Here is a 72,089-nt window from a genome sequence, read left to right on the forward strand (position 1 = left end):
ACCTCTAGTCTTAGGTACTTGAGAGACTAAGGTAGGAGGATCTCTTGAACCCAGGAATTAGAGGCCAGCAAGACCCCATCTCAGAAAAACTAAATCAAAGGAAACAAACAAACAAGCAATGACCCCCCACCCCCCAGAGTAAAACCCAAACCAGATTTTGTGCTTACCAAATAGCTACTATGTGCAAGCAGTGTGCTATGTTCTATGGAGAAAGCTAAGATGATTAAGGGCCTATTTGTGCAGTCAGGAAGCCTGCTGCCTGATCAAGTGGATGGAGAGGCATATGAGATGGGAACTCGGAGTGCCCCATGATGGTGGTGCTCCATGCTCCATGTCCACTGAAGAGGAAGCAATGTGTTTTGATGGAAGATGTGCCATTTGAGGTAGACCCTGGAATTTTGGGCTGTTGGAAAGTGGGGAAAGTATCATAAGCCTCAGAAATGATGATTGAACTGGTATAATCAGGGAAGGCAGCTAATGTCTGTGAGACTGGAGGGGTAAGGATAGATTTCAGAGGATCCTAAGTACCATTTTGGGTGCCTTAGATTCAATTTGGAAAGCACTAGGGAGTCAGCAGAGGTTTTAGAACAGAAAGTAACAGGATCAAATGTGTTTCGTGAAGACAAATGTGGCAGCTCTGTGGATTTGATTAGTGCTGCAGTAAAGAAGACAATTGGAGCCATAGAACTGGGAAGGAGAAGAAAAGTTGGAGAGAGAGATATGGAGCATCCAGTACTCATTGAGCACTTAGATGCTGACAGTAAGGGACAGATGTGTGCCTAACGTTTATGACCAGATTTCTAGCCCATTTGAGTCTTGGTTTCCTTACCTGAGCTATTGACTATACAGAGACAAAACTAATAGAAACAGTTTCCAAGAAATGATAAGCATGTAACATTTGCATGCACACAAACCCCATACTTCTTTGATTGTGTGGTGCTATTAGTCATAGGCACTCCATTGATTTTACAACATTTTGAAAGATAGAAATGCTGCTTTATTAAACACATAGAGCAGTGCCCCATATCCACAGTTTCCACCATTTCAACTGCCCATGGTTGACTGTGGTCTGGAAAAATATTAAATAAAACTTTCTAGAAATAGTTCATGAGTTGTAAATAAGTTTTATTGCAGCACATTGCTATAACTGCCATTTTATTTTTTGTTACTGTTAATCTCCTTTTGCACGCCCAGTTTTTAAATTTAACTGGAACATAGGTATACATGCATAGGGGAAAAAGATGGGCAACTTGGATTGTATCCTCCACAATTAAGGTGGGGGGACTATTAGAAGTGCAAAAAAATATGTATCTTAAAATTAAGGAAATATGGCAATGACTTTGCAATTCTTGATAGTTAACTGACTTCTAGTTTATTGCAGAATCAAGTACAGCAAGTATATACTTTCTAATATGCAAGTTCAATTCTTCTTTTTGCTTATTAATTTACTGTGAGACCTTGGACAAGTCACTTCACCTCTAGTGAAATCAAAGGTCCTGAAGTGCACTGAAAGAAAGTACTGTGGGAAGCCCTTGACATTATTATACTCCTTTAAGTCTTTCACTTGTTAACATATACTGTCAATTAAATTACTCTAAAAGACCCAACCATTATTCATATTTGAAGTTTGTAAAGAAGATTAAAGAACAATTTCTTGACCTCTTTTGAGTCTTTTGAGTCATTAGTGTTTTTAGGGAATGGAGCCCAAAATCACATCTTTTAAAACAAGCTCCAGTTGATTCTGATGCATAACCAGTGTTGATCCTCTCTGGTGCCTTCTCCGGGACACTATGGGATCTGGATAGCGACCCTGGGGCTCATGGTCTTTTGTCTTCTTCAAGCAGTTCGAATTTTCTGCTGGGGAAGCAGGGGATTCTTTTCTCTACCTATCTCTACAGTCCATCTTCTTCTCAAACTCCATCATCTTTGCAACGGTTTCTTTTTTTTAATGGAATTGACTCATTTGAATTCTTTGAGTGTTTTTTGCTCCCTGAACCCCCAGCATTGGCAAATTGTCAGTTCTTCATCATTTGCTTTGCTACAAGTTTAATAAAATAAGAAAAAAAGGAACAGGCACAACTTAGCCATAATTCAAAATTTTCCCAATGAACTATAGCATGCTCCTGAATTCTTAAGAACATAAAAAATGTAATTATCTAGGGGATAAACAGTGTCTTTTTTTTCAGATAGGAAGTAATGGACTTGGGTCTTTCTGGATTTAATGTTGACATAGGATAGGAATGCTAATCACTGAAGCTCCAGTACAAATAAAAAAAATTAAAACCTTCTTTCCTATAAAATATTGTATTGTAAATTTCACATGGGAAAGGCAATTTGAACTTCCATACTCTTTCTAGAAGTTTATACTGTTTTCTAAACTCTTATACTATTTACTTAACTGGTTTCTCCCCAAATACAGACATTTTAAATGCCTTTGGCCCCCAAGGCTCCCAGGCCTATAAAAAAATAATCATTCCCCTCAGGACCTCAAACCCACTACTGGAAATCTTATCATCCATTTAGCCCCATGCATATTAAAATTTAGCAATTAATTATCTCTAGTTCTAACCCAGTAAGCCTGTAAAATTAACATCTGGGATTCAGTTAATTTTTTTTGCGGACTTTCTAATTTAAGGCTTGGGACATAGTGGATCTCCCTACAAGATATATTTAATGAAGATTATTTCCTGTATTTAGATCAACTTCTTTTTTAAACTCAGGGTACATTTTGTGCAATATTTTCATTACACTTTCTCTACATTTTTCCTACAGGAAAGATCGTTAGCAGTAAATAACTGTAAAAAGAAAAAGTAAATTTAATTGAATTCTTTTTTTTTAATTCCTGAACATTGTTAGCATATCAAAATTACTCACATCAGGGCTGGACGTTGTGGTGCATGCCTGTAATCCCAGCCGCTGGGGATGCTGAGACAGGAGGATCATGAGTTCAGAGTCAGCCTCAGCAGCAGCAAGGTGCTAAGCAACTCGGCGAGACCCTGCCTCTAAATAAAATACAAAAAATAGGACAGGGGATGTGGCTTAGTGGTCAAGTGCCCCTGAGTTCAATCCCTGGTACAAAAAACAAACAAACAAACAAAAAACCTCAAATATATCAGGAAAAGCTTTCTAGATGAGTTAACAGTCCCTTGTACATCCTCTCATTTTCAGTGATCTGTCATTTCTTCTTGGCTAATCTGCTCTACCTGTTTGTCTGAAATTTGAAATTGTTTTAAGATGGCTTCATTGGACCATTAAAGCATAGGCAAATGAAGTAAATGGACACCAGGAAAAGCAGATTCTTGGGTTTTAATTTGTAATAAGTTATAACAAACGAAAGAACTTTTCCTAGAGCTGTTGGTGATGGGCACTGAAGAGTGGATTGTGTTCCTGCTAAGGAAACAGTATCTCTAGAAGGTGGACAATAAAAGGAGCCACACAATTGGTAAAGAAACAAGAGAGGAGAGGCTCTATGGTTTTTATTGAAGGCTGGGGCTTCCTTCTAAATGCAGCCGCCTACTATGGGGGACATAAGGTGGGGATTTAGGCTTTTTTGTTCTCTGAGAAGTCTTTTGGGCTTTTAATTACAAGATAATGTTCATGTCTTTTGGTTCCTATTTCTACTTTTCTTACATTGCAACCTTTATACCAATATGTGGCTCTTTTTGCAAAAGCTGTCTAATGTCAGGACTTTATCTTTGTGTCTAAGGCTTCTTTTTCTTATCATGATATGGGGTCCATGACAAGTGTTAACAGGTTTAGTATATCTAAAAAGTGTTTATGATATCATTTATTTTTTTAAATTATAGTTCTGACTTATTTTTTTAAAATTTGGAAACTGCAGAAAAATTTAAAAAATCAACATTAATTCTGTATTACTCAGATAAAACCATAATTAACATTTTATTCAATTTGCTGCCAGTGATTTTTTTCTATTCATATCTAAATGCAAATATACATGCATTTGTGGGTCTTTTGTATATTCACAAAGTTTACATATCCATACATGTATATTTGCACATTTTATGTTCTGCTTATTTGCTCTGAACCCAGGGGTGTTTTACCACTGGGCTACATCCAGAGCCCTTTTCCCTTTCTGTTTTTTTAATTTTATTTATTTTGGTACGGGTGATTGAACCCAGGGGTGCTTACCCACTGAGCAACAACACCAGCCCTTTTGGTATTTTATTTACAGACGGGGTCTTGCCAGTTGCTTAAGGCCTCACTAAGTTGTTAAGGCTGGCTTTGAACTTGCAATTTTCCTACCTCATCGTCTGGAGCCACTGGGATTACAGGTTAGTGCCACTTCACCAGGCTTGTTTTCTGTTTTTGTTTTTTGTTTGTTTGTTTGTTTGTTTGTTTTTGATACAGAATCTTGTCAATTTGCTGAGGCTGGCCTTAAACTTGCAATCCTTCTGCCTCAGCCTCCCATGTTGCTGGGATTACTGGTGTACACAAGAGTGCCTGGATTTTTTTCACATTATTCAATACTAAATCCTGATTTCTTAATTTCTTTCAAATATTAGCACCTTCTGCATCAGAATTTGTCCTGTCCTTTAATATAGCTTTGTTGTTGGTGTACATAAAACTGGTGAATATTTCACAACTAGTCTTTTTCTGGGCTTCTGATAATTACATTGGCATAAATTTCTAGAAGGCTGAGAATAGCTATTTGAATACATATGCTGACTTGCATTTAGTTGGGGTGTGTATGTGAGCATTTTTCCGTATAACCTCTGCACATTTTTATTGAATTTTCTCCTATTTTTAATAAAAATGCCCTATTATTGTTTAAAGTTATAGTTAATTGAATGTAGTAAAGTTGAATATTTTCCATATTGTACTTACTCATCCATATTTCCTTTTTATGGACTATTCATGGTTTATTTCTAGTTTTCTAATGAATTTGCATCTTATTGATTTGTAATAACTCCTTATCTAAAGATGTTAGCTTTTAGACTATAAAACATTTTTCAAGTAGGTTTTCCCCATATTTCTTCTTCATTTTATTGATCATGGTTTTGGGGAACTGAATGTTTTAATTTTCCCTAGTGATATGTATAATTATTTTTCCTCGGTCATTTTGTTTTAAACATATAATCCCATCCAGATAGATTTTCTTTTCTTGATAAAATGGCTCAATTTTCATTGTCTGCCCATGTTTCTCTTAACAAATGCATAATTCATTTTAATATTTGATGGGAAGAAGAAATGTAGATAATTTTCCCTAAATAATCAATGTTTTCATTATTTGTTGTGTTGTTCTTCCTTTGTTTGCAAGATTTGATCTGCCAACCTCTGTCAGATGGTGATTTTTATAAACAAATACTCCTCAACTTACGATGAGGTTGCATCTTCCTTATAAACCTATCGGAAGTTGAAAATATTTTAAGCGGAAGGTTCATTGAGTGCTCCTATCCTGCTGATCACCCATGCTTAGCAACAAAGTGCCTTGTAGAGTATGGGCTGCTTCCCCTCCTGATGGTGGCTGATGAAGAGCTGTGGCTTATTGCCCCTGCCCAGCAACACAAGAGATCACACCACTTATCACTAGTCCAGAAAAAGAAACAAGTTCAAAATTCAAAGTATGCTTTCCTCTGAAAGCATATTGCTAACACTCCATTGTAAAGCGGAACCCTGTGAGGATCTCTTGCTAGCCTTTCTCTTCTGGCCTTCAACCTGGGATATCTTTGGGTTACTTTGCTTCCAAATGCTGCAGTCTCCATTCATCTTTTATTTCTAAAAAAGTTTTTACTTTTAAGTAAGTTTAGCCACGATGGCAAGGTTTAGTTTGTTCTCATTTAATTTAGGGGCAACATAAATGTGTGTGCGTGTTGATTCAGTTGCCTGTCTACAGGAAACAGTGGAAAGTTGTCAAACTCAGGGAAGAGAATGAAACAATTACAAACATGGTGCTGTGACTTCTTGGTGTCCAGATATGTTTTATAGGATGATCTTTTAAGTTAGAGATTTTAAGATTTTGGTCTCAGCCCTGCCCCGACCTAGCTGTGTAACTTTCACCTGTGTGTGTGTGTGTGTGTGTGTGTGTTTGCTTGTAGTGCTAGGGATCCCACCCAGGACCTCATGCATAGTAGGCAAGTGCTTTGCCACTGGGCTACATCTCCCCAACTCTGTTAGCATTTTAAAAATAGGGAGATTCACAGTGCTTGCCTTGTATGATTATGAAGATTAAATAAGTAATTTACATAAAATGCTGTGCTTAGCTCTTATACTGAATTTTTTCTTTTATAATTGTGGCAAAATATATATGATATAAAGTTAACTGTCTACCATTTTTAAGTATGCAGTTGTATAACGCTGAATAGGTTCAAATTGTTGGATAGCCACACTGCATAATTATTGCCATCTTCCAAAAGTGAAATTCTGTACCCATGAAATGAGAGCTACCCAATGACACACTTTTCCTCAGCTCTGGGTAACAACAATCTATTTTCTATGAATTTGACAACTCCAGGTTGTCCAAATGAGTGAAATCATATAATATTTATCTCTTTGTTACTGGCTTATTTCATTTAGTAAAATATATTCAGGTTTCATGTGGTAATACAAGAAAGAATTTCTTTCCTATATAAGATGGAATAATGGTCCATTCCTTGTATATACTGTTTCTATTCCTCCATAGATGACCACTTGGGCTGCATCTACCTTTGACCTGTTGTGAACAATGGTGCTATAAATGTGTATAGAAATATTTTTTTGAGGAATTGATTTCCCTACTTTTGGGTATATATCCAGAATTGGTGACTATGTGGTAATTCTATTTTTAATTATTTGAGAGAGACCACAATATGTTTTCCATTGTGGCTCTTTTAGCATTTTCTTAATCCTTATGTGCTATCAGAGCTCGTTAGGCCCAAGGAATCTGATTCACAAATGTCTAATAGTAGGGCACATTGAGTGGAACATTGTCTTCAAATACTGAATCCCAAAGACTGTGCCACTTTATGAATTAGTGGTATAGGGCCCTGCACACACATATTGAACTGCTCTTCCTTTGCATCCTGTTTTAACTGAACTGCTAAACTGGATAACTGGGAAAGGCATAGGATTCTGACCATGTTACAATGGTAATGTTTACGTAGCATGTGGAGAATTGCCTACTCACTTATGCATTCAAAAATTTATGAATTTCTGAGCATGTAGCTCACGCTGTTCTGAATATCAAGGATATAGATGGGAAAAACAACTTATATCCTGGCTGGGGAAAGGAGATAATACACAGACAAAAAAATGGGACGATAATTTCAGAGTGTGCTAAGTGCCATGAAGACTTAGCAAGAGGATGTGAGATGTAGGAAGTTAGACTGCTTAAGATCAAGCGGTCAGGAAAGGCCTTTTTGATAAAATATGTAAAGAAAAACCCAACAGGAGACACTGTGCTTGACTTTCTACTGATGTTCCATGTAAGCCAATCAGCACCGAGCATTCCCTGGTCACTAGGATAGGGCTATAAGTAGGGAAATGGCTTCAATGTCCCAATAAAATGAAAGGAAGGCCTTCTATAGGATAGTCAAGGAAGGGTTTTCTCTTTTCTTAGCTCTTGGATTGTATGAAAGGCCCGGGCAGCCTTGTTGGCTACTGGCTTCCCTCATGCTCCAATGGAGGGCCTCACTCCATGAGGCTTATATTGTTGTATACTCTCCATGAGTTTATTCAGCTTTCATTCTTTTCCCATTCAAGTGAGAGTTATGAGGAAACTAAAGGCAACATTGCACAACATTTTTAGCCACTTTCCTGGTGCACAAAGTTTTCTCCAATTAGATGTGTTCGAGTGATGATGTTCAGAAGTGGAAAGGGAGGTGGAGACTTTTTAGACCTCTTTTGACATTCTTTTTTTTTTATTTTATTGGTTATTTTTAGTTATATATGACAATAGAATCCATTTTGATGTAATTATACAAAGATGGAATATATCTTCTTCTAATTCAGTCCCCAGTACCTCTCCTTCCCTTTCCTTACCCCTGCTTCCTTTCCTCAATTGATCCACCATTTACCCATAGTTATTTTTTAAAGTTAATTTCTTGATGGTGTACACAAGGGTTAAGATTCACTGTAGTGTATCCGTATATGTTCATAGAAAAGTTTTGTCAGATTCATTCCACTGTCTTTCTTTTTCCTATCTCCCGCTTCATTTCCCTTTGGCTAATCCACTAAACTTGTATCCCTACCCCATATGTAGGTTAACTTCCACATAATAGAGAATAAAATGAACTTTTGGTTTTGGGGATTTGCTCATTTCACTTAGCATGATGGTCTCCAGATCCATTCATTCACCAGCAAATGACATAAAGTCATTCTTCTTTGTGGCTGAGTAATATTCTGTTGTGTATATACACCACATTTTCTTTATCCATTCATCTGTTGAAGGGAACCTAGGTTGGCTCCATAGCTTAGCTATTATGAATTGTGCTGCTATAAACACTGAGGTGACTGTGCCTCTGAAGAATGATGATTTAAATCCTTTGGGTATGTACTGAGGAGTGGGATTCACCATATAATGAGACTTAAAGATAAAAATCACATGATTTCAGTAGGTGAAGAAAAAGCATTTGATGAATACTTTCACCCATTCATGTTTAAAATGCTAGAAAAACTAGGGATAGGAGGAATATACCTACACATTGTAAAAGCTGTATACCATAATCTCAAGGCCAATATCATTCTGAATGGACAGAAATGGAAAGTATTCTATCTAAAACCAGGTACAAGACAGGGATGTAACACTTTCACCACTTCTATTCAACATAGTCCTTGAAACTCTAGCCAAAGCAATTAGGCAAAAGAAAGAAATGAAAGGGATATGAATAGAAAAAAGAAGAGCTCAAACTGTCTGTTTGCCGACCACATGGACATGATCTTATATTTAGAAGACCCAAGAAACTCCACCACAAAACTTCTAGAACTCACAAATGAATTCAGCAAAATAACAGGACACAGAATCAACATCCTTTTGCTGTTTCTGCCAGCAAGCCAGAGTGTGGAAATGTGAGGGTTCCCTGCAGTCACTTTCCTGTGTCCCTTTTCCAACTCTCTGGGCTTGAAATAATGGTTGGGGTGTCAGGATCAGTGGTGACAACACTTTGATCTGGATTTCCACACTCTGGGCCACAGCTACAGGTATGCATGCTGTAGTTTGCTTCATGCACAGAGGTAATTGTCATGTGGCAGAGTCTTGTTTTTATTATTATGGCTCCCAGTTGGTCTCAGAGGAATAGCCCCTTGTGACTTCCCTCTGGTCAGTGGGATATTGTTCTGGAAGTCACCCTTGAAAGCTCAGCCTGAAGACTCTTTCTCTTTCCCTTTCAGTGATTTTTTAGAAGCACCAACTTCCTCATATTAAATCCTTTTGTTTAAAATATCTAGAATGGATTCTGAGTTTTGTGATGGAGGCTGACATTGGTGCTTCTAGAAAACAAAGAATTAATCCCATACTTGATGAATGCCTTATTCATTTGTAGATTATTATGTGAGACAATTTCCTTTAATCCTTCAATCCTTTCCTGTTTTGGTGGAAAATTTCTTTTTCTGGCAAAGCAAAGCATTTTAAGAGATTCAGAGGTGAGCAATAAGAACAGGCAAAATGCCAAAGAATGCAGGGAATGGTGTTCAGTTACAGGACTGAGTGATGTTTAGTTTGTGGTGTATCTTGCATGTAGAGGTGAGGATGTCTGGGAGACACTGACTGTATAAGTTGAAATCTCTACAGAATGATTTGGTCTGTATGTACAAAGCTGAAGAAGGGCAAGAGCTAGTCTACAAGCTGGGTTGCAAATTATTGATTTCTACCATGGGTAGTTTGACAGCATTTTCTCCTCTTTGTAAATCTATGTTCTCATGTATGTATGTATGTATGTATGTATGTAGTTATGTATTTAATTTAGTTTTTGGTTCTGGGGATTGAACTCCAAAGCTTAACCACTGAGCCACATACCCAAGCCTTCTTATTTTTTACTTTTTTATTTTAAGACAGGACCTCACTGAGGCTGAGGCTGGCTTTGAACTTGTGATCCTCCTAACTCAGCCTCTTGAGCTGCTGGGATTACAGAAGTGTGCCACTGTATTTGGCTGTTCTATTCCTTAAAAAAGGCACTGAATTTTAAAGTATTAAAGGACAGCTTCTCATAGTGCTTCAAGTATGTTTTATTTGAGGAAAGCATAATATAAATGAAGATATTCTCAACTTTCCATTGAAACAAAGTGCAAATGAATCAGTTAACCCACGTTGCTAGAAGAAATAGATTGGGTAGCTCCTTTCCAGGGGACCAATCGGAATCTATCAAAAAACAGTGATTTTAGGTGGCCATTTGGTTTTATTCACCTGCACTTTCCATTAAAGAAAATAAGTTTGTTTTATCAGAGGGAAATTTTTAACTTTACTTTCTTTACTTCCAATTATTCTAGATAGGTCTTTAGCCATACTTGCAGGTATTTTTTTTTTTTCAGTGAATTGTTCAAACACTGATCTAAATTCTATACGCAGACTATTTTAAAGACTGTGGAAATCAATATGCCGTGACTTTCTCTGGTAGGAAAACAGTGTATCCTTTTTCTTTTCTTTTTTTTTTTTTTTTCCTCTTTGGCATATGGACGGCTCTTTAGTGTAATTGATAAGCAGCATTGTTACTGGATATGCATATATAGAAGAATCAAACTAGACCCCTATATTTCACTGTGCATAAAAATCAACTCAAGAGCTGTGGCTGTGGCCCAGTTTTCGTGCACTTGCCTGTCACATGTGAGGCACTGGGTTCAAGTCTCAGCATGGCATATGAATAAATAAAAATAAAGGTCTATCAACAATTAAAAAAATATTAAGGGGGAATCCAAGATGATGGGCCAGAGGGAGGCAGCATTCTGTGTCTCTGTGACCCAGGTCTCAACTAGTGGGAATACTGCTTCTCTGAGAGCTATAGAGGACATCTTTACAATTGCTTTCACTCAGAAATCACCAGCACTGTGCCCTGAGGCAGAGCTCTGGGCCTCAGCATGAGTGCCTTAGGAGGATCATCTATCAGCACTGATGCAGAACTCTCAGACACTATTCCACTCCCACACAGGACACTCAACTGCTACCTACCCACAGGAACTCCAGATGCCACTCTCCTGTGGACCCCCATCTACCAATGAGGGGCTCCCCTGATTGCCTCCATCTTGAGAATTGAGCTCACAGCTACAACCATAGTCCCCTATGTGGAAATCTGGGGCCATCTCACAGGCTCTGAAGGAAGCCAAAGCCACTATACTGAATTTCACAGAGCTCATCTCTGAACACATCACACAACACCATCACCTGGCTCACCCCACCCCACCAGACACCTGTATCCATCTTGGTTCACCTTCCTCACCATATTTGGTGGGGACAACTCCCAGGTCAGAACTCCAGCTGTTCAGGTACCTGGTTTCCAACACCCCTCTCTCCCCAGCAGTGGTAATCCAGTACAGTAACTGCCCAACACAAAACATCTCTCAGTTGGGTGGGTATGCAGTGCAACAAGGGCTGTGCCCACGGGTGCCCAGTGAGAGTTCCCTCAATTGGGAACTGCTAAGGGAAATGGGGCAAAAGTTTGGAGACTAACAGAGACCAGGAATTGGGAAGTCTTCAGGCAAGGTAGAGAGATTGGACTGGGTGCTCAACTCATATGAATGGACCCAAAAAGAGACCCTTAATGTGCAGTCTCCCTTCAGGAACTGGTGGGTGTCACTCCTTGCTTCCAGATGCCCTGCACCAGAACCAGTCCTCCTACCCTGGTTACCTTTACTGTCCTGAGGGCAGAGATACCAGCTAACAACAGACAACCACATCTATTGAATGATAAGGATAGCAGGAGAGCAACAGATCTCTAAAACTAGCAACAATCCTGGTTTCTTCCTTCAATAATTTTTTTCCCTTTTTTTCTTCTTTCCCTGCTATCCTCCCACCCTCACATCCCCAATATATGTAAAATCAAGAACCTTGCATGAATTAGGATTTTGAAAACTGGGACATCTGAATAATATCATTTAGAAGTGTTGTATATTCCCTTTTTCTTCTTCTTTTATTTTTCTTTTCCCCTCCAATTTTCCTATTTTCACAACCTTTAGTTTTCTAAATACATATGTGTGTTTGTTTTATGTACTCTACTGGCTTCCAATGTACTTGTCTGCCCAAAACTACTTCTTGTCTATTCTCTTGCTACTAACCCTCTTCATAAGATTTCTCTTTTACACTACCTAAGATATATTAACTCTATATCCTCACATCCTACCTCCTCAGCATATCATTTTATGCCTCACCACCAGTTCATTGTCCACCATCAGAAATTGTAAACCTTTTACAAACCTACTGATTATATTATAGATGATAATTGAATCTGACATTTCTGTACATTGTGACCAAACTGTAAATGTCTTAATAGCAACAAATTGTTCATAGATGATATATTGTTGATATTGGGATCTGTTAACATTGTCCTTCCCCACAAAGGAGAGGCTTTGGAACCCTACAGGAGCACTACAAACCTATAGGGTAAAAACAATAACAACCCAAACCCACAAAGCGAGAAGGGAAGACACATGAACAACATAAAAAGACAAGGAAAGAAAGTGCCCCAAACAAATCAAGACACCACTTTATTGGAATCCATGGCCAGCACAGCAGAGAAGGAGTTCATGATGTACATGATTAAACTGTTCTGTGAACTGAAGGAAGATATAAGAGAGCAAATACAGGGAGCAAAAGATCATTTTGATAAGGAGCTACCTAAAAAATACAGGAAGCAAAAGATCACCTCAACAGGGAGATAGAGGTTCTGAAAAACAGAAAGACCAAACAGAAGTCCTTGAAATTAAAGAAGCAAAAAACCAAATTAAAAGTTCAATTGAAAGCATCACCAACAGAGTAGATCACTTGAAAGATAGGACAATGAAGACAAAATATAAAATCTTGAAATGAATGTAGCCCACACAGTGAAAATGGTAAGAAACCATGAACAGAACATTCAATAAATATGAGATAGCATAGAGAGACCAAATTTAAGAGTTATTGAGATATAGGAAGGCATAGAGTTCCAAACCAAAGGAATGCACAATCCATTCAATGAAATAATATAAAAAAAAAACTTTCCAAACATAAAGATTGAATTGGAAATCCAAATTCAAGAAGCTTACAGGACAGTAAATGTACAAAAATCACAACAGATCCACACCACAGCACATAAAATGAAATGACCAACATACAGAATAAGGAGAGAATATTAAAAGCCACAAGAGAAAGGAATCAGATTACATATAGGGGGAAACCAGCAGATTTTTCAACCCAGATCCTGAAAGCTAGAAGATCATGGAAAAACATATGTCAAGTTCTGAAAAAAAAAATGGATGTCAACCAAGAATCTTGTACCCAGCAAAATTAAGCCTTAGATTTGATGATGAAATAAAAACTTTTCATGATAAATAAAAGTTACAATAATATGCAGCTAGAAAATTGACACTACAAAACATCCTTAGCAAAATATTGAACGAAGAGGAAACAAAAACAATAAAGAAAACCAGCAGAGGGAGGTAGTACCCTAAAGGAAAAACCAAAGAAGAAAACAAATCAAGTTAAAAAACAAACAAACAACAACAAAAACAAATATGGCTGGGAATTCAAATCATGTCTCAATAGTAACCCTGAATGTTAATGGCCTAAACTCAGCAATCAAAAGACATAGGTTGGCAGATTAGACTTAAAAAAATAACCAACAACATGCTACATCCAGGAGACTCATCTGATAGGAAAAGATATACACAGACTAAAAGCAAAAGGTTGGGGAAAATCATACCGCTCACATGGACTATGGAAGCAAGCAGGGGTTTCCATCCTCATATAAAATAAAGTAGACTTGAAGCCAAATTTAACAAAAGTGATGAAGATGGGCATTTCATACTGCCCAAGGGAACCATACACCAACAAGACATAACAATTATAAATATATGCCCCCCCCCCCAAAATGGAACAGCTGTATTTATCAAACAAATTCTTCTCAAGTTCAAGAGTCAAATTGACCACAATATGATAATCTTGGGTAATTTTAACATAGCTCTCTCACCATTGGATAGATCTTCCAAACAAAAGTAAAATAAAGAAACTATAGATCTCAATTAAACAACCAATAACTTTTACTTAACTGACATATATAGAATATTTCATCCTTCATCAAGTGAATACACTTTCTTCTCAGCAGCACATGTATCCTTCTCTAAATCAGACCATATAATATACCACAAAGCAACTATTAACAAATAAAAAAAAGTAGAGATACTACCCTCTATTTTATCAGATATTAATGGAAGGAAATTAGAAATCAATGACAAAATAAAAAATAAAGATTACTCCAAAACTTGGAGACTAAACAACATGCTATTGAATGAACAATGGGTTGCAAAAGACATCAAGGAGAAGATTAAAACATTATTAGAGGTAAATGAGAACATAGACACAACATATTGAAATCTTTGGGACACTATGAAAGCAGTACTAAGAGGAAAGTTCATTGCATGGAGTTCATTTCTTAAAAGAAGAAAAAGTCAACAAATAAATGACTTAACATTATATAACAAAGCCATAGCAAAAGAAGAACAAATCAACACTAAAAGCAGTAGGAAGCAGAAAATAATTAAAGCTAAAATCAATAAATTAAAACAAAAGAAACAATTGAAAAAATTGACAAAACAAAAAGTTGGTTCTTTGAAAAAATAAATAAAATTGATAGATCCTTAGTTATGCTAAGAGAAAACTCAAATTTCTGACATGCATGATGAAAAAGGTAATATCACAACAGACACTACATAAATACAAAGGATAATTAGAAATTATTTTGAAAACTTGAACTCCAATAAAATAGAAGATATTGAGGGTACTGACAAATTTCTTAAGTCATATGATTTGCCAAAATAGAATCAGGATGATATACACAATTTAGACAGACCAATATCAAGCAATGAAATAGAAGATGCCATCAGAAGCCTACCAACTAAGAAAAGCCCGGGACCAGATGGATACACTGCTGAGTTCTATACGACCTTTCAAGAATAACTAATACCTATACTTTTCAATTTATTTCAGGAAATAGAAAAAGAGGGAGCACTTCCAAACACATTCTATGAGGCCAATATCACCCTTACTCCAAAACTAGACAAAGACACATCAAAGAAAGAAAACTTCAGACCAATATCTCTCATGGACATAGAGGCAAAAATTCTCAATAAAATTCTGGCAAACTGAATACAAAAACATATCAAAAAGATTGTGCACCACGATCAAGTGGGATTCATCCAAGGGATTCAAGGTTGGTTCAACATACGGAAATCAATAAATGTAATACATCACACCAATAGACTCAAAGAATCATATGATCATCTAAATAGATGAAGAAAAAGCATTTGACAAAATACAGCACTCATTCATGTTTAAAACACTAGAAAATTTAGGATTAACAGAAACTTATCTCAACATCATACAGGCTATGTATGCTAAGCCACAGTCCAACATCATTCTAAATGAGGAAAAATTTAAGGCATTCCCTCTAAAAACTAGAACAAGACAGGGGTGTCCTCTTTAACCACTCCTTTTCAACATAGTTCTTGAAACACTGGCCAGAGAAATTACAGGTATACACATAGAAAAAGAAGAAGTTAAATTAGCATTATTTGCTGATGATATGATTCTATACCCAGAAGATGCAAAAAGTTCCACCAGAAAACTTTTAGAACTGGTAAATGAATTCAGCAAAGTAGCAGGATATAAAATCAACACACATAATCAAAGGCATTTCAATATATTAGTGACAATTCCTCTGAAAGGGAACTGATGAAAACTACCCCATTTACAATAGCCTATGAAAAAATAAATGAATAAATAAAATACTTGGGAATCAACTTAATGAAAGAGGTGAAAGATTTATGCAGTGAAAACTACAGAACCCTAAAGAAAGAAAGCAAAGAAGACCTTAGAAGATGGAAAGATCTTCCTTGCTCTTGGATAGGCAGAATTAATATTATCAAAATGACCATACTACCAAAAGCACTGTACAGATTTAATGCAATTATGATCAAAATTTCAATGGCATTCATCATAGAAATAAAAAAAGCAGTTATGAAATTCATCTGGAAAAATAAGAGACCCAGAATAGCTAAAGCAATACTTAGGAAGAGTGAAGCAGATGGCATCACTATACCAGACCTTTAACTATACTACAGAACAATAGTAATAAAAACAGCATGGTATTGGCACCAAAACAAACTAGTAGACCAATGGTACAGAATAGAGGACACAGAGACTAATTCACAAAATTACAATTATCTTTTATTAGACAAAGGTGCCAAACCATACATTGAAGAAGATAGCATCTTCAACAAATGGTGCTGGGAAAACTGGTAACCTATATTCAACAAAATGAAATTAAACCTCTATCTGTCACCATGCACAAAACTCAATTCAAAGTGGATCAAGGACCTAGGAATAAAACCAGAGAGCTTGTCTCTAATAGAAGAAAAAATAGGCCCTAATCTTCATCATGTTGAATTAGGCCCCAACTTCTTTTTAATAAGACTTCTGTAGCACAAGAATCAATAAATAAATCAATAATCAATAAATAAATCAATAATCAATAAATAAAATGGATTCAAACTAAAAAGTTTCTTCTCAACAAAAGAAACAATCTGTGAGGTGAATAGAAAGCCTATATCTTGGGAACAAATTTTTACTCCTCACATATCAAAGCACTAATCTCTAGGGTTTATAAAGAACTCAAAAAGGTAAGCACCAAAAAGAAGAAGAAGAAGAGGAAGAAGGAGGAGGAGGAGAAGGAGGAGGAGGAGGAGGAGTGCTAAGAGCCAAGTATATGATGCATGGCATTTTTGGTGGAAAGGTGACGCCAGCTAGCCATTGAGATGATATGATTATGTTAAGATTTGCATTCATATGGATATTGGACTCCTGCTGTTCACCTAGGCGGGCTACGGGACTCCTGGAGAGTTCCCATTGGTTGGGGAAGTACAGTAGGAGGGAGTTCCGGGGGAGGAGCTCTCTCTGCGGGTCCGGGAGGAGGCCGCGTGGGTGGAAAAAATGTTCCCGGGCGCGTACCGGACATTGGCGGCAGTTTCAAAAAATAAACTTTGTTCCTGCTTGAGTGGCTCGTGATTTTGTGCCCAGCCAGACTGCGGCAGAGGAGGAGGAGGAGAAGGAGAAACAAATAACCCAATAAACAAATGGACCATGGACCTGAACAGACACTTCCCAGGAGATGATATATAATCAATCAACAAATATATGAAAAGATGTTCATCATTTCTAGCAATTAGAGAAATGCAAATCAAAACTATTCTAAAATTTCATCTCACTCCTCTCAGAACAGCAGCTATTATGAAGACAAACAACAATAAGTGTTGGTGAGGATGTGTGGGAAAATGTACACTCATACATTGCTGGTGGGACTGTAAATTGGTGCAGTCAATATGGAAAGCAGTGTGGAGATTCCTTGGAAATTTGGGAATGAAACCACCATTTGACCCAGCTATCCCACTCCTCGGTCTAAACCCAAAGGACTCAAAATCAGCATCCTACAGGGACACAGCCACATCAATGTTTATAGCAGCACAATTCACAATAGCTAAACTGTGGAGCCTACCTAGATGCCCTTCAGTAAATGAATGGGTAAAAACAAATGTGGCATATATACACAAATGGAATATTACTCAGCAATAAAAGAGAATAAAATCATGGCATCTGCAGGTAAATGGATGAGGTTAGAGAAGATAATGCTAAGTAAAGTTAGCCAATGCCAAAAAAACAAATGTTGTATGTTTTCTCTGATATAAGGAGACTGATTCATAGTGGGGAGGGGAGGGGAGCATGGGAGGAATAGACGAACTCTAGATAGGGCAGAGGGATGGGAGGGGAAGGGAGGTGGCAGGGGGTTAGAAAGGATGGTGGAATGTTATGGACATCATTATCCAAAGTACATGTATGAAGACACAAATTGGTGTGAATATACTTTATATACAACCAGAGATACGAAAAATTGTGCTCTATATATGTAATATATATGTAATATAATATATGAGCTCTATATATGCTCATATATGTAATATAAATTGTAATGCATTCTACTGTCATATGGAGAATAAATCCATAAAAAGATAAAAAATCAACTCAAAGTGAATGAAGTCCTGGGAATTAGACCAGAAACTTTGCAATAGCTAGAAGAAAAATTTGACTCAACATTACAGTGTTTTGGCTCAGGCACTGACTTCCTTAACAAGACCCCTTAAGCTCAAGAAACAAAAATCAGAATCAAGAAGTGGGATGGCTCTTTGATTTTAAATGATCCTAATGCAGTTTACTTGAGACCCAGATAGTATTAGGAGCAGGAATGTCAGATCATCAGGCTGTTGCAATTAAAGTGCCACAACTGGGTGGCTTATAAGCAGCAGAAATCTCTTTCTCACTGTCTGGTGCCTGAATTCCAGCTCTAGGTGTTGACCAACTCCATGTCCAGTGACAGCAACTTCCTCATAGAAAACCCTCTTCTCAATATATCCTCACATGGCAGAAGGGACACAGCAGATTTCTGGGTTCTGCTTCATGAGGGCCCTAATCCCATTCATGAAATCTCTACCTCCATGACCTCATAACCTCCAAATGCCCCACTCTGATATGCTATCTCATTTGATATTAGAAGAACAGAAATGCTTGGTATATAGGAGCAATTCTTTCCATATAAAATTCTGAGTTGAAAAAATTATTCTATATCTGCACCGTCCTCTAATGCAACCTCTGGTTTCATATGACTAACAGGTACTTGGAATATAGCTAGTGTCTGGGTCAGTTGAAATTTTATGTTTGTTAGTTTAAGTATAAAAAAAAATTATTGTGCATGTAGTAGTTTTCATTTTCATTGTATGTATCTAGATTAATCACAGTTTTCAATCTCCTACCTAAAAAAGATGCTTAGTAAATCAGAGGCCCAAGTATATTAACATTATCTTCATTTGTAAACCATGGATTTTTCTGTGGCTAGAGACATATCTATAAAGTTGGCCATGCCTAAAAAAGTTGAATGTGTATTTTAGTAATTAGAGTGTAGAGATAAAATAGAATATTATTTATCATCTCATGATCATAAATTGGGAATTCCCATTACTAGAGCTGGAGGGGGGCACCCCTGAGCTATTTGAAAAGCCTCCACTTGGCCTTGAAGCCAAAGAGATTTATGTCTGGCACTGCAAGTCATTTTGTGGCTTCTCCCACTTAATGCATTATGCAAATCACAAGGAAACCTCAGTCTTTCCTTAGCTAAGGAGGCTGCTCTGGAGTTGGGCATACCCATTGGGTTTGGACATCCCACCTCCTACCTTATTTGGCAAAAGAACATTCCATGGAAAACCTTTGAAGAAGCTCCCTTGTATAAATAAAGCAAACATGGGCTTTTCTCTCTCTGTCCTTCCAGTGTGGAAACAGGACCCCTAAGGTCACAGAACTGTCTCACCCCCACTTTTTGAAAACTACTTTCTGTGTCATGTGATTTTTCACCATATTTCTCAGCCAGAACACTCCATGCAGAGGAAACCCAAATTTCATAGTCCACATGGGACACTAGTGATACAGAGCTAATCTTTTTATAGTATTTTTGTTTTCCTTAATTGGTGAATATTAGGAGTCACAGAAGTCTACAATCAGTCTAGGAGAAAATATATTTTAGGGCAATATATACAAAATATCCTGTAGTTCCTGTAGGCATATTTATTAAATTATGAAAAAATATTTAAGCCTTAGAAATCCAACTGGGAACTTGTTATGATTTGGATTTGATTTATGTGTGTCCCCCAAAGGTTCAGGTGATGCTGTTTAATTGCCATTGAGAGGGATAAGAGAGTGAAAACTTTACCTTTAGGAGGTAACTAGGATTAGAAAAGTTCATCAGCATGGAATTTTATGGGTATATAAAAAGGGGGAGGGGGGAAGGGGGGAGGGAGGGAGGGAGAAGGACATCAATACACACATGTTCTCCCATGTGAAGCTCTACATTTCCTTGGGATTCTGCCTGTCAAAATGACATCTCTAAATGTGGCCCCTTGGCCTTGGACCTCCAGACCAATGAGTCAGAATAAACCTTGTTTCTTTATAAGGTCATCTAACCTCAGGTATTTTCACATAGTAACAAAAAACAGACTAATACTGAGCTCTCTCATATTCTCTATATTCCATGACCCACTTCCACTCTCTTTGCATTTTTAAATTTATCTGTTATTTTTAGATATGCATGACACTAGAGTGTATTTTGATATATTGCACATACATGGAATATAACTTATTCTAATTAGGTTCCCATTCTTGCAGTTGTACATGATGTGGAGTTTCACTGGTCGTGTATTCATATGTAAATATAGAAAAATTATGTCTGATTCTCTCTTTGCATCTTAAACACATATTTCCACTTCTCTTTACCTTTGGACACCTCATGAAATTATAAAGGTAAATAAGAAGTCACTGCTGAGCTAAATGCTGTGAGGACAAGTCCATGGGATCACAAAAGCAAAGAACCAGGAGACCTCCCAAGTCTACCACTACTGTTCTCAGTAACAGCTAAAACATGTACAATGAGGGAATTTGTGAATAAAGAAGATAGTTTTACACAAACAAATTCAGAAATAGGACAAATAGAGCTCTTGGAAATTAAAAAAAATGATCATATGAATGAGTTATTTTGGATATTATGTGGAACATTAAAGCCATACTACATACATGCATTTGTCATAGTGCAAGTGACAAATGGGAATGAAAATTGAAATGAAACTGAAATTGGAAGCAAGACAGAAGAATTGCCTGAATACTAGGCTATCAATAAAGGATTCTAGCAACTTAATGTACAAAGTACAAATGAATGGAGAATAAGGAATGATTTTAAAATCTCACCAAATTATATCATTACAATGTGAGAATGTATGGATTCACAACAATGAATCCCGCTATTATGTATAATTATAAAGCACCAATAAAAATCTTTTAAATTCTCAAGAAAATTTCTCAGTATTTACAGACAAAAAAAAAAAAACCATTGCTTTTTGAATTGCCCCCAGATAATATTGAGGCAGTGCTATGCAAATTAGTAGGAAATTATTTTCAACAAATAATTCTATATTAAGTCAACATTGAAATAGGGGCTATATTATCCTTAAGACATACTCAGTTGCTTAGGATTTCAGTACTTTATATTCCCTACTCCTGTGTGATCCTGCTAAATGAAGTGGGGAACAAAAATATGAGAAAAAATGGGCATGCATGAATCTAGGTAAGAGGGCAGCAGCACCAGGTCAAGGGCTGAGTAAGATGAGGTGGGGGATTGAGGGAGTCAGCCCCGCTCCAGGTGTGCAGCCATCCAGTCCAGGTGTGACAGGTCTGAGGGCTCTTGGACAGGTGTCTTCACAAAGACATAGTTGGTGGAATCTGGATATGCTTGAATGTACTCATGAAGACTATCTTAATCTATTCAGAATTCCTAATAAAACACCACATATTGAATAAATTATGGAGAAAAATTCATTTTCTCATAATTCTTAAGGCTGGGAAGTCCCAGTTCAAGGCACTGGCATGACCAGGGCCCTCCTGCTGTTTTCTGCATGTGGTGGAAGGGCAAGAGAGGCAGGAGGTCAGCCCACTCCCAACATAACAGTATTAATCTGTTTAGGAGAGTGGAGCCCTCACAACCTACATTATTAGGTCCCATCTCCCAACACCACCACATTGGAGATAGAGTTTTCCAACATGTGTATTTTGGGGGATACATTCAAACCATACCAGAGACACTGGGGAGAGTTTGGGAAAGAGTCTGTAATGAGGATAATATCAACTAATCAAATGAAGGGGATAATGCTTACATTAAATGCAAATAGGTTAAAAATCAATTTAAGAAAATCTTTCATAGCTATCAGCCTAGTCTGAGTGGCATTTGTATGTTCATTATAACATGAACACTGAGCACTGAGCTTGCCAAATTGTGTGAATATACTTTGTATGCAACCAGAGATATAGAAAATTGTGCTTCGTATGTGTAATATGAATTTTAATGCATTCCACTATCATATATAACAAATTAGAACAAAAAATAATATTGGGAGGACAGGGGCCTCTGAAAGGGAACTACTCAATTAACGTAATGCATAAAACTTAAAAACAAAGAAGGAATCTTACAATTATGTTATTTAGGCACCCAGAAATTACATCAGATGAATAAAATAAAGCAGGTTGCCTCTGGGGATCAGGAAGTGGTGGTGCATGGAAGCCTGGGAACATTTTTCTTCCTACCAAGCCTTGCAAAACACTTGACCATAAAATTGCTGTTTGTGAATCCACCTGAGAAAATAAAAAACCAAATTTCAAATAAACATTATTAGAGAAGGTATATAAGGGTCTTTCTATAAAGTGTTTCAGATAAATGTGGCAATAATAGGAGGGAGAGATGTTGGATATTCCCAGTAGGATTTTGTCTGGATTAGTTTTGATTCATTTATATCTGTTTGTTTTAGTGGAATATATCCCAGTATGTATGGGAGCAGTAATGAATGAGCCAGTGGTGGAAATCAATGAGACAAGGGAGGGATGTCCCAGCTTGTGACAAAGTGCTGTGGTGGCCTTAGGCAGTAGCAGGACCCAATATCATAACTGTTTAGAAGGTGGAGGAGGCAGGTGGTCATGATGGGATGGTGATGCAGTTGTCACAAGAGTGAACAGACACAAAAGCTCATCCTGTAAGAGTGGGGTGGAGAAGGTGGTAGGGTATGACAAGGGTGGAGAAAGTGAGAAATCACCTCCTCAGGGGGTGAGAAAGTCAAATGACCTCAAAATGGCCTCTGTAGAAAGGAGGTATGGGTTTACTAAATCCTGTGTGCATCACCTAAAAGAGAGATATTGACCCAGTAAGCAGGCAGCAGCAGAAGGATGTACACTAGACTAGAAAGAAATGCAACATAACTATGGTGTGAGGATTATGGGCTGTTTTAAATTTGACAATTGTTTTGTCAGTATTTTATAATATCATAATGAATATATATTATAGTCATGCATCACCTAATGATGGGGGAAATTTCTGAAAAAATGTTTTGTCAGGCATTTCATCATTGTGCAAGAGTCATGGAGTGCACATACACAAAGCTCAGTGTTGCACCTGTGACACACCTAAGTCATGTGGTAGGTCTATCTACTTGTTTATCATCATAGCCAGTTCTTCCTAGAGTCACAATGCAGAAGGCAATATGACATTAAACCAAACACAAGAGCAAATGATGCAGCAGAACTGATGTAACAGACATAAGATGTTGCCACTTGGGTAGCAAGGCATGCTATTTTACAGTGAACTTCTCTTTTTAATAGGAGTACACTCTAGAACACTTAAAACACACAGCAAAAGAGTGGTTTATCATTACCCATTATTGTGTACTTCCCATAGGTGTGTGTGTTGTATTTATGTGAGATGAGTCTCTTGAAGGCAGCATATTGTTTGCTCTTTTTTTTTAATCCAGTCTGCCAGTCTATGTATTTTAATTGATGAGTTTAGGCCATTCACATTCAGGGTTATGATTGAAATATATTTTGCATTCCTGGTCATTTTTGTTTATTTTTGGTTTTTAACTTGACTTGGTTTCTGCTTTAATTGATTTTTCCTTTATTGTAATACCTCCCTTTGCTGATTTTCATTGTTGTTTTTCATTTCCTCCTCATGGAATATTTTGCCAGGATGTTTTGTAGTGCAGGCTTCCTAGATATAAATTCTTTTGACTTTTGTTTATCCTAGAAGGTTTTTATTTCATCATCAAATCTAAAGCTTAATTTTGCTGGATATAAGATGTTTAGTTGGCATCCATTTTCTTCAAAGCTTGGTATATGTTGTTCCAGGATCTTCTAGCTTTCAGGTTCTGGGCTGAGAAATCTGCAGTGATCTAATTGATTTTCCCCTACATGTAATCTGATTTCTTTCTCTTGTTGCTTTTAAAATTATCTCCTTATTCTGTATGCTAGGCATTTTCATTATAATGTGCCTTGGTGTGGATCTGTTGTGATTTTGTACATTTGGTGTCCTGTGAGCCTCTTGTATTTGATTTTCCAATTCATTTTTTATGCTTGGGAAGTTTTCTGATATTATTTCATCCGATAGATTGTTCATTTCTTTGGTTTGGAATTCTATGCCTTCCTGTATCCCAATAATTCTTAAATCTGGTATTTTTATGTTATCTCATAATTCTTGTATGTTCTGCTCATGGTTTCTCATCATCTTCACTGTGTGGTCAACTTTATTTTCAGGATTGTATATTTTGTCTTCATTGTCTGAGGTTCTGTCTTCCAAGTGAGCTAATCTGTTGGTGATGCTTTCTGTTGAGCTTTTAATTTTGTTTATTGTATCTTTCATTTCAAGGATTTCTCTTTTTTCCCCAGAATCTCTATCTCCCTATTGAAGTAAGCGATTTTGTTTCCTGTATTTGCTTATGTAGCTCTTTATCAAAATGATCTTTTGCTACCTGTATTTACTCTCTTATATCATCCTTTAATTCACAGAACATTTTAATTAATTATGTACATCCTGAACTCCTTCTCTGTTTTTTTTTTTTTCTGTGCTGGCCATGGATTCTGATAATGGAATATCTCGTTTTGTTTGGGGCACTTTCATCTCTTGTTTTTTCGTGTTGTTTGCATGTCTTCCCTTCTAGCATTGCAGGTCTGAGGTATTACAGTTTTTATGCTATTTTTACCCTATAGGCTTATCATATCCCTGCAGGGTTTCAGTACCTCTCCTTTGAAGGGGAGATCAATATTGACAGATCCCAATACAAACAATATACAATCTTAAACCAAATAGCTACTATTAAGATGTTTGCAGTTTTGTCACAATATAGAGAATTGGTGAGTTCAATTATTATCTACAATATAAATAGTAGGTTTGCAAAAGGGTCCACAATTTCTGATGGTAAACAAAGAGAGAACCAGGAGTGGGGTGTAGGATGAGATGTTAAGGAGTTAGGAAGTGAGGATGTAGAGTTATTAGATCTTAGGAAACTTGAAAGAGGAATCTAAAGAAGTTGGCTAGTAGCAGGAGAAAGTGATTCTGGGTAGACAAGTGAGTGGGAAGATCATATAGAGAGTACAAAAAACAAATGAATACAAAAATTAAGAAAAATTAAAAATATAAAAATAGAAGATAAAAAAAATGTACAACACAACTGTAATATACTATTTGAACATCTCAGAACTCACTAGCCTAATGCATAAAAAGTATTTGGTTTCACAAATGTTGGTGATGTGAAGGTGGAAGAAGAAGAAGAAGAAGAAGAAGAAGAAGAAGAAGAAGAAGAAGAAGAAGAAGAAGAAGAAGAAGAAGAAGAGAGAGAGAGAGAGAGAGAGAGAGAGAGAGAGAGAGAGAGAGAGAGAGAGAGAAGAGAAAAATATCTTGAAGTAAAATACAAGGATTTTTTGTTGGAGTTCAGTGTCTTTTCTGCTTCCTTTCTCATCCAATAGGTGGGGTCATCAGTTATTTGCTGGTATCTCCACTCTCAGGATGGTGAAGGTTATAAGGGTGAAGGATTGGTCTTGGGGGTAGAGCTCCTAAAGATTGGGTATAGCACTTGCTGGTCCCCGATGGGAGATTATAACCAAGGATCTCTTTTGGAGCCTGTTCATGTGATGTGGGCACCTGGTCTTATCTCCTTATATCACTGGTAGACCTCACAATTCATGGTCTCTAATTTAGTCTCTAAACTTAGTCACATCTTCCTTTTCTACTACCCAATGAGGAACCTCTGTCTCTGGAGGTCTTGTGGACTGCGCTCTAGGGGCTGTGCACTTGTCACTGACAGCTGTTTTGAATTGGGCAGTTCAAGACCAGACTTTGCAAGCTATGGATGGCTGTGTACCCACAAGCATGGTGCCAGTTTAGTGGCTGCAGGGGAGGGTGGGAGTTGGGGACTATAGGTACCTTGATATTGCTTCTAGGCCCCAGCTGGTGTCCCAAGCTGGGAGTTGCCCCACTAAAGATGGTGACAAAGGTGTCCCAAGATGGAAGCAGATGCTTTCAGAGATGGGGTGTCAGATTGTGTTGGATCAGGCTGAGTGGTGGCATTGGGTAGCATGTTTAGAGATGCAGCTCTGTGGCATGCAGTGTTGTGGCTGGCAGCTGTCTATAGACCCTGTCTGGTGTCCTCAGATGCAGGCTACTGCATGTATGGGCCATGGCAGTGGTTGCAGTGTTCCAAGATGGAAGTGACCAGGGGAGCCCCATGTTGGTAGATGGGGGTCCACACAGGAATGGTGGGAAGCTGCTGGGGTTTCTTTGTGGGAGCAATGGCTGGGATTCCTATGTGGGTGGTCAACCAGGGGTCCTGCCCGGGTGCTGATGCCAAGGGTCCTGCTTGTGCATGGCAGCCAGAGGTCCTGCATGGGCAAGCAGCCGGGGGTCCTGCACTGATGCTGAGGCTTGGGGACCTACGTGGGCACGGTGGTCAGGATTCTTGTGTAGGAGAAGCTGCTCACAGAGAAACAATATTTCTACTTTTTGAATCCCAGATCACAGAGCTATACAGAATGCAGTCTCCCTCTAACCTGCCATCTTGGATCCTCCCAGAAATTCTTGATGGTTATATTTCCTGCTTTTGTGTGTGTGTGCTGTTATCTGTAAGTACATATCTGAATATGTTACAAATGTGACTATATATTATAAGTTTTGTTTTGTGTAATTTTGAAAAGATTTTGTTTCTTTGTTTTCAAGCTCACTGATTTTTATTCTCCAGTGCAGGTTCTACCATTAATCCCACGTCACATCTCAGACACTTTCATCTTTGGAAATTTGATTGTGATCTTTTATGTATCCTCTCCTATATATTTGTCTATTTTTGAGATTCTAGGAATAAAATTCAGGGCCTTGTGCTTGCTATGCAATCAATGTAACCCTAGACCTTCTTATTTTATTTTGTTAAGTTTCTCAGGCTGCACTTGCACTTGCAATCCTCCTGCCTCAGTCTTCTGAACAGCTGGAATTACAAGCTTGTGCTACCATGACTGATTTATTTGTCTACCTTTTATGTCTTATAAACTTCTGAGCATAAGTAATTCGTTTATAATACTGTCAATGTTAAGTTGTCTGGATTGGTTTTTTTCTGTTGTGTGTGTTACATTTTCTTGTTTTAATTGCATATTGGGTAATTTATTGTTTGATATCAGTCATATTCACTGATAATGTTATAGACCCTTCTGCATACTCTCTCCAATGTCCAGCAAACTATTAGGCATTCCAGCTTTCTGTTTTTAGTCAGAACAGAAAGATTTTTTGGACTTGTGTATTCCTAGGTGCCATTGTTCCCTCTGCTGCTTTTGGGCTATATTTTCCCTATTATTGGATGGTGTTCTTATGTGTGTGTATTGATGAAGTAAGAATGTGAGATGTGCCCTCTAGACCTTCAGTGCTGTTGTTCTCAGCAGCCTTCTCTATGTGCCTTCATCTTGCATACTCTGCTGTTATGGCCTGTCCAAATACATATGTCTGTCTCCTCAATTCCCTGAGGCTTCTGAGCTGTGTAGGGCTCCTCCTCCCTGCACTGTGTCCTGGGAACTGCATCCACGAAGGAATATGGACAACTGTAGCCTCACCCCTTTCATTTATTTTCTCTCAGAAATTGCAATCTCTGTCATACTTGCCCAATGTCTGAATGTCTTTCTATCTTTTCATATTTTTTATGAATTTCTAGTGTTTCTTACTCCACTATGACTCAAAGGAGAGGTCAATGAACTGGATTTTAAAAGCAGCTCTTATGATGTTATGTTGAAGAGCTGTCCTGGGCGGTGTGTGGACTGTGTTGGGCATCGCAGCCCAGTGAATAGGATAATCTGGTATCTGAGAACTTCCAGTGGATATTTCCTCTGGTTGACTGCCCAGAGACATTGTGAATTTCTGTTCTGCTCTGCCATGTCCCACACAGCACCAAAGATAGGGTGACCTGCTCTAGTAGCAAAACTTCTGAGATGGGTATGTCCTGCCAACATGCCAATTGACCTGCTGATTGCAAGACACCACAAAGTTAGACTCTATCCTTGAAACCTTACTCCTGCCTTTTATGTATCCCCTTAAATAAACCATGGGAGCCATTTTCTAATTGTCTAGCTCCAACTCCTGTGTAGAATGGATATATTAGGGGCTCCATTTTTAAAGCTATCATTTCTGACTCTTTGTCATTTGTTCGTCACTATTTATTCTAGACTTTAATTCCTCAGGAGGCTTATCCCTCTGAGCAGGCAAAAATTCCCTGGCAAGATGCTGGACACCCTGCAATAATCTTACTTTCCAAAAATTAAATTTGGAGACTTTGAAAGACAGCTAGGTCATAGTTAGTTCAGGCAGTTTGAAGGTTGTCATATTTTTCTTTGTGCAAACACTGGTTGTGATATGTAATTTTCTGTTTCTTAATTCAAATAAGGACATCTTTTGAGCCTCCTTCTACTATCACTTGTTTCTACTGATTTTGGATCCTGTTATCATTTTCCACTTGTACTTACACAGTTCTGCACCTAGTTTCTCATTTCCTTTTGTAAAGAATTGTGTGAATTATTTGACACATTGGTTAAATATGAGTTCCTATAGAAATCATTATTACCTCCTTCAAATCTTGAGTCAATACCAATCCAGGGCATTTATAAAACAAAATCAAGATTAAAAGTTTTGGCCCAAAATGTTAAGGCCAATTAGGACAACAAACCTGTAGGAGTGCAGGGTGGTGATTACAAATTCTCAAAACAGTTGCATTTTCTTTTCTTTTTCTGACTTAAGGTAAACTTCCAAAGAATAATCTTGGTTGGGAAAAGAAAAATATTTTCTCTTCTTGCTCAGAGGATATAATTTTTTGTTTCCTAGATTTAACAGACTTCTAGAATGCCTCCTATTACACTTCCTATTCAAAGTACTTCTGAAGATCATTACTTGTGTCCTTGTTATGACTGAAGGCTCAGTGTTCCCAAAGTCCATGTGCTAGAGGCTTGGTCTCTGGGTGATGCTACAGGAAAACGGTGAAATTCTTGAGAGGGGGTGGCTAGTGGGAGGTCCTTAGGACATTGGGGTTCTGCCCTTGAAGGACATTGTTAGACATTTGTTCCCTTCTTGTTCTCCTTCACTGGTGAGGAGGTGAGTGGTTTTGGTCTGGCCAGCGGTTCCAACATGATGTGTCACCTCACTACAGAAGTAAAGTGGCAGGGCCAATCATGGACTTCACCTTCCAGAACTGTGATCCCTAGTAAAACTTTTCTTCTTATCGGTGAATTACCTCAGGTATTTGGTCACACTGACAGAAATCTAACACAGTACTATACCTTCAGTCTAAAAAAAAAAAAAAAAAATCAAAGATTTTTCCAGTTTGTGCAAATGCCTTGGGATGAGAGCAACTTTGTTTTTTGTGAATTTCTGTCAACATTTATATTTTGAGCTAAATAATTGTTATCTTACTTCTCCACTTTTAGATGCTTCTTCTGTTTTATGTCTTCTTTCTAGCTGATTTTAGGGAAAGGGGCAATATCACGCTACTAAAATTTTAATTACCAGGAACTGCTGATTCCTTCCTGCTGTAGATCTGACACCAGGGCATATGCTGGAACACTATTCTGTCTACAGCAATGCTACTCAAGTGTATACTAAGTGCACTAGCACCAGACTGTGAAATATTTATTACCAATCTACAAGACATATACAGAAAGTGAGAGTGAGCAATGGCACTTCTACAACACCTGTCCCAGACTGATACCATTCAAGCAAAAGATGCATATTTACATCAAGCCCTTGGGTCTGCTGAGAGCACTTTGGTTATCAGCTGTTGGCATATAACAATTTGAACACCTCAGTTCAATAATCTCCACTGAGTGCCCACAAAGTCCTGTTTTCACATATACTCCTGACAATCTTCCCTTCTTCAATTGGTATAACTCTTTATCTTTCTGATTACAGTGTTACAAATTTTTGGTGTTCTCTTACTTCCTCTTTCTCATACTCCAGTTAAGTTCATTAGGAAGTGTTGCAAATTCCATCTTTAAAATGTGTACAGCATCCAAACACTTCCACTATTTCCCCTGCTCATACACCAGTGGAAGTGACCAACATCTCCAACACAGGAGTGACTAGTTCCCCAGAGTTTCCCTGGTGCCTTGATAGTCCTCCCATCTCAGTTCTGTTTTCAGACACCCAGAAGTTAGCATGGTGCTTTGAAAAGATGCACTATGTCTGCTTTACTCAAACTGCCTCACTTAATGTAAGATTTTTTTCCATCAACCTCCAGATCTTGTGACTGACCATGTCTCTGAGCTCCTCTCAGTGACTCTGCTAAGGACATCTCAGATCCTCACTCTCCTCAGACCACACACACCCAGAATCCTTCCCTGGTGCATTTGCACTGCAGCTTCCTGTTGCCTAGAAAGTTCTTCCTCCAAACATCCTGACAAATTCCTTTACATCTTTCAAATCTATTCTCAAAGGTCCATGCTAATAAGCTCCATGCTGAGCACCCTAGTAAAACAGCCATCTTCCCTGTCCACACTCACCCACTCTCTCACATGCCCTGCGACACTTACCACCTAACATGTACACTGTTATCACTTATTCTGCTTCGAGTGTGTCTTCTGCTTTCTTATAGAACACAGGCTCCATAAAGTTTGCCTGTTCTCATTTCCCTGATGTATCCCAGGTGAAAACTGTGTGTCATCTATTCAGTACTCGACAAATGAGAGCAGAATGAAAGATCAGTGTCAATCCCTCCTTCTTCTAGAGACACTGATTTATTAAAGGAGTCTTAGACCAAATGCTGCTGTGGCATCAACAGCACAAGGACTTCTCACACTGAGGTCAGGGCCATTTGGGGCTTTGCTCACAAGTGCTACCCTCCCTCCCTCCACATCACCCTTTCACACTCCATAGCTGCTAAGGACATTTTGATCTTTAGAAAAGATGATCCTTCACTAAAAGGTCATATTTTCCAACTAAACAGAAACCCTTGTTAGACACTTGTTTTATTGATTCAGTAATCTGTAATGAATTAAGTTTTAGGAATAATATTGTTAAGGACAGTGAAACTGCTGAGTAGAGAATCTGGAACCCTAAGAGTAATTAATCTAAGATGAGAAATTATGAAATCCTTCCTGTATGCTATTCCCATTTTAAAATACTGGAGGGATGATGGAAAATACAGTCCAGGAAACTGTCCTGAGTCTTGTGGGTCAGTGAAAGGAAAAAGAACTTCTGCTGCTGTCAAAGATGAGAGACACCAGAGTGGAACAAGACCAGAACCCAAACTTACTAACAAGAACAGGGATAATTTTTTGTGAAAAGTGAGAAACAAAAAATGATGGGAACAGAAGGTCAGACTCAGGTCTCATCCTATGTTAACCCAGTGGCCTGATGCCCTCTTACCCATGGTCCTGGAGATAGGACCATCCCTGGTTGATGCTACCTGACATCAGAGGTCCTGTTGGGATGAGGTTCAACTGAATGGACAAGGACTAAGGAGCAGTAAAACTGATCCAGCTGAGAGTGACCATAAAGGCCCAGGATGGACTGAGCACAGACTAGGTGCCAGCTTGTCCACTTGCTGGAGCTCCTTTCATCCTTCTCCTGTCCCCACCTGCAGCAGACTCAGCCCAGCAAACACGTGGATTCTGGAAAGTTTCAGGTTTTATTTTCTCTCAGAAATTTTAGGAGTCCTCTTCTCATTTAATTAACCCATCAACATATTTTGTGGCACAAATTTGAAATATAATCAATATCCACATTCGATTTTCCAAAAGGGAAGAAAGACGCTACAATTCAGAGCAACATAAAGCTAAATCAGGAATGAAGACATCCCAGCCCCACATCAGCTATATAGGAAAGTTGATTGAGGAAGAGAACATGACAGTGTGGGGAGGGGGCCTGGTGATCAGGGATGTGCTCCTTTCTCCATTGCCTTACATTATGATTGTAGGAACACAGACACAAAGACACAATCAGATGCCAGCTGCACAAAGAGTAGCCAGGAACTCTTGAAACTTCAGTAGAGAGCAGGAAGGGAACTGAAGAAATCCTGCACTGCTCAGTCTCACAGATGGCAGCTGCCTCAAACTGTTAAAAAAAAAGTATTATGAACAGATTCAGATCACTCATTGTAATGGAGACACTCTGAACAACCCATTAAAGACCCAAAATGTCACAAATCCCTGTAACTCAAAAGTCTTCTCCTTCCCCAACCCCTCTCCATCTTCTGGCCCTCCAGGGTCTCACCTTTTTAAGCATTAAGAGACACATCAGAGCCCTGGACACTGTCATCACCTGAGGAGAACAAAAAAAGAACCTGGTCAGACCCCACAGGAAATGTGGCTAATGAAGGAATTATGGGATGGATGAGCTCTGCATTGCTTCCCACTACACTAACCCATGAGCCTCAGGGATCACTGTTCTTCATACTTACAGGCAGCTGGAACATAGGGCCCTTTTTTAACTCCTGTGGGAAGAAAACATACTGTGAAAGAGCAGGTTGAAAACAGGTGTTAGAGGTACCCCCTAGTCCTGGACACTGGGGAAGTCTCCAGAACTGTGACTGCACATGTAGGAAAGGATCAGGAGACAAGAAGAAAATATATGGGTAGGGATGGAGCTAATTACTCTTCTGAGTTCTGTCCTCAGCAGAGAAATTCCTCTCTGTCCTCTAAATGCTGGATATCAGGTCCCCATCACCACAAATATCAAGAGGATATATTTATCCTTCAGTTTCTATGTGCTTTACAAAAAATAAACAGGGTCCAATTTGGGTAATGACACTTGTAGATATTACTTCTCATTAACAAGGCAGGGCATTTCTATCAGATACTTGAAACCACCAGTGGGACAAAAATTCAGACCCTGCACTTTCCCTACCTGTGTTTTTCTTCTTCCACATGACAAAAGCAACCACAGCTCCAGTGACAACAACTCCAAGGAGGACCAGGCCAACAACAATTCCCACTATGGGGATGGTAGGCTGAGCGGGTGGCTCTGGGAGAGGTAGGGAAGTCAGTTGAGGAGCCCTGATCCCCAGCTCTCAGCCCTGATCCTGCTGAGGGTCTCCAGAAAGGCTGCTGCTTTCCTGACAACAGGCTCTGTGCCCTCATCCCCTCCTTACCCCATCTCAGGGTGAGAGGCTCAGGCAGCCCCTCATGGTGCACATGGCAAGTATATCTCTGCTCCTCTCCAGCAGGCACCACCACAGCTGCCCATTTCTGGAAGTTTCCATCCCCTGCAGGTCTGGTCTCCACCAGTTCCATGTCCTGGGTCTGGTCCTCTCCCTCCCGTTGCCAAGTTAGGGTGATCTCCTTAGGGTAGAAGTCCAGGGCCCAACACCTTAGAGTGCCCTCTCCTTCAGGGCTAGGGTGGTGAGTCACATGTGTCTTTGGAGGATCTGAGGGAAAGAACATGGAAATTCAGACATTTTGGCATTTCCTCATGGGCCACTGAAGCAGTGCTCACATGACCATCCTATAGTGGACAACATGATTGGGGTGGAGAGAGAGCACAAAACCAGACACAAGCCAAGACACAGGCTTCTCGCATAATCTATTCCTTGGAAAGTTCTAGAACCAGGCTGAGAAAACCCAGTGTAAGAGGGTTTAGATGTCTGAGAGGGAGTACAGATTTTGGTCTGGATAGAGGCTGAGACATGTGGAAAACCTGGAGTCAGATCTCCAAGGACACTAGGCTGGAATGGACCTGACAATGTGTCCTTGATGTCAAGGCTGCTGCCAGAAAACTGTGGTCAGGTATTTACTGTCTTTCCCACCAGCCAGGGAGAGAGAGAGAGAGAGAGAGAGAGAGAGAGAGAGAGAGAGAGAGAGGATCCCTCACTTGTCCAGAGACACAGCGGCCTCAGATTCTCTCTGGTGCAGCATCTGGGGGTCCAGGCACACTCACTCCCCTCTGGACAAGAAGTAAGAGGTGTCCTAGCTTGGGCACTGTTCTCCTCCCATCCTTGTGGGAAGCTGGAGGAGGGACCTACAGGAGATCAGGCAGGTGTCCTGAAGCCCCTCATACCTGTGCGCAGCAGCGTCTCCTTCCCTTTCTCCAGGTATCTGGCGAGCCACTCCACACAGGTACCCTCCAGGTAGGCCCTGCGGTGCTCCGCAGCACGGGATTCCTCCCACTTATGCATGGTGATCTGAGCCGCCAGGTCCGCCGCGGTCCAGGAGCGCAGGTCCTCGTTCAGGACGAGGTAATCCGCACCATCATAGGCGTACTCACTGAACCCTCGGACTAGGCGCCCCTCCGTCCCCACCTCGCAGCCATAGGTGCTCTGGTAGGTGTGAGAGCCTGTCCCCGCCCCGCGGTCAGCCGCGGCCCCGCCCCGCCCCGCCCCGCCCATCCCGCGGGTTTTTCCCTAAACCGAAAATGAAACCCGGACAAAGTCCCCGCGGGCGCCCTCTGGATCCAGGGTCTCGAGTCCCTAGGCCTTGGGGTGAAGCTCGGCCTGGGATCCCTGACGACCATCGTGAGGGACGTGAGGGGTCGCGACCTCCGACTGAAGCCCGGGTCACTCACCGCCCGCGCTCTGGTTGTAGTAGCCGCGTAGGTTGTTCAAGCCCACTCGGTAATACTGCGCGTTTCCCTTGGCAATCCGTGTCTCCCGTTCCCAATACTCCGGACCCTCCTGCTCTATCCATCGCACCTGCGGCTCCATCCTCGGTGTGGCGGCATCGCTGTCGAAGCGCACGAACTGCGTGTCATCCACGTAGCCCACGGAGATGAAGCGGGGCTCCCCTCGGCCGGGCGCGGACATGGCGGTGCGGAAATACATCAGGGAGTGGGAGCCTGGGGGCGGGAGCCGCTGAGACCCCGCGACCCCCTCCTCCTGGCGCCTGAGCCCCGGGTTGAAGACGCCAGGAGGAGAAGAGAGGCCTCAAGAGACCCTAAGGGTAAGAGGGGACGCGGGAGGAAAGGACATAGGGGCGGGAGTGGAGCGTCAGGAGGAGCCACACCAAGCCAGGGAGGGTCTGGTGCACGGGCGGGGCGGCGGGGATGCAGCTTCCTAGGGTCCTGTGTGTTCTGGGGACTTCCCCTCTTTCCTTTGACCCAGAGGCTCTTTCTTTCCTGATCCCGCACTCACCCACTGAGGTCTCCGTCAGGGCCAGGGCCCCTGAGAGCAGCAGGAGCAGTGTTCTGGGTGCCACCACCCGCATCCTGCAGCTCTGTGGAGATTCTGGAACTTGGCAGGTGAGTGGGGACTTTAAAACCCAAACCGCGGTGACGTTGATTGTCTTCTTTAGGAGCAAGACACTCTATGGGAGTGAGTCCTGGGGTGGCACGGGGAGTTTCCAGGAAGAATGGCTGTAAGGAAAATAAAAAGTGACCAAAGCAAAGTGCAAAGGCCAAAGCAAAAGCTGCTGGCCTGAGCTGCTAGCTTTATTTATATCCATAGGTTACTTAGGTCATTGATAGTACATACTGTGTTACTAGGCAGGTTACTGACTTAGCAACATTATTCAGCTTATTCGTCAGTTACATAATTAATTGCATTGTGCAATATTAGGAACTTTGTGTAGCTCTCAAGAAAGTCCATTGTATAAAGTTACTGTTATGTGAGCAGGGTTAGACTCTGTGAAACATCTTGGTTGTCTAACAAGGGAGTTCCTTAATTTCCAGGAGCTGTGTGCCTGAGATCAAGGTCTCCAGGCCTCCTAATGGAGGACATTGCTATAGCAGTCACACATTCTGTGTCTTTGCGCAGAAGTTTTCCCAGCAGCCAGGCATTTGGGGTCTTTGCATAGAAACTTCCTAGCCACCAAGCATGTCACAGTCATAAAGCTACCTCAGTCCCAAACACAGAACCCTTACAAACGACCTGACCCAGGTTGGGAGAAAAAGTGAAACTCCAGGGAGACCAGAAATTCCCAGTTGCTCTGTGTCCACACCCCAGGCACAGCTCTAGACTCTGAGATTCATGCCCAGGGCTGGGACTTTGGCCTGAACACTCCTCTGTAGTAATCATTCTTTGTCTCACTGTCCCTTGATTCCTGTCTCAGGGTGTAAATAAGCAGTTCTCAGACATTTTGGTTTCAGGATCTTTATATGCTCTTAGAAAGTAGCATGCACTCCCGAGGTAATCATGTTTATGTGGATTATGTCTATCAATATTTGCCCTATTAGAAATTAATTCCATCTTTAAGATATGTTATTCCTTCTAAATATTCATAACTAATTGCATGTTAATAGAAACAGTAGTTTTCGAGAGAAATAACTATTTTCCAAAATCAAAATATTTAACTGGAAGACTGGATCATTTTACTTTTTACAATTTTAAAAGTCCCTTTCATTTGTCGTTAGAGAATGCTAGATATTCTTATGTTCTGCATTTAACCTGTGACTTTGACTGAAATGAAAAAAAATTGCAACCTCACAGTGATATCTAGGAAGAATGATTTTAATAATGTTTTCAGTAATTGTGGCTATTTGTCTTTGATACTACACTAAATTGACACAAGTGTTAGTTTCTTAAAGGTTCTTTGCCATATAGACCCCAAAACATTAGCACTGAGTAGTTCATATTCTGTTGTATTAAAGTCTGTAAGTGTGTCTTGCGTGTTGAATGGATTTTGTGGTAATGCATGATATTATTTTAAAGTCATGCACTGTTTGCCCATGTTATGTAGACCTTCTAGTGTTAACATATTTAAGTGTCAATAATCAAGAGGTCAGTATGTTGATATTTCCACAGATTTCACCAGAAAGTGTTATAGGTACTTGAAATTCTGTCAGGTTGATAATGGTGGATGCAAGTTTTCCCAGAATCTGATATACTCTTGAAAGCATACATTTTATCATTGAAAATATTGCTGTCTGTGGATCCTTGTGAAGGGGCAGATTCAGTTCATTTTTTAGAATGTTGGCCACATACTGAATTCTAAAGAATAGTTTCTATGTCCTTCATTCTTTTAAGCAGGAATGGTATTCCAGAAAATGGAATGGTATAACTCACCACATGGCTTTTGTTGATACAAACACCATACTTTCAAATGTAGCAGATGTGCTTTATGTCTACTTTCAATTCTATTACATAAGTGTTTTTATAATGTGAATTCTGGGATGGCAATTTAATAAGGTTAATAATTTTTAACACTTCAACTAGGACATGTTTAAGTGAATTTGCATGTTTTCCCTTCTGCTGTTATAAGGTGCTCAAGAATACAATAACTACTATTGCTGTTTGGTATCATAGCTTTCACTTTGCCAAATTTTACTTTGGTATAAGTCATGTTTTAATGATATTATAAATATATATTCATCTTTATATATTTAATATATACAAATGATATTAAATATATGATATTATATATAATAGATATTATAATATATAATACATATATTATACACACACACACACACACACACACACACACACACACTGGGTATTAACTCAGGGACACCTGACCACTGAGCCACATTCCCAGCCCTATTGTGTATTTTATTTTGAGACAGGGTCTCACTGAGTTGCTTAGTGCCTAGCTTTTGCTAAGGCTGGCTTTGAACTCACAATCCTCCTGCCTCAGCCTCTGTGTTAGAATCTTATAGGTATGTGCCACTACACCTGGCTATAAAAACATTTTTGATCATATGGATGCTGTGAAATAGTTTGAACACCTCCAAGGGTTCCACAGATCACACTTTGAGAACTGCTGCTCTGAGTAAACTGTGGAGAGATCCCAACTGATCCCAACTTCTTTGCTTGATTCACTGTCACTGCTCTCAGTAATTGTTTAAAACATATTTAAAAAATGGTATTTGTGAACAAGTAATGGAATTTTGCACAATTATGTGCATAAAGAAAAAAAGAAGTTCTTAGAAACTAGTCACAGAAATAAATAATTCTATAGATGGTTTGGACAATTAAAAAAGTATCAGAAAAGAAGTAGTGTAATTGCAAAAGTAATGGTAATGAAGACAGAAAAACTATAAGAGCATAAGGATATCAATAAAAGATTTTCAGTAACTGAAAAATATGAATTCTAGAATAATTGAATGTAAGGAATGATTTTAAAATCTCAATGAATATTCTCAGTTTTTTCAGTTCCCCCCAAATTACATTTGAATTGCCACAAAATGAATGAAAACAGACTCATGTCAAGAAACACTGCAATGAAATTTCAGAAAATACGAAGAAGAGACCCTGAATATTTCAAGAGGCAGGTAAAGCAACTTTTTGAGCTAGAAAATGTTGAAACAATCTCATGTGCATTCTAAGTGAAAATATTTTCAACACAGAATTCTGTACTAAGTTGGACGAAGAGCTAGGGTGTCCTAGAGATATTTTAGATGTTTAAGGTTTCTATATCTTCTGTGCCATGTTCCCATAAGATATGAAAGTGAGAAATAGAAATGATGGCGAAAACCAAGCAAAGGTGATATGTGAAATGTAGTTAATAGGGAGCAATCACAAGAGAGGGAAGCCAAGTGTGTTCCCCAATGAGGTGAAGGAACACAAGGATATCAATAAAAGATCCAGGGAGTCAGCCTTGCTCCAGTTGTGAAGGCATCCAGGTCTGGCAGGACTGAGGGCTCTAGGACAGGAGTCTTTACAAAGACCAAGTTGGTGGATTCCTGGATATACTTGAATGTACTCAGGGAGACTGTGTTAGTCTATTTGGCTGCTCTAACAGAACACCACATATTGAGTAAATTAGGAAGAACAGAAATTTATTTTCTCACCATAATTAAAGTTGGAAGACCAAGTTCAAAGCACTGGCATCTGACCAGGGTCCTTTGCTGTTTCCTCATGTGGTAGAAGGTGTAAGGGCAAGACAGGCAGAAGGGGCTGATCTGTTTATGATGACTCACTCACCTCCCATTAGGCCCCATCTCCCCACACCACCACATTGAAGATCAAGTATCCAATATGTAAACTTTGGAACACTCATTCAAACCATAGCTGAGACCCTGGAAAAGAGTTTGAGAAAGTTTCAGTAATGAATACAACAGGAACTAAGCAAAAGAAAGAAGAACACTTTTATTAACTGCAGGGAAGTTAAAAATCAGTTCAAGGAAACAAAGTAATGAAAGCTACAAGCCTAGATGTAAATAACGCTTGCATAATCAGTATAACGTAAACAACATTGATCTAATCAAAATTATAAAATGACTTGAAAGGACAGGGGTATGTGAAGCTCTCCACTAAAAGTGCCACTTGAAAAAGTAAGAAGGAGCCCTGTTAGCATTCTATTTAGGGTCACAGATGTAGCAATAAAAGCATCAGGCAAGAGAAGTAAAGGTGGCTGCCTCTGGGGTTCAGGAAATGGGGCTGCATGGAAGATTGGGGTTATCTGTCTTTGTATCAAACCTTGTAGAAATATTTGTCTTTTAAATGCTGTCATGATTCTGCTAGAAAAACAAAAATTCAACTTTTAAAAAGGCAACATGAGAGAAAGGACCCACATATCACTCTCTAAGGTGTATCAGAGTAATGGGGCAGTAATGGGAGAGACACATAGGATCAGATGGTGGATATTTATGGAGGAATTTTGTTTTATTTACTGAATTTATTCATTTTTTTTAAACAGGATATAGCTGCAATATGGTTGATGCAGGAATGAGTGATCTAAAGAGAGTGAAAGGTGATGATGCAGGGGAGGGAGGGATCATCTGTGGGAAACCATCTTCATGTGACTGAGTTTCCTCCTGGACTGGGTGCTGAGGCATCCAGTCGCAGAAATGTGGTACGACTTTCCCCACCCTTCTTGGGTTCGAGAACGTGTCCGTGTAGAGGCATGTCTCACCACTATTCAAAGGACCCAATCACCTCATCTGACCTTGCAACAATGTGCCCCATGTTCCTCATTGGATGGGATTTTCCCCAGAATTTTTAGTTCCCCAATAAAAGCCCACTCCATAGCGTGCTCCTGCTCTCTCACTAGCCTCTTCAGTGAAACCTCACTTCCCCCCTGGGGAGCTTGAGGCTGAGAGCTCCGGGAGCCAGCCTGGAGCTGGTTTAAAGGTGAAATTGTGTGTCTGTCTCTTTATTTCAAACTCCCTGAGAATTTTCACGCATGATTGAACTGTTCACCATCTGTGCTGGCTACAGACTAAGTTACCCTTGTTTTCAAGTGCAGAGTTGGCTTGAGACTGCAACAGACCATCCATCATCACTGGTAGGGCAGTTTCAAAGGTGGAGGCTATAATGGGATTATGATGCAGTTTTTACCTGAGTTCTACTTTTTTTTCCAGGTGAAAAAAGAAAGAATTTTGTCTCTAGGAGTGAGGAATAGGTAAGAGTACTGGGATGTGAGAAGGGAGGAGAAAGTGAGAAATTGCTCTCTGGGGTGAGGGGGGGGACAGAGAGTCAACTGAACTGGAAAATGGCTTTAGGAGAGGGCAGTGCTGGGGCCACTGAAGCCTGTATTCATCATTTGAGGTAGAGAGAGGGAGAGAAAGAGAAATATGCAGCACTGAGGCTGTAGAAGGAGGAGGGTAACAGACTAGAAGGAAATGCAACAAATTTTTCTTGTCTAGGTGAATGGATTATTTTTAACTTGTTATTTATCCTTGTGAGCGCTTAAAAATGTTTCTATATCAAATATACATTAGAGTCATACATCACCTAATGACAAGAAATGTGTTCTGATTCTATGAAGCCAGTATCACTGTGATACCAAAGCAGATAGGACACATGAAGAAACAAAACTATATATCAATATGCCAGATGATCATAGATGTAAAAAATCCTTAATAAAATATTAGCAATCTACATTCAAAAACACATTAAGTGGACTGGGGTTGTGGCTCAGCAGTAGAGCGATCGCCTAGTATGTGGGAGGCCCTGGGTTTGATCCTCAACACCACATAAAATAAATAAATAAACAAAAGCACATTAAGAAGATTATACTCCAAGTGTGTTCCATCCAGAAATTCAAGGTTGGCTCAGTATATGAAAATCAGTAAATGCAATATGTTATACAAATAAAATTAAAGACAAACATAACCATCTCAGTAAACCTTCAACAAAATTTAGTGCCCATTCATGTTAAAAACACTGAAGAAAGTAGGAATAGAAGGAACTTGTGTCAACCTTATAAATGCTATAATGTCGGATGCAAAGCCATTGTCCTACTAGGTAGGGAAAAACCGAAAGTATTTTCTTTAAAAACAGAAATAAGGCAGAGACGTTCACTCTCACCTCTCTTATTCAATATGGTACTTGAAACTCTAGCCAGAGCAATTAAGTAAGAGATGGAAATTAAAAAGATAAAAATAGAAAAGGAGTCAATTATCCCTATGTGATCCCAAGGGGGGAAAAAAACTTTTAGAGCTGATAAATTCAGCAAAGTCGTAAGATACAAGATCAACAAACAAAAGTCAAGCTTTTCAAGACACCAATAATTATTCTGCTGAGAAAGAAATCAGAAAAACAATTCCATTGACTACAGCCTAAAAATAAATAAATAGATAGATAGATAGATAGATGATAGATAGATACATAGATAGATAGATACCCTCGAATACATCTAAACAAAGTGGTGAGAGACACGTTCAGTGAAAATTATAAAACAAGAAAGAAATTGAAGAAGTTGCTAGAAGATGGAAAGATCTTGGATTGGAAGAATTAATATTGTCAAAAAGGCCATATTACCAAAAGTGATGTACAGATTCTCTGCCAATCCCTGTCAAAATACCAATGACATTCTCAAAGGAAAAACAGTCCTAAATTTCACATGGAAGAAGAGAAGACCCAGAATAGGTAAAGTAATTCTGAGATATTAACCAGAGCAATGTTGAAGGCATCAAAATATCGAATATCAAATCATACTGCAGAACTATCATAACAAAAACAGCATGTTGTTAGCATAAAAACACACATGAAGACCAATGGAATAGAATGGAAGACTCAGAGACCAACCTGCAGAGATACAGTCATCTGATCCTTGACAAAGGTGCCAAAAACACAAGTTTGAGAAAACATAGCTTTTAAACAAATGGCACTGGGAAAACTGGATATTCATATGTAAAGGAATGAAATTGGACTCTGTCTCTCACCTTGCACAAAAATCAACTGGAAGTAGATCAAAGACCTAGGAATTAGACCAGAAGCATTGCTACTGCTAGAAGCAAACAGGGTCAACGCTCCAACATGTTGGCAAAGGTACACCCCCAAAGCTCAAAAAATAAAACCAGGCATCAATAAGTGGACATCAAATCAAAAAAGCTTCTGCACAGCAAAGGAAACTATTAAGAGAATGAAGAGAGCCTGCAGAATTGGAGAAAACCTTCAACAGATACTCTCTGACAGGGGATTAATATCCAGAATGTATAAAGAGCTTAAAACACTTGGCAGAAGAAAGGCAAGTAACCCAATCAATAAATGAACAAAAGAAATAAGCATACATTTCTCATAAGAAGAAATGCAAATGACATTTCATACACACACACACACACACACACACACACACGTATATTACATATATATCAGAGAAATACAAAGCTTCACTGAGATTTCGTCTCTCACTACTCTTAGAAGAGCAATCATCAAGAACACAAAAAATAAATGCTGGAGAGATGGGGGTGTATATGTACATTTAAAACATTGTTGGTGGGACTGCAAATTAATACAACCACTTTGGAAATCAGTATGGAGATTCCTCAAAAAACTAGGAATAGCACCACTATGTGACCCAGTTATCCCACTCCTTGATATTTATCCAGAAGAACTAAAATCAGCATACTCGATTGAGACATGCATACCAATATTTACAGCAGTACAACAGCCATATTATAGAACTGGCCTAGGTATGTGTCAACAGATGAATGGGTATAAAATGTGTTATACATACAAAATGGAGTTTTACTCAATCATAAAGAAGAATACAGTAATGTCATTTGTTGATAAATGGATAGAACTGGAAAAGATCATGCCAAATAAAATAAACCAGACTCAGAAATTCAAGGAATAAAAGTTGTCTTTGACATATAGAAGCTGGAGAGGAGGATAAAAACAGAATAAAGAGGAATCTTATGAAAACAGAAGGGAAAGCAATAGAGTAGAAAGGGGGGTTGAGAGGAAAGGAGGAGGGGAGGACACGGGGAAGTTTTGGGGAATTAAATCTACCAAATTATGCTCTGGCCATGTGCAGGTACACCACAATGAATTGCTTTGATATATATTTGTATACTGCACTAACTTAAATACTAAATAACAATAGAAGAGAGACCAATAAAGTAGAGCAAGAGCAGAGGATATAAATAGAGTTAGAAAGAGGGAGGAGGAGAGAGAAAGGGGAAATAGTGAGGAATGACACTAATTATGTTACATGCATCTAAGATTATGGCATAATGAATCTTACTACTATGTATAACTTTATTGGATCAATAAAAAAAGAGAAGTGTGGTGTTAGGTGATTTCATCATTGTGCAAGCATCCTAGAGTGTATTTTCACAAACCTAGATGGCATGGCCTAAGACACACCCAGTCTTAGTGCATCATTTGGACATAATCTGCCAATGGTGTCACAAGTGTAAGGGATGTTAAATGTATTTATTTTTGAAAATAGGATTAATGCCCAAACAAAAAAAATCAAAGGTAAGAGTATGATGCAAAGATTTATAGATGACAAATAAGTGCATGAAAAGACAAACAATGTGAGTAATCATCAGGGAAATGCTCACTGAAACAATATACCATTACACACTTATGAATGTGGGTACCATTTTAAAAACCTGGCAATATCACAAACTGATGAAGACACAGAGAACAGGAAATGTCATTCTTGCTGGTAGAGATGCAAAATGCTACAATCACAATGGGAGATATTTTCTAGTAGCTCTAAACAGATGTAACTCAACGTGGACCAAGGACCTAGGAATTAAACCAGAGACTCTGCATGTAATAGAAAAAAAGTAGGCCCTAATCGCCATCATGTGGGATTAGGCCCCAACTTCCTTAATAAGACTCCTGTAACACAAGAATTAAAACCAAGAATCAATAAATGGGATGGATTCAAACTAAAGTTTTTTCTCAGCAAAAGAAACAACCTGTGAGGTGAACAGAGAGCCTACATCCCGGGAGCAAATTTTTACCCCTCACACATCAGATAGGGCACTAACCTCTATGGTATATACCCCATTTGATTCAAATGCATGATATGTCAAGATCATTGAATTGTCATGTGCAACTAATAAAAAAGAAAAAAAAATTTAAAAAAAGAACTCAAAAAGCTAAGCACCCCCAAACAGCAACAACAACAACAAATAACTCAATCAATAAGTGGCCCAGGGACCTGAACAGACACTTCTCAGAAGAGGATATACAATCAATCAACAAATATATGAAAAAATGTTCATCATATCTAGCAATTAGAGAAATGCAAATCAAAACTACTCTAAGATATCATCTCACTCCAGTCAGAATGGCAGCTATTATGAAGACAAAAAACAATAATTGTTGGTGAGGATGTAGGGGAAAAGGTACACTCATACATTGCTGGTGGAACTGCAAATTGGTGCAGACAATATGGAAAGAAGTATGGAAATTCCTTGGAAAGCTGGGAATGGAGCCACCATTTGACCCAGCTATTCCCCTTCTCGGTCTATTCCCTAAAGACCTAAAAAGAGCATGCTACAGGGACACTGCTACATCGAAGTTCATAGCAGCACAATTCACAATAGCAAGACTGTGGAACCAACCTAGATGCCCTTCAATAGACGAATGGATAAAAAAAATGTGGCATTTATACACAATGGAGTATTACTCTGCATTTTTTTTTGTCTGTAAATACTGAGAAATTTCCTTGAGAATTTAAAAGATTTTTATTGGTGCTTTATAATTATACATAATAGCGGGATTCATTGTTGTGAATCCATACATTCTCACATTGTAATGATATAATTTGGTGAGATTTTAAAATCATTCCTTATTCTCCATTCATTTGTACTTTGTACATTAAGTTGCTAGAATCCTTTATTGATAGCCTAGTATTCAGGCAATTCTTCTGTCTTGCTTCCAATTTCAGTTTCATTTCAACTTTCATTCCCATTTGTCACTTGCACTATGACAAATGCATGTATGTAGTATGGCTTTAATGTTCCACATAATATCCAAAATAACTCATTCATATGATCATTTTTTTTTAATTTCCAAGAGCTCTATTTGTCCTATTTCTGAATTTGTTTGTGTAAAACTATCTTCTTTATTCACAAATTCCCTCATTGTACATGTTTTAGCTGTTACTGAGAACAGTAGTGGTAGACTTGGGAGGTCTCCTGGTTCTTTGCTTTTGTGATCCCATGGACTTGTCCTCACAGCATTTAGCTCAGCAGTGACTTCTTATTTACCTTTATAATTTCATGAGGTGTCCAAAGGTAAAGAGAAGTGGAAATATGTGTTTAAGATGCAAAGAGAGAATCAGACATAATTTTTCTATATTTACATATGAATACACGACCAGTGAAACTCCACATCATGTACAACTGCAAGAATGGGAACCTAATTAGAATAAGTTATATTCCATGTATGTGCAATATATCAAAATACACTCTAGTGTCATGCATATCTAAAAATAACAGATAAATTTAAAAATGCAAAGAGAGTGGAAGTGGGTCATGGAATATAGAGAATATGAGAGAGCTCAGTATTAGTCTGTTTTTTGTTACTATGTGAAAATACCTGAGGTTAGATGACCTTATAAAGAAACAAGGTTTATTCTGACTCATTGGTCTGGAGGTCCAAGGCCAAGGGGCCACATTTAGAGATGTCATTTTGACAGGCAGAATCCCAAGGAAATGTAGAGCTTCACATGGGAGAACATGTGTGTATTGATGTCCTTCTCCCTCCCTCCCTCCCCCCTTCCCCCCTCCCCCTTTTTATATACCCATAAAATTCCATGCTGATGAACTTTTCTAATCCTAGTTACCTCCTAAAGGTAAAGTTTTCACTCTCTTATCCCTCTCAATGGCAATTAAACAGCATCACCTGAACCTTTGGGGGACACACATAAATCAAATCCAAATCATAACAAGTTCCCAGTTGGATTTCTAAGGCTTAAATATTTTTTCATAATTTAATAAATATGCCTACAGGAACTACAGGATATTTTGTATATATTGCCCTAAAATATATTTTCTCCTAGACTGATTGTAGACTTCTGTGACTCCTAATATTCACCAATTAAGGAAAACAAAAATACTATAAAAAGATTAGCTCTGTATCACTAGTGTCCCATGTGGACTATGAAATTTGGGTTTCCTCTGCATGGAGTGTTCTGGCTGAGAAATATGGTGAAAAATCACATGACACAGAAAGTAGTTTTCAAAAAGTGGGGGTGAGACAGTTCTGTGACCTTAGGGGTCCTGTTTCCACACTGGAAGGACAGAGAGAGAAAAGCCCATGTTTGCTTTATTTATACAAGGGAGCTTCTTCAAAGGTTTTCCATGGAATGTTCTTTTGCCAAATAAGGTAGGAGGTGGGATGTCCAAACCCAATGGGTATGCCCAACTCCAGAGCAGCCTCCTTAGCTAAGGAAAGACTGAGGTTTCCTTGTGATTTGCATAATGCATTAAGTGGGAGAAGCCACAAAATGACTTGCAGTGCCAGACATAAATCTCTTTGGCTTCAAGGCCAAGTGGAGGCTTTTCAAATAGCTCAGGGGTGCCCCCCTCCAGCTCTAGTAATGGGAATTCCCAATTTATGATCATGAGATGATAAATAATATTCTATTTTATCTCTACACTCTAATTACTAAAATACACATTCAACTTTTTTAGGCATGGCCAACTTTATAGATATGTCTCTAGCCACAGAAAAATCCATGGTTTACAAATGAAGATAATGTTAATATACTTGGGCCTCTGATTTACTAAGCATCTTTTTTAGGTAGGAGATTGAAAACTGTGATTAATCTAGATACATACAATGAAAATGAAAACTACTACATGCACAATAATTTTTTTTTATACTTAAACTAACAAACATAAAATTTCAACTGACCCAGACACTAGCTATATTCCAAGTACCTGTTAGTCATATGAAACCAGAGGTTGCATTAGAGGACGGTGCAGATATAGAATAATTTTTTCAACTCAGAATTTTATATGGAAAGAATTGCTCCTATATACCAAGCATTTCTGTTCTTCTAATATCAAATGAGATAGCATATCAGAGTGGGGCATTTGGAGGTTATGAGGTCATGGAGGTAGAGATTTCATGAATGGGATTAGGGCCCTCATGAAGCAGAACCCAGAAATCTGCTGTGTCCCTTCTGCCATGTGAGGATATATTGAGAAGAGGGTTTTCTATGAGGAAGTTGCTGTCACTGGACATGGAGTTGGTCAACACCTAGAGCTGGAATTCAGGCACCAGACAGTGAGAAAGAGATTTCTGCTGCTTATAAGCCACCCAGTTGTGGCACTTTAATTGCAACAGCCTGATGATCTGACATTCCTGCTCCTAATACTATCTGGGTCTCAAGTAAACTGCATTAGGATCATTTAAAATCAAAGAGCCATCCCACTTCTTGATTCTGATTTTTGTTTCTTGAGCTTAAGGGGTCTTGTTAAGGAAGTCAGTGCCTGAGCCAAAACACTGTAATGTTGAGTCAAATTTTTCTTCTAGCTATTGCAAAGTTTCTGGTCTAATTCCCAGGACTTCATTCACTTTGAGTTGATTTTTTATCTTTTTATGGATTTATTCTCCATATGACAGTAGAATGCATTACAATTTATATTACATATATGAGCATATATAGAGCTCATATATTATATTACATATATATTACATATATAGAGCACAATTTTTCGTATCTCTGGTTGTATATAAAGTATATTCACACCAATTTGTGTCTTCATACATGTACTTTGGATAATGATGTCCATAACATTCCACCATCCTTTCTAACCCCCTGCCACCTCCCTTCCCCTCCCATCCCTCTGCCCTATCTAGAGTTCGTCTATTCCTCCCATGCTCCCCTCCCCTCCCCACTATGAATCAGTCTCCTTATATCAGAGAAAACATACAACATTTGTTTTTTTGGCATTGGCTAACTTTACTTAGCATTATCTTCTCTAACCTCATCCATTTACCTGCAGATGCCATGATTTTATTCTCTTTTATTGCTGAGTAATATTCCATTTGTGTATATATGCCACATTTGTTTTTACCCATTCATTTACTGAAGGGCATCTAGGTAGGCTCCACAGTTTAGCTATTGTGAATTGTGCTGCTATAAACATTGATGTGGCTGTGTCCCTGTAGGATGCTGATTTTGAGTCCTTTGGGTTTAGACCGAGGAGTGGGATAGCTGGGTCAAATGGTGGTTTCATTCCTAAATTTCCAAGGAATCTCCACACTGCTTTCCATATTGACTGCACCAATTTACAGTCCCACCAGCAATGTATGAGTGTACATTTTCCCACACATCCTCACCAACACTTATTGTTGTTTGTCTTCATAATAGCTGCTGTTCTGAGAGGAGTGAGATGAAATTTTAGAATAGTTTTGATTTGCATTTCTCTAATTGCTAGAAATGATGAACATCTTTTCATATATTTGTTGATTGATTATATATCATCTCCTGGGAAGTGTCTGTTCAGGTCCATGGTCCATTTGTTTATTGGGTTATTTGTTTCTCCTTCTCCTCCTCCTCCTCTGCCGCAGTCTGGCTGGGCACAAAATCACGAGCCACTCAAGCAGGAACAAAGTTTATTTTTTGAAACTGCCGCCAATGTCCGGTACGCGCCCGGGAACATTTTTTCCACCCACGCGGCCTCCTCCCGGACCCGCAGAGAGAGCTCCTCCCCCGGAACTCCCTCCTACTGTACTTCCCCAACCAATGGGAACTCTCCAGGAGTCCCGTAGCCCGCCTAGGTGAACAGCAGGAGTCCAATATCCATATGAATGCAAATCTTAACATAATCATATCATCTCAATGGCTAGCTGGCGTCACCTTTCCACCAAAAATGCCATGCATCATATACTTGGCTCTTAGCACTCCTCCTCCTCCTCCTCCTTCTCCTCCTCCTCCTTCTTCCTCTTCTTCTTCTTCTTTTTGGTGCTTACCTTTTTGAGTTCTTTATAAACCCTAGAGATTAGTGCTTTGATATGTGAGGAGTAAAAATTTGTTCCCAAGATATAGGCTTTCTATTCACCTCACAGATTGTTTCTTTTGTTGAGAAGAAACTTTTTAGTTTGAATCCATTTTATTTATTGATTATTGATTTATTTATTGATTATTGATTTATTTATTGATTCTTGTGCTACAGAAGTCTTATTAAAAAGAAGTTGGGGCCTAATTCAACATGATGAAGATTAGGGCCTATTTTTTCTTCTATTAGAGACAAGCTCTCTGGTTTTATTCCTAGGTCCTTGATCCACTTTGAATTGAGTTTTGTGCATGGTGACAGATAGAGGTTTAATTTCATTTTGTTGAATATAGGTTACCAGTTTTCCCAGCACCATTTGTTGAAGATGCTATCTTCTTCAATGTATGGTTTGGCACCTTTGTCTAATAAAAGATAATTGTAATTTTGTGAATTAGTCTCTGTGTCCTCTATTCTGTACCATTGGTCTACTAGTTTGTTTTGGTGCCAATACCATGCTGTTTTTATTACTATTGTTCTGTAGTATAGTTAAAGGTCTGGTATAGTGATGCCATCTGCTTCACTCTTCCTAAGTATTGCTTTAGCTATTCTGGGTCTCTTATTTTTCCAGATGAATTTTATAACTGCTTTTTTTATTTCTATGATGAATGCCATTGAAATTTTGATCATAATTGCATTAAATCTGTACAGTGCTTTTGGTAGTATGGTCATTTTGATAATATTAATTCTGCCTATCCAAGAGCAAGGAAGATCTTTCCATCTTCTAAGGTCTTCTTTGCTTTCTTTCTTTAGGGTTCTGTAGTTTTCACTGCATAAATCTTTCACCTCTTTCATTAAGTTGATTCCCAAGTATTTTATTTATTCATTTATTTTTTCATAGGCTATTGTAAATGGGGTAGTTTTCATCAGTTCCCTTTCAGAGGAATTGTCACTAATATATTGAAATGCCTTTGATTATGTGTGTTGATTTTATATCCTGCTACTTTGCTGAATTCATTTACCAGTTCTAAAAGTTTTCTGGTGGAACTTTTTGCATCTTCTGGGTATAGAATCATATCATCAGCAAATAATGCTAATTTAACTTCTTCTTTTTCTATGTGTATACCTGTAATTTCTCTGGCCAGTGTTTCAAGAACTATGTTGAAAAGGAGTGGTTAAAGAGGACACCCCTGTCTTGTTCTAGTTTTTAGAGGGAATGCCTTAAATTTTTCCTCATTTAGAATGATGTTGGACTGTGGCTTAGCATACATAGCCTGTATGATGTTGAGATAAGTTTCTGTTAATCCTAAATTTTCTAGTGTTTTAAACATGAATGAGTGCTGTATTTTGTCAAATGCTTTTTCTTCATCTATTTAGATGATCATATGATTCTTTGAGTCTATTGGTGTGATGTATTACATTTATTGATTTCCGTATGTTGAACCAACCTTGAATCCCTTGGATGAATCCCACTTGATCGTGGTGCACAATCTTTTTGATATGTTTTTGTATTCAGTTTGCCAGAATTTTATTGAGAATTTTTGCCTCTATGTCCATGAGAGATATTGGTCTGAAGTTTTCTTTCTTTGATGTGTCTTTGTCTAGTTTTGGAGTAAGGGTGATATTGGCCTCATAGAATGTGTTTGGAAGTGCTCCCTCTTTTTCTATTTCCTGAAATAAATTGAAAAGTATAGGTATTAGTTATTCTTGAAAGGTCGTATAGAACTCAGCAGTGTATCCATCTGGTCCCGGGCTTTTCTTAGTTGGTAGGCTTCTGATGGCATCTTCTATTTCATTGCTTGATATTGGTCTGTCTAAATTGTGTATATCATCCTGATTCTATTTTGGCAAATCATATGACTTAAGAAATTTGTCAGTACCCTCAATATCTTCTATTTTATTGGAGTTCAAGTTTTCAAAATAATTTCTAATTATCCTTTGTATTTATGTAGTGTCTGTTGTGATATTACCTTTTTCATCATGCATGTCAGAAATTTGAGTTTTCTCTTAGCATAACTAAGGATCTATCAATTTTATTTATTTTTTCAAAGAACCAACTTTTTGTTTTGTCAATTTTTTCAATTGTTTCTTTTGTTTTAATTTATTGATTTTAGCTTTAATTATTTTCTGCTTCCTACTGCTTTTAGTGTTGATTTGTTCTTCTTTTGCTATGGCTTTGTTATATAATGTTAAGTCATTTATTTGTTGACTTTTTCTTCTTTTAAGAAATGAACTCCATGCAATGAACTTTCCTCTTAGTACTGCTTTCATAGTGTCCCAAAGATTTCAATATGTTGTGTCTATGTTCTCATTTACCTCTAATAATGTTTTAATCTTCTCCTTGATGTCTTTTGCAACCCATTGTTCATTCAATAGCATGTTGTTTAGTCTCCAAGTTTTGGAGTAATCTTTATTTTTTATTTTGTCATTGATTTCTAATTTCCTTCCGTTAATATCTGATAAAATAGAGGGTAGTATCTCTACTTTTTTTTATTTGTTAATAGTTGCTTTGTGGTATATTATATGGTCTGATTTAGAGAAGGATACATGTGCTGCTGAGAAGAAAGTGTATTCACTTGATGAAGGATGAAATATTCTATATATGTCAGTTAAGTAAAAGTTATTGGTTGTTTAATTGAGATCTATAGTTTCTTTATTTTACTTTTGTTTGGAAGATCTATCCAATGGTGAGAGAGCTATGTTAAAATTACCCAAGATTATCATATTGTGGTCAATTTGACTCTTGAACTTGAGAAGAATTTGTTTGATAAATACAGCTGTTCCATTTTGGGGGGGGGGGGCATATATTTATAATTGTTATGTCTTGTTGGTGTATGGTTCCCTTGGGCAGTATGAAATGCCCATCTTCATCACTTTTGTTAAATTTGGCTTCAAGTCTACTTTATTTTATATGAGGATGGAAACCCCTGCTTGCTTCCATAGTCCATGTGAGCGGTATGATTTTCCCCAACCTTTTGCTTTTAGTCTGTGTATATCTTTTCCTATCAGATGAGTCTCCTGGATGTAGCATGTTGTTGGTTATTTTTTTAAGTCTAATCTGCCAACCTATGTCTTTTGATTGCTGAGTTTAGGCCATTAACATTCAGGGTTACTATTGAGACATGATTTGAATTCCCAGCCATATTTGTTTTTGTTGTTGTTTGTTTGTTTTTTAACTTGATTTGTTTTCTTCTTTGGTTTTTCCTTTAGGGTACTACCTCCCTCTGCTGGTTTTCTTTATTGTTTTTGTTTCCTCTTCGTTCAATATTTTGCTAAGGATGTTTTGTAGTGTCAATTTTCTAGCTGCATATTATTGTAACTTTTATTTATCATGAAAAGTTTTTATTTCATCATCAAATCTAAGGCTTAATTTTGCTGGGTACAAGATTCTTGGTTGACATCCATTTTTTTTTTCAGAACTTGACATATGTTTTTCCATGATCTTCTAGCTTTCAGGATCTGGGTTGAAAAATCTGCTGGTTTCCCCCTATATGTAATCTGATTCCTTTCTCTTGTGGCTTTTAATATTCTCTCCTTATTCTGTATGTTGGTCATTTCATTTTATGTGCTGTGGTGTGGATCTGTTGTGATTTTTGTACATTTACTGTCCTGTAAGCTTCTTGAATTTGGATTTCCAATTCAATCTTTATGTTTGGAAAGTTTTTTTTTATATTATTTCATTGAATGGATTGTGCATTCCTTTGGTTTGGAACTCTATGCCTTCCTATATCTCAATAACTCTTAAATTTGGTCTCTCTATGCTATCTCATATTTATTGAATGTTCTGTTCATGGTTTCTTACCATTTTCACTGTGTGGGCTACATTCATTTCAAGATTTTATATTTTGTCTTCATTGTCCTATCTTTCAAGTGATCTACTCTGTTGGTGATGCTTTCAATTGAACTTTTAATTTGGTTTTTTGCTTCTTTAATTTCAAGGACTTCTGTTTGGTCTTTCTGTTTTTCAGAACCTCTATCTCCCTGTTGAGGTGATCTTTTGCTTCCTGTATTTTTTAGGTAGCTCCTTATCAAAATGATCTTTTGCTCCCTGTATTTGCTCTCTTATATCTTCCTTCAGTTCACAGAACAGTTTAATCATGTACATCATGAACTCCTTCTCTGCTGTGCTGGCCATGGATTCCAATAAAGTGGTGTCTTGATTTGTTTGGGGCACTTTCTTTCCTTGTCTTTTTATGTTGTTCATGTGTCTTCCCTTCTCGCTTTGTGGGTTTGGGTTGTTATTGTTTTTACCCTATAGGTTTGTAGTGCTCCTGTAGGGTTCCAAAGCCTCTCCTTTGTGGGGAAGGACAATGTTAACAGATCCCAATATCAACAATATATCATCTATGAACAATTTGTTGCTATTAAGACATTTACAGTTTGGTCACAATGTACAGAAATGTCAGATTCAATTATCATCTATAATATAATCAGTAGGTTTGTAAAAGGTTTACAATTTCTGATGGTGGACAATGAACTGGTGGTGAGGCATAAAATGATATGCTGAGGAGGTAGGATGTGAGGATATAGAGTTAATATATCTTAGGTAGTGTAAAAGAGAAATCTTATGAAGAGGGTTAGTAGCAAGAGAATAGACAAGAAGTAGTTTTGGGCAGACAAGTACATTGGAAGCCAGTAGAGTACATAAAACAAACACACATATGTATTTAGAAAACTAAAGGTTGTGAAAATAGGAAAATTGGAGGGGAAAAGAAAAATAAAAGAAGAAGAAAAAGGGAATATACAACACTTCTAAATGATATTATTCAGATGTCCCAGTTTTCAAAATCCTAATTCATGCAAGGTTCTTGATTTTACATATATTGGGGATGTGAGGGTGGGAGGATAGCAGGGAAAGAAGAAAAAAAGGGAAAAAAATTATTGAAGGAAGAAACCAGGATTGTTGCTAGTTTTAGAGATCTGTTGCTCTCCTGCTATCCTTATCATTCAATAGATGTGGTTGTCTGTTGTTAGCTGGTATCTCTGCCCTCAGGACAGTAAAGGTAACCAGGGTAGGAGGACTGGTTCTGGTGCAGGGCATCTGGAAGCAAGGAGTGACACCCACCAGTTCCTGAAGGGAGACTGCACATTAAGGGTCTCTTTTTGGGTCCATTCATATGAGTTGAGCACCCAGTCCAATCTCTCTACCTTGCCTGAAGACTTCCCAATTCCTGGTCTCTGTTAGTCTCCAAACTTTTGCCCCATTTCCCTTAGCAGTTCCCAATTGAGGGAACTCTCACTGGGCACCCGTGGGCACAGCCCTTGTTGCACTGCATACCCACCCAACTGAGAGATGTTTTGTGTTGGGCAGTTACTGTACTGGATTACCACTGCTGGGGAGAGAGGGGTGTTGGAAACCAGGTACCTGAACAGCTGGAGTTCTGACCTGGGAGTTGTCCCCACCAAATATGGTGAGGAAGGTGAACCAAGATGGATACAGGTGTCTGGTGGGGTGGGGTGAGCCAGGTGATGGTGTTGTGTGATGTGTTCAGAGATGAGCTCTGTGAAATTCAGTATAGTGGCTTTGGCTTCCTTCAGAGCCTGTGAGATGGCCCCAGATTTCCACATAGGGGACTATGGTTGTAGCTGTGAGCTCAATTCTCAAGATGGAGGCAATCAGGGGAGCCCCTCATTGGTAGATGGGGGTCCACAGGAGAGTGGCATCTGGAGTTCCTGTGGGTAGGTAGCAGTTGAGTGTCCTGTGTGGGAGTGGAATAGTGTCTGAGAGTTCTGCATCAGTGCTGATAGATGATCCTCCTAAGGCACTCATGCTGAGGCCCAGAGCTCTGCCTCAGGGCACAGTGCTGGTGATTTCTGAGTGAAAGCAATTGTAAAGATGTCCTCTATAGCTCTCAGAGAAGCAGTATTCCCACTAGTTGAGACCTGGGTCACAGAGACACAGAATGCTGCCTCCCTCTGGCCCATCATCTTGGATTCCCCCTTAATATTTTTTTAATTGTTGATAGACCTTTATTTTTATTTATTCATATGCCATGCTGAGACTTGAACCCAGTGCCTCACATGTGACAGGCAAGTGCACGAAAACTGGGCCACAGCCACAGCTCTTGAGTTGATTTTTATGCACAGTGAAATATAGGGGTCTAGTTTGATTCTTCTATATATGCATATCCAGTAACAATGCTGCTTATCAATTACACTAAAGAGCCGTCCATATGCCAAAGAGGAAAAAAAAAAAAAAAAAAAAAAAAGAAAAGAAAAAGGATACACTGTTTTCCTACCAGAGAAAGTCACGGCATATTGATTTCCACAGTCTTTAAAATAGTCTGCGTATAGAATTTAGATCAGTGTTTGAACAATTCACTGAAAAAAAAAAAATACCTGCAAGTATGGCTAAAGACCTATCTAGAATAATTGGAAGTAAAGAAAGTAAAGTTAAAAATTTCCCTCTGATAAAACAAACTTATTTTCTTTAATGGAAAGTGCAGGTGAATAAAACCAAATGGCCACCTAAAATCACTGTTTTTTGATAGATTCCGATTGGTCCCCTGGAAAGGAGCTACCCAATCTATTTCTTCTAGCAACGTGGGTTAACTGATTCATTTGCACTTTGTTTCAATGGAAAGTTGAGAATATCTTCATTTATATTATGCTTTCCTCAAATAAAACATACTTGAAGCACTATGAGAAGCTGTCCTTTAATACTTTAAAATTCAGTGCCTTTTTTAAGGAATAGAACAGCCAAATACAGTGGCACACTTCTGTAATCCCAGCAGCTCAAGAGGCTGAGTTAGGAGGATCACAAGTTCAAAGCCAGCCTCAGCCTCAGTGAGGTCCTGTCTTAAAATAAAAAAGTAAAAAATAAGAAGGCTTGGGTATGTGGCTCAGTGGTTAAGCTTTGGAGTTCAATCCCCAGAACCAAAAACTAAATTAAATACATAACTACATACATACATACATACATACATGAGAACATAGATTTACAAAGAGGAGAAAATGCTGTCAAACTACCCATGGTAGAAATCAATAATTTGCAACCCAGCTTGTAGACTAGCTCTTGCCCTTCTTCAGCTTTGTACATACAGACCAAATCATTCTGTAGAGATTTCAACTTATACAGTCAGTGTCTCCCAGACATCCTCACCTCTACATGCAAGATACACCACAAACTAAACATCACTCAGTCCTGTAACTGAACACCATTCCCTGCATTCTTTGGCATTTTGCCTGTTCTTATTGCTCACCTCTGAATCTCTTAAAATGCTTTGCTTTGCCAGAAAAAGAAATTTTCCACCAAAACAGGAAAGGATTGAAGGATTAAAGGAAATTGTCTCACATAATAATCTACAAATGAATAAGGCATTCATCAAGTATGGGATTAATTCTTTGTTTTCTAGAAGCACCAATGTCAGCCTCCATCACAAAACTCAGAATCCATTCTAGATATTTTAAACAAAAGGATTTAATATGAGGAAGTTGGTGCTTCTAAAAAATCACTGAAAGGGAAAGAGAAAGAGTCTTCAGGCTGAGCTTTCAAGGGTGACTTCCAGAACAATATCCCACTGACCAGAGGGAAGTCACAAGGGGCTATTCCTCTGAGACCAACTGGGAGCCATAATAATAAAAACAAGACTCTGCCACATGACAATTACCTCTGTGCATGAAGCAAACTACAGCATGCATACCTGTAGCTGTGGCCCAGAGTGTGGAAATCCAGATCAAAGTGTTGCCACCACTGATCCTGACACCCCAACCATTATTTCAAGCCCAGAGAGTTGGAAAAGGGACACAGGAAAGTGACTGCAGGGAACCCTCACATTTCCACACTCTGGCTTGCTGGCAGAAACAGCAAAAGGATGTTGATTCTGTGTCCTGTTATTTTGCTGAATTCATTTGTGAGTTCTAGAAGTTTTGTGGTGGAGTTTCTTGGGTCTTCTAAATATAAGATCATGTCCATGTGGTCGGCAAACAGACAGTTTGAGCTCTTCTTTTTTCTATTCATATCCCTTTCATTTCTTTCTTTTGCCTAATTGCTTTGGCTAGAGTTTCAAGGACTATGTTGAATAGAAGTGGTGAAAGTGTTACATCCCTGTCTTGTACCTGGTTTTAGATAGAATACTTTCCATTTCTGTCCATTCAGAATGATATTGGCCTTGAGATTATGGTATACAGCTTTTACAATGTGTAGGTATATTCCTCCTATCCCTAGTTTTTCTAGCATTTTAAACATGAATGGGTGAAAGTATTCATCAAATGCTTTTTCTTCACCTACTGAAATCATGTGATTTTTATCTTTAAGTCTCATTATATGGTGAATCCCACTCCTCAGTACATACCCAAAGGATTTAAATCATCATTCTTCAGAGGCACAGTCACCTCAGTGTTTATAGCAGCACAATTCATAATAGCTAAGCTATGGAGCCAACCTAGGTTCCCTTCAACAGATGAATGGATAAAGAAAATGTGGTGTATATACACAACAGAATATTACTCAGCCACAAAGAAGAATGACTTTATGTCATTTGCTGGTGAATGAATGGATCTGGAGACCATCATGCTAAGTGAAATGAGCAAATCCCCAAAACCAAAAGTTCATTTTATTCTCTATTATGTGGAAGTTAACCTACATATGGGGTAGGGATACAAGTTTAGTGGATTAGCCAAAGGGAAATGAAGCGGGAGATAGGAAAAAGAAAGACAGTGGAATGAATCTGACAAAACTTTTCTATGAACATATACGGATACACTACAGTGAATCTTAACCCTTGTGTACACCATCAAGAAATTAACTTTAAAAAATAACTATGGGTAAATGGTGGATCAATTGAGGAAAGGAAGCAGGGGTAAGGAAAGGGAAGGAGAGGTACTGGGGACTGAATTAGAAGAAGATATATTCCATCTTTGTATAATTACATCAAAATGGATTCTATTGTCATATATAACTAAAAATAACCAATAAAATAAAAAAAAAAGAATGTCAAAAGAGGTCTAAAAAGTCTCCACCTCCCTTTCCACTTCTGAACATCATCACTCGAACACATCTAATTGGAGAAAACTTTGTGCACCAGGAAAGTGGCTAAAAATGTTGTGCAATGTTGCCTTTAGTTTCCTCATAACTCTCACTTGAATGGGAAAAGAATGAAAGCTGAATAAACTCATGGAGAGTATACAACAATATAAGCCTCATGGAGTGAGGCCCTCCATTGGAGCATGAGGGAAGCCAGTAGCCAACAAGGCTGCCCGGGCCTTTCATACAATCCAAGAGCTAAGAAAAGAGAAAACCCTTCCTTGACTATCCTATAGAAGGCCTTCCTTTCATTTTATTGGGACATTGAAGCCATTTCCCTACTTATAGCCCTATCCTAGTGACCAGGGAATGCTCGGTGCTGATTGGCTTACATGGAACATCAGTAGAAAGTCAAGCACAGTGTCTCCTGTTGGGTTTTTCTTTACATATTTTATCAAAAAGGCCTTTCCTGACCGCTTGATCTTAAGCAGTCTAACTTCCTACATCTCACATCCTCTTGCTAAGTCTTCATGGCACTTAGCACACTCTGAAATTATCGTCCCATTTTTTTGTCTGTGTATTATCTCCTTTCCCCAGCCAGGATATAAGTTGTTTTTCCCATCTATATCCTTGATATTCAGAACAGCGTGAGCTACATGCTCAGAAATTCATAAATTTTTGAATGCATAAGTGAGTAGGCAATTCTCCACATGCTACGTAAACATTACCATTGTAACATGGTCAGAATCCTATGCCTTTCCCAGTTATCCAGTTTAGCAGTTCAGTTAAAACAGGATGCAAAGGAAGAGCAGTTCAATATGTGTGTGCAGGGCCCTATACCACTAATTCATAAAGTGGCACAGTCTTTGGGATTCAGTATTTGAAGACAATGTTCCACTCAATGTGCCCTACTATTAGACATTTGTGAATCAGATTCCTTGGGCCTAACGAGCTCTGATAGCACATAAGGATTAAGAAAATGCTAAAAGAGCCACAATGGAAAACATATTGTGGTCTCTCTCAAATAATTAAAAATAGAATTACCACATAGTCACCAATTCTGGATATATACCCAAAAGTAGGGAAATCAATTCCTCAAAAAAATATTTCTATACACATTTATAGCACCATTGTTCACAACAGGTCAAAGGTAGATGCAGCCCAAGTGGTCATCTATGGAGGAATAGAAACAGTATATACAAGGAATGGACCATTATTCCATCTTATATAGGAAAGAAATTCTTTCTTGTATTACCACATGAAACCTGAATATATTTTACTAAATGAAATAAGCCAGTAACAAAGAGATAAATATTATATGATTTCACTCATTTGGACAACCTGGAGTTGTCAAATTCATAGAAAATAGATTGTTGTTACCCAGAGCTGAGGAAAAGTGTGTCATTGGGTAGCTCTCATTTCATGGGTACAGAATTTCACTTTTGGAAGATGGCAATAATTATGCAGTGTGGCTATCCAACAATTTGAACCTATTCAGCGTTATACAACTGCATACTTAAAAATGGTAGACAGTTAACTTTATATCATATATATTTTGCCACAATTATAAAAGAAAAAATTCAGTATAAGAGCTAAGCACAGCATTTTATGTAAATTACTTATTTAATCTTCATAATCATACAAGGCAAGCACTGTGAATCTCCCTATTTTTAAAATGCTAACAGAGTTGGGGAGATGTAGCCCAGTGGCAAAGCACTTGCCTACTATGCATGAGGTCCTGGGTGGGATCCCTAGCACTACAAGCAAACACACACACACACACACACACACACAGGTGAAAGTTACACAGCTAGGTCGGGGCAGGGCTGAGACCAAAATCTTAAAATCTCTAACTTAAAAGATCATCCTATAAAACATATCTGGACACCAAGAAGTCACAGCACCATGTTTGTAATTGTTTCATTCTCTTCCCTGAGTTTGACAACTTTCCACTGTTTCCTGTAGACAGGCAACTGAATCAACACGCACACACATTTATGTTGCCCCTAAATTAAATGAGAACAAACTAAACCTTGCCATCGTGGCTAAACTTACTTAAAAGTAAAAACTTTTTTAGAAATAAAAGATGAATGGAGACTGCAGCATTTGGAAGCAAAGTAACCCAAAGATATCCCAGGTTGAAGGCCAGAAGAGAAAGGCTAGCAAGAGATCCTCACAGGGTTCCGCTTTACAATGGAGTGTTAGCAATATGCTTTCAGAGGAAAGCATACTTTGAATTTTGAACTTGTTTCTTTTTCTGGACTAGTGATAAGTGGTGTGATCTCTTGTGTTGCTGGGCAGGGGCAATAAGCCACAGCTCTTCATCAGCCACCATCAGGAGGGGAAGCAGCCCATACTCTACAAGGCACTTTGTTGCTAAGCATGGGTGATCAGCAGGATAGGAGCACTCAATGAACCTTCCGCTTAAAATATTTTCAACTTCCGATAGGTTTATAAGGAAGATGCAACCTCATCGTAAGTTGAGGAGTATTTGTTTATAAAAATCACCATCTGACAGAGGTTGGCAGATCAAATCTTGCAAACAAAGGAAGAACAACACAACAAATAATGAAAACATTGATTATTTAGGGAAAATTATCTACATTTCTTCTTCCCATCAAATATTAAAATGAATTATGCATTTGTTAAGAGAAACATGGGCAGACAATGAAAATTGAGCCATTTTATCAAGAAAAGAAAATCTATCTGGATGGGATTATATGTTTAAAACAAAATGACCGAGGAAAAATAATTATACATATCACTAGGGAAAATTAAAACATTCAGTTCCCCAAAACCATGATCAATAAAATGAAGAAGAAATATGGGGAAAACCTACTTGAAAAATGTTTTATAGTCTAAAAGCTAACATCTTTAGATAAGGAGTTATTACAAATCAATAAGATGCAAATTCATTAGAAAACTAGAAATAAACCATGAATAGTCCATAAAAAAGAAATATGGATGAGTAAGTACAATATGGAAAATATTCAACTTTACTACATTCAATTAACTATAACTTTAAACAATAATAGGGCATTTTTATTAAAAATAGGAGAAAATTCAATAAAAATGTGCAGAGGTTATACGGAAAAATGCTCACATACACACCCCAACTAAATGCAAGTCAGCATATGTATTCAAATAGCTATTCTCAGCCTTCTAGAAATTTATGCCAATGTAATTATCAGAAGCCCAGAAAAAGACTAGTTGTGAAATATTCACCAGTTTTATGTACACCAACAACAAAGCTATATTAAAGGACAGGACAAATTCTGATGCAGAAGGTGCTAATATTTGAAAGAAATTAAGAAATCAGGATTTAGTATTGAATAATGTGAAAAAAATCCAGGCACTCTTGTGTACACCAGTAATCCCAGCAACATGGGAGGCTGAGGCAGAAGGATTGCAAGTTTAAGGCCAGCCTCAGCAAATTGACAAGATTCTGTATCAAAAACAAACAAACAAACAAACAAACAAAAAACAAAAACAGAAAACAAGCCTGGTGAAGTGGCACTAACCTGTAATCCCAGTGGCTCCAGACGATGAGGTAGGAAAATTGCAAGTTCAAAGCCAGCCTTAACAACTTAGTGAGGCCTTAAGCAACTGGCAAGACCCCGTCTGTAAATAAAATACCAAAAGGGCTGGTGTTGTTGCTCAGTGGGTAAGCACCCCTGGGTTCAATCACCCGTACCAAAATAAATAAAATTAAAAAAACAGAAAGGGAAAAGGGCTCTGGATGTAGCCCAGTGGTAAAACACCCCTGGGTTCAGAGCAAATAAGCAGAACATAAAATGTGCAAATATACATGTATGGATATGTAAACTTTGTGAATATACAAAAGACCCACAAATGCATGTATATTTGCATTTAGATATGAATAGAAAAAAATCACTGGCAGCAAATTGAATAAAATGTTAATTATGGTTTTATCTGAGTAATACAGAATTAATGTTGATTTTTTAAATTTTTCTGCAGTTTCCAAATTTTAAAAAAATAAGTCAGAACTATAATTTAAAAAAATAAATGATATCATAAACACTTTTTAGATATACTAAACCTGTTAACACTTGTCATGGACCCCATATCATGATAAGAAAAAGAAGCCTTAGACACAAAGATAAAGTCCTGACATTAGACAGCTTTTGCAAAAAGAGCCACATATTGGTATAAAGGTTGCAATGTAAGAAAAGTAGAAATAGGAACCAAAAGACATGAACATTATCTTGTAATTAAAAGCCCAAAAGACTTCTCAGAGAACAAAAAAGCCTAAATCCCCACCTTATGTCCCCCATAGTAGGCGGCTGCATTTAGAAGGAAGCCCCAGCCTTCAATAAAAACCATAGAGCCTCTCCTCTCTTGTTTCTTTACCAATTGTGTGGCTCCTTTTATTGTCCACCTTCTAGAGATACTGTTTCCTTAGCAGGAACACAATCCACTCTTCAGTGCCCATCACCAACAGCTCTAGGAAAAGTTCTTTCGTTTGTTATAACTTATTACAAATTAAAACCCAAGAATCTGCTTTTCCTGGTGTCCATTTACTTCATTTGCCTATGCTTTAATGGTCCAATGAAGCCATCTTAAAACAATTTCAAATTTCAGACAAACAGGTAGAGCAGATTAGCCAAGAAGAAATGACAGATCACTGAAAATGAGAGGATGTACAAGGGACTGTTAACTCATCTAGAAAGCTTTTCCTGATATATTTGAGGTTTTTTGTTTGTTTGTTTGTTTTTTGTACCAGGGATTGAACTCAGGGGCACTTGACCACTAAGCCACATCCCCTGTCCTATTTTTTGTATTTTATTTAGAGGCAGGGTCTCGCCGAGTTGCTTAGCACCTTGCTGCTGCTGAGGCTGACTCTGAACTCATGATCCTCCTGTCTCAGCATCCCCAGCGGCTGGGATTACAGGCATGCACCACAACGTCCAGCCCTGATGTGAGTAATTTTGATATGCTAACAATGTTCAGGAATTAAAAAAAAAGAATTCAATTAAATTTACTTTTTCTTTTTACAGTTATTTACTGCTAACGATCTTTCCTGTAGGAAAAATGTAGAGAAAGTGTAATGAAAATATTGCACAAAATGTACCCTGAGTTTAAAAAAGAAGTTGATCTAAATACAGGAAATAATCTTCATTAAATATATCTTGTAGGGAGATCCACTATGTCCCAAGCCTTAAATTAGAAAGTCCGCAAAAAAAATTAACTGAATCCCAGATGTTAATTTTACAGGCTTACTGGGTTAGAACTAGAGATAATTAATTGCTAAATTTTAATATGCATGGGGCTAAATGGATGATAAGATTTCCAGTAGTGGGTTTGAGGTCCTGAGGGGAATGATTATTTTTTTATAGGCCTGGGAGCCTTGGGGGCCAAAGGCATTTAAAATGTCTGTATTTGGGGAGAAACCAGTTAAGTAAATAGTATAAGAGTTTAGAAAACAGTATAAACTTCTAGAAAGAGTATGGAAGTTCAAATTGCCTTTCCCATGTGAAATTTACAATACAATATTTTATAGGAAAGAAGGTTTTAATTTTTTTTATTTGTACTGGAGCTTCAGTGATTAGCATTCCTATCCTATGTCAACATTAAATCCAGAAAGACCCAAGTCCATTACTTCCTATCTGAAAAAAAAGACACTGTTTATCCCCTAGATAATTACATTTTTTATGTTCTTAAGAATTCAGGAGCATGCTATAGTTCATTGGGAAAATTTTGAATTATGGCTAAGTTGTGCCTGTTCCTTTTTTTCTTATTTTATTAAACTTGTAGCAAAGCAAATGATGAAGAACTGACAATTTGCCAATGCTGGGGGTTCAGGGAGCAAAAAACACTCAAAGAATTCAAATGAGTCAATTCCATTAAAAAAAAGAAACCGTTGCAAAGATGATGGAGTTTGAGAAGAAGATGGACTGTAGAGATAGGTAGAGAAAAGAATCCCCTGCTTCCCCAGCAGAAAATTCGAACTGCTTGAAGAAGACAAAAGACCATGAGCCCCAGGGTCGCTATCCAGATCCCATAGTGTCCCGGAGAAGGCACCAGAGAGGATCAACACTGGTTATGCATCAGAATCAACTGGAGCTTGTTTTAAAAGATGTGATTTTGGGCTCCATTCCCTAAAAACACTAATGACTCAAAAGACTCAAAAGAGGTCAAGAAATTGTTCTTTAATCTTCTTTACAAACTTCAAATATGAATAATGGTTGGGTCTTTTAGAGTAATTTAATTGACAGTATATGTTAACAAGTGAAAGACTTAAAGGAGTATAATAATGTCAAGGGCTTCCCACAGTACTTTCTTTCAGTGCACTTCAGGACCTTTGATTTCACTAGAGGTGAAGTGACTTGTCCAAGGTCTCACAGTAAATTAATAAGCAAAAAGAAGAATTGAACTTGCATATTAGAAAGTATATACTTGCTGTACTTGATTCTGCAATAAACTAGAAGTCAGTTAACTATCAAGAATTGCAAAGTCATTGCCATATTTCCTTAATTTTAAGATACATATTTTTTTGCACTTCTAATAGTCCCCCCACCTTAATTGTGGAGGATACAATCCAAGTTGCCCATCTTTTTCCCCTATGCATGTATACCTATGTTCCAGTTAAATTTAAAAACTGGGCGTGCAAAAGGAGATTAACAGTAACAAAAAATAAAATGGCAGTTATAGCAATGTGCTGCAATAAAACTTATTTACAACTCATGAACTATTTCTAGAAAGTTTTATTTAATATTTTTCCAGACCACAGTCAACCATGGGCAGTTGAAATGGTGGAAACTGTGGATATGGGGCACTGCTCTATGTGTTTAATAAAGCAGCATTTCTATCTTTCAAAATGTTGTAAAATCAATGGAGTGCCTATGACTAATAGCACCACACAATCAAAGAAGTATGGGGTTTGTGTGCATGCAAATGTTACATGCTTATCATTTCTTGGAAACTGTTTCTATTAGTTTTGTCTCTGTATAGTCAATAGCTCAGGTAAGGAAACCAAGACTCAAATGGGCTAGAAATCTGGTCATAAACGTTAGGCACACATCTGTCCCTTACTGTCAGCATCTAAGTGCTCAATGAGTACTGGATGCTCCATATCTCTCTCTCCAACTTTTCTTCTCCTTCCCAGTTCTATGGCTCCAATTGTCTTCTTTACTGCAGCACTAATCAAATCCACAGAGCTGCCACATTTGTCTTCACGAAACACATTTGATCCTGTTACTTTCTGTTCTAAAACCTCTGCTGACTCCCTAGTGCTTTCCAAATTGAATCTAAGGCACCCAAAATGGTACTTAGGATCCTCTGAAATCTATCCTTACCCCTCCAGTCTCACAGACATTAGCTGCCTTCCCTGATTATACCAGTTCAATCATCATTTCTGAGGCTTATGATACTTTCCCCACTTTCCAACAGCCCAAAATTCCAGGGTCTACCTCAAATGGCACATCTTCCATCAAAACACATTGCTTCCTCTTCAGTGGACATGGAGCATGGAGCACCACCATCATGGGGCACTCCGAGTTCCCATCTCATATGCCTCTCCATCCACTTGATCAGGCAGCAGGCTTCCTGACTGCACAAATAGGCCCTTAATCATCTTAGCTTTCTCCATAGAACATAGCACACTGCTTGCACATAGTAGCTATTTGGTAAGCACAAAATCTGGTTTGGGTTTTACTCTGGGGGGTGGGGGGTCATTGCTTGTTTGTTTGTTTCCTTTGATTTAGTTTTTCTGAGATGGGGTCTTGCTGGCCTCTAATTCCTGGGTTCAAGAGATCCTCCTACCTTAGTCTCTCAAGTACCTAAGACTAGAGGTGCATGCTACTATGTCCAGTTAGCCCAAAATCAAAAAGCCAGAAGTGGTTTTGACATGAGGTGAACACAGGTTACAAATATTATAAACAAAACTTCACTAAACTAAAAATTTTAGTCCCGTGCTGGGCACCTACATATTATTATCCACCATGGATAACATAATTCTAGATAATATTATGCTGATGATGCACAATTCCCCCTGTCTTGGCCAAACCCAGGGAAGCAATTTCCTATCTGATTAAGAGTATGACAGTAGTGAGGACTGGATCATAAAAATTTACTGTAGGTTTGCAAATGTAAGCCTGATTGTGGATCAAATGGAAAACATTCCAAATGGAATTTTCAAGGAAGTATTTGAGTAGCCTATTTTGGAATGCTTAATATCATCTTCAGCATGAAACCATGCTTTGATAACTAATGAATTTCCAAAGAGGTACTCATCCTCTTCTGTAGGATCAAAAAGGGGGAGGTGCAGACTATCAGCTATTTAAATATCTCAGGTTATTAATTCTGTCTTTCATTGTATCTCAGACATAATATTTTTACCATTTGTTTACATGACAGTAAACAGGCTTTATATTTTACCACTTTTTACATGGATGTTTCCCTAATTTGCCTTGGGATTTACAGTATTAAATGAAGATTAGAAGACCTTCCTCTCCAAATCCTAGGAGATTCTTAAGTATCATACTCTCTGCTACACCTCTGAGAACCCTCAAAGGGTACAGAATTATAAAATTGTTATGTGGTTTCATTAAACATTTTTAACATTGATCATACTTTTACTGCAATGAACTGTAAGAAGTGGGAAATTTTAACTACTGAAAATGATTCGCTAGCCTTAGCAATCAGATGTATAAGAAGGCAAAAGCCTGATGTTCAACATTATTAGCAGTAATAATTCTGTCCTTATTATTTGTGATAAAGCATAATATGTGAACTGTGATTTGATTGCTAATAAAGTGGTACACATGACTATGTATTATTGTGGTTAAAATTATAAAAACAATAAAAGTTTGAGTCTTCCATCTCTACCTAGAATGATTCTAAGTGCTTTATGTTCATTTAAGAAAAAATCAAGTTCCACGATGTTCCCAGAAATATAAAATTTATGTCCACTTTACAGATTTGGAAAGTGAGACGAATGAAGCCTAGGAAGAACAACAGGAATGTCCATACCCTAACTCCGCCAGGTTTCCACTGCATGCTCCATGTCAACCCACCCCACACCTACCAAGGGATTAGTAGTTTGTAGAAGATGGTTCATATTTCAGGCCTTCATTTTGTCTGATTCATGTCTATCCTGATAAAATAACTTACTGCCCCTACACTTCACTCCTCATCTCAAGTCACAGTGGCTGTATCCTTGTGCCAGCCCTGCCACTATGAAATAAAACCTGTGACTCTCTCAGTTATGTCCCTTCTCCAGGTCTCCCCTCCTGATACTCTATGGCTCTAATTCTCTGTCTCATGAAATAAGTTCTTCTTAAAACTGGAGTTCTCTCTAGGTCCCCAAACTCCTTTCCTCAGAACTCCTTGAATTAGAAATCTGATCAGATTTTGGTATCTATCATTGACTGAAAAATAATGTACTTTTACAGATTAGGTTTTATTTTAGTATTGACTCAAACCAAGAGTGCCGCAGTCTGGCTGGGCACAAATGCCGCAGTCTGGCTGGGCACACAATCACGAGCCACCACACAGCTTGTAGATTCAAACAGCAACTCTTTATTCCCGAACTCACACCAGCCGTCTACAAACACGTTCTGGGGAGATCCACGTTCTCTGCCCAAATCCAAATCCACTGGGCTTCTATCTCCAAAATATACTGTCTGAATCCCCTGAGAACTCAAGGGGAACTCAGGCAGCAGGATACGCCCTATTCCCAGGAGGAATAATCTTAAACCTGGAAAGCCCTAAACCCAATTATCTTAAACCAGGAACACCCTAATCCCGGATCCGCCCTGGTCCTTGAGCAAGGTCACCTACATTCAATGTCACTGCAACATGTCAGCAACATGGGGTACGCTGGCAAGGAAATTGTCATACCTACTTGGCTAATGGCTCCCAGCATCTCCCCCCTTCTGATTAATTAAACAACAAGCAATGTGGCTTAAGGACCGTGCCTGGTAGGTTGTCCAATTCAACATATGGTTCTTACCCGTCATCAGAAAACTGACCTTTAGGCGTCAGCCTCCTGTCTTAGGTTGATACCACTGCAATTGGATCATACCCGTCACTGACTACCGGTCCAGCATAAGCCATTGGCCCCCAAATTTTAGACCATCACTAGCAGAAGGGAGGAGGATACAGAAATGCCACGACACCAAGCCAATTGACGGCTCCTTGGGAAAAACTGCATCACTGGTGACACCATCAGCAAAGATATGTCAGCACTACCAAAATTAACATGGGGTGTGCTGGCAAGGAAATAAAAATTGCATCACTAGTGACACCATCAGCAAAGATATGCCAGCATTACCACAATTCGCTGCACCAAACGATAGTTACATAGTCCAGGCAAGTTCTGCAAGCAGTTCAAAGCGGAGGAATCTATCAATATGTCCATTTCCTCCCAAAATCCGTTTCCTCCCAAAGTAAGTTAACTCCTTGATTGAGCATTACTTGTTGAGTTATATTCATTGATGCATCAGTTTATACAGTTTACTGTGATAGCTATCATAGAAGCTGTAGTCTGGTTGTATCTTTGTCTTCACCGGCACTGGGATGAGATAGGAATTCTGGCAATGATGCTAAAGAGACATTATCCTGAAAAGAATTATTAAATATAATGAAAAAGAAAGGTGAAAGTAAACAAACAGATCTGTTAACCTACTTTAAAAACAATCCTTAACAGCTGTTTACCTAATTTAAATTAAACCATTTAAATCACGTGAATAAAAAAAAATAATAATAATTCGGATCCATTTTTTCATGAGCGCTCCTCATATAAGAAATATGGACATACGCACATACAGACATACAACACAAAACACAAGAGTGTACACAAACGTACAACACATAAGAAAATAGTAAAGGCCTTGTAGCTTTACCTGGGTGAAATCTCCATTGCAATGTTTAAAAACTCCACAGTCAAAAAATAAAACTGATCAGAAAAACATTAACCTAGGTTTGTATGAGCTCGAAAAATAAAAATAGAACCTTATGATGTGGAAAAATGCAATAATAGAATAGCTATTGAAAAAAGCATCCTGGTTAATCACCTTTAACAAAAGTACCAATTATTACATGGAAATTCTATTTTGAGATTTACCATGAAATGTTGGCTTTCTATAAAATTCTTAATTAAGAAATGTTAGAAAACATGGCTCCCACTCAATTATCATGGGACGCAATACCCCGGGATTACTTTTATTCCTTGTTCTTCCAAGTCTTAGAAACACCAATGAATGAATTAAGTCTAATGATAACCTAAGGCCAGATTTCTGGAATATAAACATCAAAGACACTGATTAAAGTCCTAGTCCCAGGGGTTAAGCTCTCCCCAGAAATCCATCATTGTTTTTAATGGAAGCTTACTCGCCCCATTTTTTTCCAGGCCAGGCCAGGATTCAGTCATCCACTGGACCACCATGTACTGCACATCATCCATGTAGTGCTAGGTGCCAGGTCTACAATGAAGAACAAGACTCCTTGTTCTTCAGAGATGATATTCTAGTGAGAGGTACACACAAAGCAACAAATAAACACAGTTATGATCAGTTACAAGTTTTATAAAGGAAGTAAACTGGGAACTGATAGAGCAAAATGAAGGCTCCTTCTTTGGTTAGGGTGGCCAGGCAGGGCCTCCCTGGAGAGCAGAGTTGGTAACAGAACTGCCATGAATGAGTTTCCCTTTCCTGACCCATATTTACTTCAATCCCTACTCTTTACCTTAGTAGGTAGCTGATGAACAGGCCCCAAACCAAAAAGGGTGTACTGGGGAAGGTACCAGGCACACCAAGAAGCTCAGCTTTAGAAACCAATCCTGAAGAGTTACTCCAGTTTAAAATACAGTCAACGTATAAGAGCCAGAAACTCCAGTCAGTGCAAAAATGACCTCTTTATATCTCATCAAGGAATCATTACTGTAGATGACAAGAGGTATATTGCCAATAAATCCACAATTCTGTTTCCAATTAATGCAAACTTACAATATCCCAAGCTGTTATTATATTTCAATTAATAACCTGAGATGCCTCATTAATGCAAATATACTCTTACTGGTGCTCAACCTTCATTAGTGAGATGGGTCCGATGACATGACTGTTTCATATGATAATGGAACTATGATTAAAAGGCACAATTAATCATTTTCTTCAACTAATCTCCACGACAGTTTACTTATGCCTATATGAAACACGTGCTTCTTGCAAAAAAAGCCAATTTATATTTAAGCGAGTCAATGGCAGAAAGAAAAGCAGAAACATCCTACTGAAATCTCTCTCATAGTTGCAAAAAATCCCAGAAGAGAGTCAGGTTGTTCCGGAATAATGAAAAGACACAGAGCCGGCGCCTCCACTATCCTTTATAACATGTTGAGAGTATAAAACATAAAACAACAAATGCCATTACACTCTTTGAATAACAAGGCCTTTTTTTAAAAAATAATTTTTTTGGTTGTCAATGGACCATTTATTTATCTGTTTGTTTTTATGTGGTGCTGAGAAGCAAACCTAGGCCCCTCACAAATGCTCTACCACTAAGCTATAACCTCAGTCCCTGACAAGGCTTTTTAAAATTCTCTTGTCCATGTAGTTTCCTGCTCTTCAACACTGAATCACTCCACCCTCAGGCTGAATCCAGCAACAGATGTGGAACCAAACATGGCAAATGTAGGAATACTTCCCACTCTGCCCCATCTCCCTCCACTCCATGCAGTGAAATAGAACTTGAAACCAAGCTGCCTGAACAGTATCTATTCCTACTACCTGCCCAGTGGCCTTCCCCAATTCTGACAGTAACACTGTGCTTGGCCTTTGCAGAACTGCCCTTCTCTCCTGTGGGCATTGTTATGGCTGGGTTGTCATTTACATCTGTCCCCTCACACAGGCAGAGGGAGGGCTGTGAAGAAGGCTGGACCACCAAATACTCCAATGTTCCGCACACTGATGGATCCAGGTGGGGCCCCTGAACACAGCAGAGTCTCCTGGGTCTTTCCTGAAATCCATTTAGCAAAGTAAAGAATGTCATCTGGATTCCCTGCTTTAGCTTTAGTCTACCATTTACCAGAAAGAAGAGATTATAAACAAATTGAACAGGGCCACCCATTCCTCTCCAACCTCCCTCCCATCCACCACACAGGTAAGTTGCTCTTATTCTCCTTTTCCCTTAGCCCCTGTGTGGTCCACTGGCAAGAGATATGAAGTGCATCAAAGCTATACTCTTCTCCCTCTTAAGGAAATGGTAGTTTTTTTTTAAAAAAAAAAAAACCTATTGAGATTTAATTTTAATTGTTGCTTAGTAACCACCACAAGATTGGAACTGTTTTCAGGCTTTAAAAAATAGTGATATATTTAAAAAGGATAGAGGGGGTAGAGAGAGAAGAGGGGAGGGGAGGGGAGGGGAGGGGAGGGGAGGGGGGATAGTAGAGGATAGGAAAGGCAGCAGAACACAACAGACACCAGTATGGCAATATGTAAATCAATGGATGTGTAACTGATGTAATTCTGCAATCTGTATATGGGGTAAAAATGGGAGTTCATAACCCACTTGAATCAAAGTGTGAAATAGGATATATCAAGAAATTTGTAATGTTTTGAACAACCAACAATAAAAAATTAAAAAAAAAAATAAAAAGGATCATTTGGAAGTTTAAAGTTAAAAAAACTGTCTGAAAATGAAATTGTTTAAAAATTCATATTCTTGTAGCCTTTTATCAGGGACACAATTCTAAGAATTCTAAAACAAAACATAGCATTTTGAGCATTCTTTCTCAATAAATTCTAATCCATTCATCTACAATGTCATTGTAATATGCTGATTTTGACTTTGTCCTTTAGGCAACAAAATACTAGGTGGCCTTAGTTAACATGCACTAATATGCTATCAAACTATACTTTTTTCAGATACAGATGGAGCTCAGCTTAAATGTTTGGACTTCGGATTTTTGAGTTTATAATGCTGCAAAAGTCATTTACAATCAGTTGAGACTACATTCCTAATTTTGAATTTAGATTGTTTTTTTTCCTGGTTATAAGTGTTCTGATCTT

General features: G+C 38.4%; 1 protein-coding gene and 1 long non-coding RNA gene across 3 annotated transcripts; one reads left to right on the forward strand and one right to left on the reverse strand.

The window, feature by feature from the left end:
* Positions 1 to 31,703: 31,703 nt before the first annotated feature.
* Positions 31,704 to 35,239, reverse strand: LOC114082220 (patr class I histocompatibility antigen, A-2 alpha chain-like). The gene is made up of 8 exons (XM_034635498.2): positions 35,158 to 35,239; positions 34,593 to 34,862; positions 34,089 to 34,364; positions 33,184 to 33,459; positions 32,940 to 33,056; positions 32,494 to 32,526; positions 32,307 to 32,354; positions 31,704 to 32,147 (listed from the first exon to the last, which is right to left on the reverse strand). The coding sequence occupies exons 1-7, from the start codon at positions 35,228 to 35,230 to the stop codon at positions 32,311 to 32,313; spliced, it is 1,089 nt and encodes a 362-aa protein (XP_034491389.2). The 5' UTR covers positions 35,231 to 35,239; the 3' UTR covers positions 31,704 to 32,147; positions 32,307 to 32,310.
* LOC114084590 (uncharacterized) lies at positions 34,823 to 39,937 on the forward strand. 2 transcript variants are annotated; one of them, XR_003581346.3, is made up of 4 exons: positions 34,823 to 34,966; positions 35,128 to 35,264; positions 38,107 to 38,234; positions 39,602 to 39,937. It is a non-coding gene; the product is annotated as an uncharacterized lncRNA (long non-coding RNA). The 2 variants fall into 2 exon arrangements; XR_003581347.3 differs by having other exon boundaries at positions 34,827 to 34,966; positions 35,177 to 35,264.
* Positions 39,938 to 72,089: the final 32,152 nt, after the last annotated feature.

The sequence above is a fragment of the Marmota flaviventris genome, chromosome 6 (genome assembly GCF_047511675.1).
Source record: "Marmota flaviventris isolate mMarFla1 chromosome 6, mMarFla1.hap1, whole genome shotgun sequence".
In the NCBI taxonomy this organism is placed as follows: domain Eukaryota; kingdom Metazoa; phylum Chordata; class Mammalia; order Rodentia; family Sciuridae; genus Marmota; species Marmota flaviventris.

Excerpts from the sequence above, each read along its gene's own strand:
- LOC114082220 (XM_034635498.2), bottom strand. The coding sequence starts at position 35,230 with ATGCGGGTGGTGGCACCCAGAACACTGCTCCTGCTGCTCTCAGGGGCC. Across the intron at positions 33,057-33,183 it reads GCCTCTCACCCTGAGATGGG|AGCCACCCGCTCAGCCTACC; the intron begins GTAAGGAGGGGA and ends TACCTCTCCCAG. Across the intron at positions 32,527-32,939 it reads GTGGAAGAAGAAAAACACAG|GAGTTAAAAAAGGGCCCTAT; the intron begins GTAGGGAAAGTG and ends TTCTTCCCACAG.